This window comes from Patagioenas fasciata, chromosome 6 (assembly GCF_037038585.1).
Source record: "Patagioenas fasciata isolate bPatFas1 chromosome 6, bPatFas1.hap1, whole genome shotgun sequence".
NCBI lineage: Eukaryota > Metazoa > Chordata > Aves > Columbiformes > Columbidae > Patagioenas > Patagioenas fasciata.
Genome location: NC_092525.1, coordinates 32,806,224 through 32,857,801, shown reverse-complemented (window position 1 = coordinate 32,857,801; position 51,578 = coordinate 32,806,224). Strand labels below are relative to the sequence as shown.

Here is a 51,578-nt window from a genome sequence, read left to right as displayed (position 1 = left end):
GCCTGGGGCGGGCTGGCTGATCCCAGAGGGGGCAGCTCCAGCAGCACAGCAGAGCTGGGGTGGGCAACGGTTGGGTACCACAGCCGCCGCCAGCACCCTGCAGAGGCTCCCTCTGCCGAGGCAGCCAGATTTACATTGCTCCTTCTGAGGCATCATGTATAGAAGATGCCACATGAGATTGTGTCCTTAGCTACAAAATAAAGGGCACGCTGTTGAATGCGACCTGTTGCCAAGCAATATGTCTGAAAGATGAGGATCATGATAATAGGAGGAAATGCAGACTAAGGAAAAAAAATAAAGCAATAAACAGTCTTGAGAGGGTGTAGAGCCTCCACCCCCAGACTGAGATTTCAGAAGTTTTAGAAAGATGGTCTAAAATCTGGAGTGCAACTTAGAGCTGCTCCTGCCTGGAGCCAAGCTCAAACCCTCGAAGCACCCTAGCACTTTTTTCTTCCCTGTTTTTCCTTCTGTCCACCCTGTCTCTCAGACAGGGCCTCAGGGTGCCTGCACAATTGCTGGTGCTGTGCTCCTGCTCCTACTTCTGCGCACACATCTGCGATCAGCTCATCCCTGCAGAAAGGTTAGTGCTTATCCCAGCCAGCACAGCTGTACCCAGGCTATCCCCCTGCCCTGGCTGTGTGCTCGGCTGCACTCTGTGGGGACACCCTGGGTGCTGTTGGGGGACAGAGCTTAATCTTGGGGCTGCAGCTTACCCTGTGAAAGGATTCTCCCTCCCCCGGCTGGTGGGCAGAGCCTTGCCAGCACGGGGAGGCTGATGCTCCCTCCTGCTCCAGGGCTGCTGCATGGCAGCGCTGCAGGGGCTGACACTGGGGCTGGTGGGACCCTGCGGGGCCCTCTCCACCACCAACTCTCATGCATCCCTGGGGAACTGCACTTTTCCTGCAGTCCTCCAAGGAAAGGGCTTCCTAACATCTTCAAGTTGTGATTTCCATAGGCATCCCCATAGCTCTGGCTGTTGTGTGTCCTAACAGGCTCCCCTGTCTTTGTTGGAAATAGGGTTGTGTGTTTCTTACCCCGTTTGTAAAGGATGCACAGAGCACCTGATGATTGTCACAGCTTCCTCTGCAGTCTGTGCTGCTTCATCACCCCTTCCATACTTTTCTCTGCATTAGGTTAAATCTCTTCCGTCAGCCTCTCCTCATGTGGTGTGTGAGTGTGTTTGTTTTGCATCTCCTGTTGCTCTCTCCTCAGTTCTCTCCATGTGTCAAGTTTGGTAAGATTAGTGATGCCTGTAATGGGCTGAGGCCTCCCAGCACAGGCCTGTTGACCCTGGGGACATCCAGCCAGAAACAGACTCCCCAGGAGCAACGTCTTCACACTGAGCCTGGGTTGCCTCGCCTGCTTTGCCCTGAGCGGGTGGCCCTGCAGGAAGCCTGGCCGTACCCATGTCCTCCACGGGAAAGGGGTTCATGTGCAGTTCTGCAAGGTGACTTGGTCTGACGGCTGAGCAGGGGAGAGTGGCAGGGTGTCACACGGCCTCAGAGCACCTCTGCTCAGGGGCAGGTGACTGCTGCTCTTGTTTGCTGTTTGACTTCTCTGAGGTCCAGGGGATATATCTGAAGGTGGTGGTTGGTCTCAAAGCCCTCCACACTCTTCTCTATCATGAGAGTTTTATTGTGGACTTCTTCCCATGCTGTAGCTGCAAGGTTAATGCTATGGATGCAAAATGCAAGTGGAGACTCTGGGTACAGACCCAGGTCTGTGAGGTTATAATGCACAACAGCTGGAAAACAGATGCCACACAGGACCTATTAAAACTGGGGAATGTGCTTAGCACAAATCAAAATCCAGCTGGGTTATAAACTGATCCCTGTCAGTTATGATATTTACATGTATCTGAGACCTAACAAAATGCCAACATGATCTGACACAGGAAAATCAGATATGTTTCTAGGCCATCTTTGTGCTAAAATTCAGTTAAGTAAATTTGCTTTAAAAATGAGCGTGTTAAATGGGTGTGAGGTGGTACAGTCCCTACAAGCCAGCACTAGTGTGGATGAGTAATTCACACACTTAGTACTTGGGAAAGTTCTTCACACCTTCAAAGCTATTTTTGCTTATGTGATGGCTGAAACTCTGTGCCCCTCTCACCACAAATTTCAGCCTTCACACAGAGCGTGGGTGTTTTCCCCAGGTGCTGGTGGTCTGAAACCACAGTGTTCCCGGGCCATTGCTGCAGGATAGAGGTGAGCTCCAGGAGGCCACACAGGCATCCTGTAAGAACCCTTTAGTGCATCCTCCCTCAAGGGCCATTCAGTTTAGGACCAGTAAAGCTGACAGGCTGCAGTTTTGAACTAGAAATGTACAGAAGAGGCCTTAATTAAACCATTTTTCTGAATCAATTAAAAGACTGCAAAATGGTCACGTAGACAGCAGTGCTGCATCATGGTTTGAAACCTGCCTTTCTCCTCCCCACCCCAGCAGAGCAGGTACACTGCCAGCTGGGGTGTCTCTGCAGGGGTTACCCCACAGAAGAAGTTCATCTACAACAAAAGGTAAGTGCATCTTCAGAGGAAGGCATTCCAGGTTACCATCCCATGTAGACAGGTTTCTTGTGCCCGTGGGGCTTTGTTTATCTTTATGCTTGTGTTGATCAGCCTTAGCAACATGTTTAACTCTGAATATATTCACTTAATTATATGCTTTAACCATTCATTATGGTGCTGCTAATTACTTACTCCCTCCAGAGGAGCTCAGCAGCAGACAGTGTGGAGTGTGAAACACCAGTGAACAGCCTGGGTGGGACCACTCAGTGGGTCCCAAAATGAGCATTTTGGCCTTACAGTCTTCTCCTTTCACCTCACCAGCTAAGAAAGGGCTTAGAGGAGACCTCAGATCCAGCATTGCTGCAGTTTTGTTAGGCTGCAATCGGTGCTCCTGAAAGCCTGAAGGGCTGCTGCTATTCTTAGCAAAATGTTGGCAGTGTGATAAGCTCTGTGCAAGACTTCAGTTTAAAGAAGCCTAAAGGATGAACAGACAGATGCAGACTGGACCTAGGGACTGTGCATTATAAAAGTATGGCAGTGCTATGGGATGTGGAAAAAGGTGTGTAGGCGCGGGTTCTCCACTTGTTACCCTGCTGGCCACAGCACTTCCACTGCTTAGCAGCTATCCGGCCTCGGCGCCAGCTGGTGCTCCGTGGTGTATGAGAGTGGAGTGGGCTGGGGCAGTCAGGAGGGACTCCCTGTGCTGGGATGTGCTCTAAGTTTTTGTAGTCTCAAGAGGATGCAAAGGAAGTTCATGGGAGAGAACTCCAGGGAGAATTAGTGAACAGATGGAAACCACCTTTGCTGAGGCTCTCTGAGAAAATGCCCTGGTGGAGAGCAAACAGCCGCTGTGTGCTGTGTGAGCCCCCTTCCTCCTCTCCCAGTGCACCATGGCTACAGCATCTGCTCATGCCCTGGAGCACAGCAGTGCAGCTGCTAGCCATGGGCACAGCTTCGATTCCTCCATCGTGACAGCTTTATTACAGGCTGCTTGGGATAACAGAAGCTGGCCCGCAGCGTGGGGTCCTGGGCCAGGGACAGGGAAGGAGTATCAGGCGCTGCTGTCAAAGGATACTTGAGTCCCACACGTGCTCACGCAGCAGGACAAGGGACTGCCAGGTATCCCCTGTCCTCCCTGATCTGTGCCAAGGACAGGGGCATGCCCTGGTCCGACACCCAGAGGAGAGGAAGGGACAAATGGGTGGTGCTTGGTTTTTGCTGATTTTGTGTCTCTCCAGGGCACTGTGGACAAAAGGACCCACATGGGGCTCCTCCACCTGGCCTGCATGCTGGGAGTTGCTGGGTGTGTGCTGCATTTTGGGGCAGAGAAAACCGAGCTCTTTGGAGCTGACTTTTAGATGCAAATGTGCTTCCAGCCTGAGACTGCTCTCCTGGAGCAGCTGCTGTGTTTGGAGACACAGCTCTTGGTTACCTCTATGAGTTCTCAGACAAAGGCAGTGGCTAAATGGCTGTCAAAGGCCAGGCTGGGGGAAATCTGCTGTTTCTACTGTTGCAGAGTTGAAGTCAGGCACAGCTTCTGTGATTAATATGACGATTACAAGAAGTTTGGAACTGTTCCTAACACATGACAAGAAGCAAAGAAATCCTGGAGTTCAGCATGCTGACTGTTCGCAGGGCTGTTCTGCCTCTGCACTGCTCAGCATCCCAAGCTCTGTCATATAAAGAGTAGAGTTAAGTGAGCTCCAGTGAAACCATCCTCCAAGAAACCTGGGATGCTTCTCAGAGCTTGAACGTTAGCTGGGACAGAGGTGAACTCTTTCTGCCCTGCCTCCTGTTAAAGGACTACTTTCTGTTACCAAAATGTGTATTCTCAATTCCTTTGGCTTCACATCCAAAACAATTCTAAGCTTGTTTCTTCCAGATGCCTCTTTTGAAAACTGCACACTTGAGCCATTGTGCATGGCAGCTCAGATTCCAACCTGCTAAAAGTTTGGCAACAATCTCTGCAGTCTTTATTCTCTTTTCCCTGTGGCTTGGCTTTTGTTTGGGTTTTGAGTTGTTTTTTCCTGGTAGATTTTTTTTTTCACAGTCAGGCTGACAGGGGCCTATAACAGCATTATTAGATTAAAGGACATAGGGCATTTGGAGTGGTCTTTTAAATGTTTCTGAATCACAATTATTTCCCTATAAGAAACCAGAGGCTGTTGGGAGCTGCTGAAATGAATCACTCAGGTGAACACTTTTTTCTTCTTTTTTTGCTGCCAACTTGAAACAGTAAAAGGTCTGGCTAAATTCTTCCTCCCTAGTAAAATCTGATGCAAGACTTCTACTGGTTTGGAGGAATCGTTCTACCGCAGCACCCTATCAGTATCTGGGGATGTGCTGGTTTGGCTGAAATTAATCTTCTTCATGCATTTAGAAACTTTTCTTCTTAGTAGCTAGCTTTTGGGTTGGATTTAGTTTGAGAATAACTTTACCCCCAGGTGCTATCTTATTAATGTTTTCTTCCAGTAAGTTTCTAGTGTTTGACATTTGGTACAAAAAGAATGTAAGAACTCACTGATACCTGCACTGTTGCCAGGGTATGAAGGACTTTTCAACTGTCTTTGCAGGTACGAGACAACCTCTGGGAGGGACCATAACGAGAGAGCGCCTTAGACTGTCATCCAGGTTGATCAGTGAACTATTCCATAGCATGAAGTTCATGGTCCATATATGAGCAGGAAGCTGCTGGGGACTGCTTTTCTCTGATGGCCATCATCCATGAGGGGTCCTGCTCCTGCTCCTGCTCCAAGTGCCTGATCCGTGACTCCTGTGCCCACTGTGATCTCTCTGTTTTGCTGGAGTCGCTGTGCTCACAGTGTCCACCCTCTGGCCTTCATTGCTGGGAGCACATGTTCCAGTAGCTAAGTATTGCTTTGTATCACTCTTTTAAAATTATTATTCAATTAAATCTGTTTCCATTTCAACCTGTTAGTCTTTCCTCCTTTTCCCTTCCTTCCCCTTGGAGAAGGAAAGGCAGGAAAGAGTGGCTCCTTGCTTTTTAGCCACCAGCCCAGCACTAAACGGTAACGGGACTTTTTCTTCCCGAAAGGATTTTACTGGACATTTATGTTAAATTTGTCAGAAAAAGGCACCCTCTAAAATTCAGGTTTGAGACCTCAGCCATTTTGGAGATGCTGCTGTCCTTCATTAACTAATTTGCTGGTTTACTGAAACCACAGACTTGCGGGGAACATTTCTATGCCAGACTTTCTCAATGGGCTGGTTGTGCAGGTAAGTGCTCAGTGCTGTAAGGGCTGCACAATCCAGCCCTTCAGCTTCTGTAAGAATATCCTTTTACAAGCTCTAAGATCAGAAGTATCTGTGATATTTTTACTTCAGTGCAGTTCTCTTTGGCGATGAAGGACTGTGTGTATGGGATGCTTATAGGGCAAACACCACAGCTTTAAACTCCTGCAAGTGAAACTGCCTCTATTGATTTTTCACTGTCTGAGGCATGCCAAGAGCAGATACGGTATAGAATGCAGATCTTCAAATGCCATTGGGGGACAAATGTTCACATGGACATGAGTAACAAGCAAAGAAATGTGCTTGTACCTGAAAAATTTCCAAGCTTTGTTGTCCCTGTCTTTGCCGATCTGGTTCAGCCAGGAAAATAGCAGCAAGCGCCGGGCCGGTCAGCCCTGCCCTGATGCCCAGATCCAGAACTAGGCAGGTCGCAGGCATTAGGCTGAGAAGTCACTCCTTGTATCTGCTCTCTGTGTTCTGCTGAAGCCTCAAGAAGGGAGCCAGCCAGTGCTATTTGTCCTGGTCATGCTGACAAGTGGACACCAGCCTCCTGGGAAAAGATCCAAGACCACTGATTAATTTTCATTTCCTATGCATCAGTTAGATGGTGGGAGTATCGATTTAATCTGAGAGCTAGAATTGACAAAGCCATGTCCATGCTGATATATAGCTCTGTTTTACTTGAGACTTAATGCATCTGGGAAGTGGCTCTAAATGGACAGCTTGTGTGTCTTCTTCAAGGAGGAAAGGTCCACGGAGAGACAGTTGCTCTGGCACAGCTCTTGCTAGGCTGGGTGGATCCTGGAGAAATGGGACATGATCTTGGTTGTTGTGGTCAGTTTACAAATTTAATTTGCTGAAGGAATCAGCCCTGATAGGGCCATCATTTTTTTTTTCCTATCCTTACTCAGATCCTCAGGTGAACATAATCTGAGAAGATGTCAAACTCTGATTCAAAACCCCACATCCTACAGCTGATGTCCTGAGCAACCCTGTCCTACATTTAACAACAGTCTGGTTTCTGTTTTAAATAAACACATTGGGATTTCTGACCTTTTTACTTGAGGGGAACGTATATGCCAAAGGAATTTATGATCACAGCGCAGAGTGATGTTCCAGTGCTACCTTTAACTTCACTGGTTTGCATAGCAGTGGCAGGGATGTCAGCAAGGGGTGCTGAGACTCTGCTTCAAGTGACTGTGAAAATACCTTCCCTAATGTTTCTGGCATGGCCCTGACTGTGCACACAGGAACCCCACTTCCACTTGCTAGTAGGTGGCTCTGATTCCCCATGCTTCTGGTACCAAGGAATTTTGCAACTTTTTTGTATAACTTGGATGGAAAGTGGTGGTGTTTTGGTTGGAATTTTTTTTTTCCCTGTGATTGCTGCTTTCACTCTCCTTCCTCTGCTATATATCTTGGAAAGTTTATACATCTTAATGAAATTATGCAAAGGGGAGGTGTTGCCCAGAGGAAAGGAGAAAGTGGAAAAAGTTATATAAGCTTCCAGAAATAACATAGAAACCATTTCTTTTCTGTGGTACTGAAAGTTTGTAATAGATGAGTAAATTAAAATCGCAGCCATACACTGAAAAAGACAATATGAGTGTATGAGCGTCTGCTAGGAATGCCCAGCCGAGTGGAACCCCACCTGCACAAGCACTGCCACCAGAGAGCTCCGCAGGCGTAGCCGGGGGTTTTCCAGGGGACAAACACTGGGATGGCCCCTTGCAAATGCCATCTGATGAATCACGCTTTTCTGAGGCGGTTGTGGAGCAATCTTTGGCTCTGCATCTAAATTCCACTGAACAAGCACAACACCGGAAAAATTCCTTACACATAATATGAGGAGAAAACTAGAGCCAGTCCAGCCCGTGTCCGGTCCTGGGACACTCGGAGCTGGAGCTGCCCTTTGTTTGTGGGGCTGAGCTGGGCAACTAGGGTGCTAGGGGCCAGTTTCAGGCTGTACGCATGGTGTATCCATTTCCAAACCCCGGTATTTTGCGTGCAGGAATGCAGCAGGCGGCCAGGCAGACCGGGTGCTTTGTGGAGCACTAATCCTGGTGCTCTGAAGTACCCTGGGTACATGGGCCTAATGTTATGTTAGACCTGTATGTTTGCATTTGATTTTTGCCTCTCATGGAGAAGTACATAAACACACATCCCTCATGCTGTAGTTCTCTGCTAGCTTGCCTGTAGTTGCTGGAGCCAGAACTAGGAAAGCAGAGAGAAAAAGGAAGACAGACCTATCTCAGGCACAGAGGAGTTCTGGGCCAGAGCCCATAACAAAGCCAGTTCACCAGTGCCCATGACTGAAAAAGACTGGGCTGGGTGGTAGATGTTGACAGGAAGGGGGAATGCATGCATTTCTTTTTTGTTTGCATCTTGATTTGACCTTTCTGTCCCAGAATGCTTAACATACACCACTTAGAAGGGAAAAATACGAATCTTCACAGCTACCTAAGATACTTCTGGGCTTTGTATAGGGGAGTCTCAGCAGTGAATGGGGTGAATCCATTAACTTGGTGGGAGTTGAGTTTACATGTCCCTTCGTAGCAAAAATAGGTGAGAAAAAAACTTCCCTTGAAGCCTCTGTCACCCCCAAGTGCTCACTTCTGTCCTTCCTTAGAAGGTCATTTCAGGACAGCTGACTCAGCTGTTTGTCTGACTGCACATAAACTGGATGAAAGGATGAGATTTTAAAAAGCCCTCAAAAAGGGAGCTTGTGCACCTGTGCAGAAAATCCATGTTGTGCATCTGGATTAAGATCTATAATGGTGGTTAGATGAAGTTATCTGCACTTAAAGTGTTCCTGGATCGGGACCACAGACAAACCTGGCTGTAACTGCATGCCTGGGGGGTAAACAAGCCTAAGGCACAGTGTTGAGTTAAATCCATGTTTCACTGGGATTTTTGAGAGGCAGCTAGTGCTAGTTTCAGACTGCTCTCAAGTATTGTGGAGGAAATGTTGACAGACAATGTGATCCTCACACTGATGAATATGCTGAGGCTGCGGAGAACATCTCTGCATTCGTGCCAGGACTTGAGACCCAGAGTAGCAAGTGCAGTGGAAGAAAAGGATGAGGAGGAAGCAAAAGCTGATGCTGACCAGGTGCTTTCTATCATTTTCTGGACGAGCTGCTTTGGGCTCAGCAGGAGCAGCTGACTCCTGGCAAGGCAGAGCTGCAGAGCAGGCAGAGTTACCGGGGCAGAAATAATTTTTCAGACCTTGGAGCAAAGCTTCCCAGGGCAGAGCTGGGGGGATGTGAGACCCCTGTCAGTGCCAACCCACTCATCTCCCTGATACCCCAGGAGCTGCTACCCTGGCTGCTGACTTGGGGGGGGGCAGCACAGCACCCACCTTTTGCAGTGAATCAACCTACTCTCTGTCTTCAGACCAAGGCTCCAAAGTGGATTTAACAGCACAATTGTTGAGCTAACAGAGTGTGTAATCATCAGATGTTTCACAGAAACCAGAATGTTTGGATGTGAGGTTCCTCAGAGCAGGTTAAATCAAAGCACGACAAATTGAAAGCAGAGAGAAGCATTATTTTCAGCATTAAATTTTCAGATTGCACTAAACACACACTACACGCACAAACCTGATCCAGAAACATGTGCAGCATATGCGGGTTTTATGTGCCTTGAATAGTAATGTGTTTGCTGAAATTCCTGTCATCTATGAAGTGCATGGGAAGCAGCATGCACACAGTGTGAGAAAGAGGACACAGCTATTTTCTTCTCTTTGTGGGGGATTGCCGGGAGTAAGTCGTTTCCTATCTCGGACTCTCCGCTTCAGGATTCTCTTTCTTGTTCTGTAGCAAGCCCGTGGATTTGCTGATGCAAACCACAGTCACAAGGACTAGAGACCAACATCTTTGGCCTTAAAAGGCCTCAGCCACTTGAGACATGTGAAAAAGAATCACCCGATTGTTATTTTTTTTCCCTAGAAGATGATGTGCTTTTTCACATCTCTCATTTGGCGTTCTTGCCTTCAGCCACAGCAACAGTATCCTAGTTAATCGTGACTTTTATTTTAAAGGGGCATGTACATAAACATGCCGTTATACTCTGAGATAAGTTATCTGACTGCTGCAAGTGTTATTTATCTTCACATTTTTTATCTTGGAACCTCACAGTTTCTTGTACATGCTGCGTCCATCTAAGAGGTGTTTTAAATGTATATGCACTGGCCAAACTTTCTCAGAAAACAGTGTGAATAAACCCTTGCTGTGAATGGCACACTGCTATTTCAGCTACTTTGTGTGCGTGTGCGAGAGCATATGCATAAAATCTACTTCAATGCAAAGTTTCTTGTGAGGAAACTGGGTTTGTGGCTTGTCTGATACGTAAGCACCTATACAGAAGCGTTAAAAAATACTGGCAATGAGTATGTGTGCTTGTGCTAGTTATATGTCTTGTTTGGCGTTTTTTTGAAGAACAGGAAGGTTAGGTAGGGGGTCTGGCACCGGCATCTGTAACATGGGAGCAATTGGGCACCTAACAGGCAGCTGAAGAAAGTGCTCCAGGGCATCGGTGGGCTGGCTGATGGTGAAAGGGCACGGAGCAATGACAAGCCCAGTTCTGTTCTGTCCTTGCTCAGGGCACCTCCACAGCTCTGACTTGCCTCGTGTGGAGGCTGCAGGGCAAACAGCCCAGCTGGAGCCCTACACACCTCCAGCAGCACTTTCCTGCAAGATTAGATAGTAACTGGAGCTGGCCTGCAAGGAGTGCAAAGTAAAACTAAGTTGTAAATCTAAAACGCAATAAGCATAATTACTCATAAGTATTTGCATGCAAGAAAAGTAAGGCACTCCACTGATAATTTGCCAATTACTAATAAGTTGCTTTGCAAAGATCTTTTTTCCTCTAGGGATGTGTGATAATGAAGCTGACATCCTCTCTTTATTCCCAACCAACCAGCAGCTGGAAATCATGTCAAAACCAAACCAAAGCCTGAAATGGATTCTGCTGCCCTCACTCTGTGACACTGCGACACAGAAGTTATAGCAATTACTCTTTCTGCTTTCTGGTGAGTGCCCAATGCCATGTGTGGGATGCTGATGGGGCTGCAGCAGCATGCGAGCTCCAGCAGGTCCCTGCTATGGCACATTTGGAAGCTTCTAGTGTTTGGGTTTTTTTGATGGTGGTGGTTTTGTTTGTTTGTTTTTATTTAATATTTATTTATTTATTTATTTATTCCCTGTAGGAATGGATGACATGATTAGTATGTTTCTGCATTATGATTTTTACACTCCCTTCTGCTGAATTTTAGGGCATTTTTTATGCTTGTGGTGTACCATATAGATATATATATATACACAGAGGCCATAATATTTCAGCTTTGGAAAAACCGTATTATGGATCTGATTTATGCTGTGATGACAGATTTAAAAGCCCACTGAAATCAGCGTGGCTCTGGATGGTTACCATGGTTCTTCTGCAAGGCTCAGATGGAAAGATCTGCTTCTATGTTAATATCTCAGAAGAAATAAAGGGAAGTAGATTTCTTGTTATAGAAAAAAATCAATGCAATTTTCATGTTCCTGCCCCAATCTTCATAATCCTGAAATGCAAAGAAAGTCATCTCCTCAAAACGTCAAGTGTCAGTGGAGATGTATGTTATAAAATAAGTAAAGAAAATATATTCTGCTGTTGTGAATGCTGTTTTAACAGCACTGGAAAGACCTGCTCCTGTAGATTGAAACATTATGCCAAACACACCTGCTCTAAACATCATAAAGAGATAGAAAGCTTTCATCAAAGGCCAGAAGAAATCCCCCCTTATTGTTGATAAGCTTTAGATCAACACCACGGCAATGAAATATGGATGATTTGTTAGTGTCAGGCCTCCACAATTGCTGGTACCTGGTTGCTAACCACTATTAGCAGCACTCGATAGTAATTTTACAGAATTTCTTCAGGTTTTAGACAATGCTTTAAATGAAAGGGTAGAAGAAAACACAGCACTTGGAAAGAGGAGGAGAGGGTGTGGGCAGTTACCGTATCGAACTATGAAAGAGCTGTATTTCACAATAACCGTGCTGCTGTGTGTGCTTGGAGAAATCACTCGTTGCTTTATCCTCGTACTGCTCTGAAGAATTTACAAAAACAAACAAACAAACAAAAACCCAAGAGAACAAACCCAAAGAAGCAGCAGAATATGAATTAAAGAATGGAACAGGGTTGCACAGGGAGCTTCTACACTGAACTAAAACATTCATGTTTTAGATCATTGAGAATGAATGTACAATACTAGCCTGTTCTCTTTCTCTCCCTATGTCTCCATTTTGTTTTGCTTTGCTTAGATCTTTTCGTTTTTGGAGTCCTTTAAGAAGGAAACAAGGAGCCTTTGTTTTAAAAAGCCTGAAACCAACAGTGGCCCATTGATCATAATTAAGTCTAAAATAATACGCTTTTGCTGACCTGTTTGCACTTAATCCAAAAAACAGTATGCTATACCTGCTGTAGCCTTGGTCTGCCCCCAGATCCAGTTTCTTCTCCCTGAGCTTCTGGTTCTGAGACAATAACTTTAAAAGCCCAAATCTGTATTGTCTGCAGGGCTGCATGTGAAAGCACCTCCTCTTCTGTCTAGTGCCTGAAGTGCTTGTTGGTATGAAAACAAATTTTTCACAATCAGATGTTCCCTTTGTCGCGTACCCTCTTTTCTTTGGCAGAGTGCTGTCCCCATAACAACCACCTCTGTTGTCAATAACTTCCTCAGATGGCGAAACAACACACAGGATAGCAGTAATTCTCTCAATAACACTGGGAGGTTGCGTATAGATTATAAGTAACCTTGCCATGATGTGCATGGGCCCAATTCAGAGCTTCCTGAAGTCTCTGTGAATCTCTGCTGATTTCAACAATTGGTTTCTTCAGGGGCTGCTTCTAACCTTTTGAAGTCAGATTTTTAATATGTCAAAATACAGTGGCTTAACCTGGTGACTCTTAGTGGTCCAATATGTTCTAATTAAATATGCTGATGGATTAGTGACCGAATATATATGCTTTAGGAGAATAATGGAGAGACTCTCAAAAAAGATGAAATTTTTGGCATCAGGGGAATGTTAGGTGTCCTGGCCCTGCTTCTGCCTGCTCTGAGCCTGGGTCTGCACAGGGACTCACAGCACACAGGACGCAGGGTGGTGCTCAGGGAAACCCCCTTCAAGGGTCCCCTAGTATCCATCTCCCAGACTGCTCCTTTGACTCACCAACTGGTCTGGCTTGGAGTTCATGAGCCGATCACATGCACAGACACAGAACAGAGAACACGATCATATGGAAGGTAGTTAAAAACAGAATTTAAAAGGAAGATAGGACAGATAGTGCCCATCAGTCACACATACATATTGGCCAGCACGCTGCCTACATGAAAATAGTCCTTTTTACTCCCCTTCTCCAATCCACCTCAATCTTTTCTGTTCTTCCCTGATCTACCATTGTTCCTCCCTTCCCTCTCTTTGGCCTTCCCTCAAACACCTCATAATAATCCTGTATCCTTTTAACAGTCTCCTGTTTAATCCCAGTGTTTCCCTCCCAGGCACCTCATTATAAATCCTGTTCTGCTTTATGCAATAGTCCTCTCAGGTTGCATTGACTACCAGAGAGTTTCATTTGTTGAATCCCTCAGTAGGTTTTGCATCAGGGAAACAGCTAAATCATTCACCTTTGATAGTCTTAGGAGTAGCTGATTCAGATGTTTTGCACCAGGGCACCGGCTAAAACATTCACCTTTGACAGTGGCAGGGGCAGCTGATTCAGATGCATCAGGGTTTCTGGATCTTTGTATTTATTTTGAATAACCATTAGCCAGATGTTCTTACAGTGATCACAAATCTATCTATTCTGCATGACTTCCTCCCTTCAGAGCTGCTTATTCAATAGCATTTTCATTAGCCATCTCATTTGGCCCAGTCAGATGCATCGGAAAGGGGTGAGAATCCACTTAGTGCATTCCTCAGCAACTCATCCTGCAGCAGGTATTGAATTCCTTAAGCAGAGACGATACTTTACAATTTTGACTGCTGCATGTTTCAGGCCACCTGGGAAAATCAGTTTATTCCCACCACACTTTTATTGCATTGTTACCTAGGACAGCCTTTGGACTGTTACCTAGGACAGCCTTTGGACTCTCTGTACATATATGCTATTTTTTAACTCCTCACATTTTTTATTTTGCATACAGAAGAATGTGTAGAGCTGTGCCCATGGATTTTCTTGCACGGGAAAAACCTTCAAATATGTTTTTTTTTCTTTTTTTCTTGAGAAGACACAACTTGTGTTGTGGTGAAATGGCGGGAAGGCCCTTGGCAGGTTGGTGCCTTCCAGCAGGAGCCCCTTGGACTGTGCAGCCCCATGCTGGTCTGCTCCCATCTGCAGGGCGGTGTGATGCATGGTACAGCGTGATGCTGCACCGTGCTGCTGCTCACAAGCACGAGACTACAATCAGGTTGGGCAGTGCTGCACCCAGCAGTGCAAAAAAGGCTGCAGAAAAGTGGCTGTGATGTTGCAAACATGAGGCACACAGCTTTGAGCATATAGGAAAATGCCTATAGTATGAATCTCATGTTCAATGCAAGAAACTTGTCTGGTCCGCACAAGGGTGTATGTGTAAAGGGATGGGTGTGTAAACAAGTTTGTGTGCAGACTATTTGGACCTTGAAATCACCGCTCTGCCCAAGCATAACCTATCTTTGGCTGAGAAGTCAGTGGTGAAGCCGAAGGACAGATTCCCTTTGGTGGGGAATAACCCTGTTCTCTGCATGTGTTTCTCCTGTGACACTGGGGAGAGCTGGGAGCTGGCAGAGCAGCTCCTGAGGGAAAGCTGCGCTCAGCTGCTCTGCCTGTGCAGCCCGAGTACGTTCGCAGCTGCTGCCATCCAGAGCTTGGAGAGGGAAACTGTGACTGCCCTGCCAGACTTCGCTTTTTCTTTAATACAAAACCTAGACTCCGGACCTGGCTGAGTCAAATCTTCCTTTTCTGCAATGGGGCTTTTATTACTCTTCAGATAGGAAGATATCCTGAGTTTTTGATGCCATCCTGTCAGCCACCCACGGATGAAATAAGCCCCGTTTCCTCAACAAAATCAAACTTAGGACCTGAAAGTTCACCCACAGCTTGTCCTCAGAGGCCTGTTCCTTGGTTTTCTGTACCAGATCTGCTCATCGCTATCTCCTTCACATGTCTTTTAATTTTTTTCCTCTCTTTTTCTGTTTCTCCCTTTCTTTCAGGGTTGTATAAAACATTAAACTGTAAGGAAGGAAATACTTCTCTGCATCTGATCTTCACGCAGGACTTCGGGGGTTTTTTATATGATGATTTGTCTGGGGCAAAGTGTTTTTTTCCTTAAATCTTTGGCTGCACAGACGAGCAGGTGGTATCTTGCAACTAACTTAAAATGCAAGCCTGTGTTTACTGTTAGCCTCAGGTATAGACACTAAAGTTCTTTGTCTTGGGATTGACAGATAAACTGGTGTTAATACACCTTAGGTTGATTGAAATGGAGCATTAGAGCGGTGGCATTACTTAAACAAGGATTTTGCAAAACCATTTCGTTTGCCCAACAGAGCAGCAGCCTCCACAGGGAGCTGGCAGGGCCACAGAATGGGACCTCATGCCCGGGGCTGTGGAGCTGCAGAGAAGCTGCCCAGGCCTCGCTCCTGCCAGGCACTGCTAGCTCTGCATAAAGGCAGATTTTGGTACTTGTGCACCCAGGGGCCACTTCACCAGGGCCCCGGCGTGTGTGTGGAGAAGGGTAAAGCTGTGGCTGTTTCGCCACTGCCAATTCCGGAGCAGCTCCAACGACAGCAGGGCCCGACGCCAGAACGCAAAATGGCGTCTGCCAAGACCCGACATGGCCGCCGCGCAGCCTGCCTCGTGACGCAATCCGGGCACTCTGCGCCAGTGCTTCTCGCGGCACCTCCGCCAGTCCCGGGCCGCGTCTCCCTGCAGGCCGGCCTGCCCACGTGACGCGGTGCCCGGGCCAATCGCCGCACGCCGTGGCCGCGCTGCTGCGCGCAGGTCCCGCCTCGCCTCGTTGTGGTGGAAGGCGCCATTGAGAGCAGTCGGAGCTGCCGCCGCGTTGCCAGCCGTCTGGGGGAGCAGGGCCCGCCGCCGCCATGGATTACGGGGAAGGTGAGGGCGCACCCCCTGAGCAAGGGTCGGGCCCGGCCACCGCTGCCGCCGTGGGGCCCGGCCGCGTCTCAAAATGGCAGCAGCCGCTTTGTTCCGCGCAGGACGGAGCCCCCCTCATCCACATCCGCGTCCTCGTCCTCCTCTTCGCCGCCTCTCCTGGGCCGGGGGAGCTGCGGCCGGCGGCGGGAGGGCTGCGCGGGAGGAGGGCCCTCCCGGGGGGCGGCGGGGCGGGCGGGCGGCGCGGGCGGGGCCGGCCCTCGGTGGGGCGAGGCGCCCGGGGGCGCGGGGCGAGCGGGGGGCGAGCGGGAGGCGGCGGGCGGGGGCGGCGCGGGCACAGCCGGGGGGAGCTCGGGGCGAGCTCCGTGAGGGGGTCGTGTCAGGAGCCTGGAGATCCGGCAGGAGAGAGAGCCGCCTCGTGTGGCGGCTCCCTGCCTCTCCCCTCCAGCTCTCGCCAAGCACTAAGTCATTCTCACTGACCCATCCTCTCCAGCTGAAGACAGAGATTGGAGATTCCCAGATACCCCCATGCATTGTGGTGTGAACATGCCCAGTGGGTCAGTCTCAGGTATGAGCTATAAATACGTCTAACCTGTAAAAAGCGTTGGGGCTGAACAGTCAGTGTTGGCAAAAGCAAAAAACAAATGGGTTATTAAAAGTGCGTAACGCGGTTTGACTGCACGTGTTGTTTTCTGGAGCAGTTATAACTAGCTGGGAGTGAGACTCGATTTTCATCTTGGGCATGTCAACATGAACTCCTGCACGTTCCAAATCGAAACTGTGAGATCAAGGAGTGAGGATTGGGGGTAGCATAAACTTTTCGTATGATGATGTTTTTTGCATAAATCAGTATTTTGTTTTCTTATGGACTGCTGTATTTGATTCTTACCACTTCTTTCAAAAAGAAAGAGGATGTTTCCCCCTCTTACATAGACATGGGAAAAACAGAATCTGGAACTGCTCGATTTTAATTTTTGTTATTTTGTAAATACAGTTACTTTTAAGAGATTGGGAAGGAATATAGAAAGGATATGAAGTAAATGCGATACAACGAAGGCTGGCTCTTGTTTTTACATTATCAAAAATATTACATAGATACTACAAAAAGGAATGCACATATTTTTGTAAGAAGATTTGGAGTTCAGTAAGACTCAAGAAATGATTTGACATCTATTGCCAGCATGTAAGCAAGTATTAAAAGGATGTTAATCTAAGAACTTTACCATAAACTGTACCGAAGCTTCATTTACAGATGTCACCTAAGAACTGTTAGCTTTTGGATCTCCTGATAATCTTGCTGGCTGAATTACAGGCACATCTTTTATTTCAGTATAATTTTTGTGATATGTTCCTTGAGTCTTAGCTTTTTTTTTTTTTTTTTTTCCAATGGTGCTATTTTCCATTTCTCTTTCTTCATAGTAAAATAATTAAATTTAAGCTATGGCCCTGTTTTTTGATCTTCTATATTGATTCCTAATTAAATGTCCTTTAGATGTTTATTAGATAAGGTTCTTCTTAAGTAGCAGTTTAAATATCTTGTAACATTCACTGTAGCCATTAACAGAACCTGCTTTTCTGAGGTTTGATGACAGTAGTATTAAAGTGAATCCAGGCTCATCCTGTGAGAAGTAACCAATCAAATGTATGTTTTACAAATGAGATTTTCCTTTCACGTACCTCTGAAATAATAATTTTTGTTGTGATAATTAAGCTATCTATTATTCATACTTATTTAATAAGTTTAATTATAATGTATGCAGCTTGAAACATTTAACATTAATGTTTATGCACTGTATGTACACTAGTAAGGTGTGAATAGATCTTTGTCTTACCCCGATTCTGCACGGTGGGCTAAAGGCTGTTTTGTAGGGGTCCAGCAGATGGCAACAGAGGATGGATGTTGAGGGTTTTAATCTTTCCCCAGTTTTCACTTGAGTTCTTGGCAAGGTTCTTCCTGTTGGAAACTTTTAGCCAGCGTGAAGCACTTTTCATTGGATGGCTAGTGGCCACTGTAGTTCCATCATTATCCCTTGTTGGTGACTTGGTTTGAGACAGAGGTGACATGGCCTGTAGAATAAATTATGTTAATAATATTAAGAGGATTATTTACAGAAATATTAACTATTCATGTTAATATTTTGTTTACTTCAACTATTGTCCTTTTAATCTGGAAGGGGAAATGGCTTTTGCTGCTATTTCTAAAATTTGTCTGCTTTGTTGGATTGTTTCCTCGTTTTGCGTGGAAGTCTGTGTTAAAACTTCTGTATCTAATGACAAGGTTGTGATCTTACAGCAGGCATGGTGTTGTGAAAAATGTAATGTGTCTGGAAAAGTGTTGCTTACTCTCGCATAATGAATCCTTAAGCTTGTAGTCATTATGGGTTAAGAGTTTAAAATATAGGGATATTTAGGTTGTTTGAAGCTGTTACTTCTGTTTCTCTGTTGTTTAAAGGTTATTTTTATTTTACTGAAGGGTTTTTTTCATTTATTATTTATTACTGCACGATCTCTGTGTCATCTTTCTAGCTTTTTCATATGTTCCACATAGAGAACGTATTGAAAATGATTTATTTTTTTGTGCTGCGAATATGATTTCAGTGTTCTCTGATCTCAAGCATTTTATTTTAAATTGAGTCCTTTGCACCAAGGGATTTCAAGTCTTACCTAGTACATGATTAACTTCGTATTTATCTTCCTAAGGAAAACTGGATTTTGCTTTATTTTGCAGCTATTTTAAATGGTGTCTCCACTAGATATCACCTTTTTTTTTTTTTTTTTTTTTTTTAATCTGAAGGAATGCCTACATAATAACATTTTAATTTGTGAATTGAATTTGTCTTTTAGTGTCCCATTCTTTTTTATTTTGGAGGTAATATATTTTTTCCCCTTTGAAAACTTTTTCTGCCTTCTCCCCTGCCCCAGGAGGCTTTAAGTATAATCTAGAAATGAAAAGTGAGATTATTCTTTGCTGTTCTATTTAGGTACTTCAGTTCAACAGCTTATTTGTCCGTACTGTATTTACTCAAGAAGCTGCAGATACCAAATCCTGATTTTTTTCCTTCAACAAACTCTTTGTTTCAGATACTTTGTCAGTACCTTCATCACTTCAGATATTTACTCTTTCATTTTTAAACTTCAGGAGCAAATATGAACCACTTATTTTTGTCTACTGTTTTTCACACTGTAGTGTTCATGGATACACAAATACAATGTTTCTTTGAAGGTTTCTTTGATAAACAGTTACTATTTAAACTTGAATGAAGCTGAAGTACTACGCAGTTTGGGACGTGGCAGTACAATTCCTGGTGTTTTTTCTTTAGTGCTTAAGCCTGTGTTCTCTTAACATGGGAAAGAATTTCAGATTTAGTTGGAATAGTTAACATAGACAGGCAACTCCACAGGTATCTCCACCAATGGTGACAGCCAGAGCTAAGACAACGCGCAACACCCGGTATCAAAACAGGCCTGGGGATGAAGGGATTGAGAGCAGCCCTACCGAGAAGGACTTGGGGGTACTGGTGGATCAAAGACAGGTCGTGAGCCAGCAATGTGTGCTTGCAGCCCAGGCCAGTCATACCCTGGGTTGCGTCAAAAGGAGCGTGGCCAGCAGGTCGAGGGAGGTGATTCTGCCCCTCTGCTCTGGTGAGACCCTACCTGGAGTCTTGTGTCTGGCTCTGGAGCACTCAGTACAGGAAAGACAAGGACCTGTTGGAGAGAGTCCAGAGGAGGCCAACATGATGATCAGAGGGCTGGAACAGCTCTGCTGTGAGGACAGGCTGAGAGAGTTGGGGTGTTCAGCCTGGAGTAGGCTCCGGGGAGACCTTATTGTGGCCTTTCAATACTTAAAAGGGGCCTGTAACAAAGATGGGGACAAACTTTTTAGCAGGGCATGTTACAACATGGCAAGGGGTGACGGTTTTAAACTAAAGGAGAGGAGATTCAGACTAGATATGAGGAAAGAATTTTCTACAATGAGGGTGGTAAAACACTGGCCCAGGTTGCCCAGAGAGATGGTAGATATCCCATCCCTGGAGACATGCAAGGCCAGGCTGGATGGGGCTCTGAGCAACCTGATCTGGGTGAAGATGTCCCTGCTCACTGCAGGATTGTCGAACTGGATGAGCTTTGAAGATCCCTTCCAACTCAAACTGTTCTATGAGCAGTGAATGGGGAGCAGGCTACAGGTGGATGCAGCTTTTTTAATGTTCTCTGTCCTGTCTTGCTTTAGTTAGTAGAAAAAGAATCAGAAGTTTGAAAGAGGCCAGTATGAATGAATTTTGTTGTCTGTGATTGTGAGGTTTGCCAACTAATAAGTTATTTATCTTGAGACTGTAGTAGTTAAAGCTGTGCAAGTGATTATTATTCAGCTGCTACATTCAGAAACTGAAATATTTTCTGTTTTAGTTCACCTGAATGAATATTTACTGGCTTTTTGTATGTTTTCCCCCTTTTTAGGATAAAGCTTACTTTGAAAACAGACTTTTGAAGTAAAGAAAAGGTTAATGCCTGAAGAAATATTGCAGTTATTGTTTGACTACAGTATCTTTGTCAAGCTCAGGGCATGAAGTGTAAAATCTATAAATCTTCAGTAAAGTTTGTAGCTGACAAAATGACTGAACCAGGAGGCTAGTGGCTGGAATGATAGGTTAACTGCTTGGCAATCTGGAACAGTTAATGAAATAGTTGGAAGGAGATCGTAAGATCACCTTCATTAGGTCAGGTCGAAGACATGTCTGTCCTACCTCACCAATATCCTGTAGGTCACTGTTTGGAGATGTGGAAGCAGCAGTATAAGTACTCTGTTGGTATCTTTATAGGCCTTCACTGGTTTGCAGCTTGAGACTTTCTGAACCAGAGACCTAGTCATTGTGTTCAACCTCTTTGAAATTTGTTAGTGGATTTATCCAATTTCTTTCTTAAATCTGTGTAAGTTTCTAGTAACTTCATGTCACAGAGTAGTTCCAGGATTTAAGTATCTGTTCTGTGGAAAAGGATCCAATTAATTTTTTAGCTTGTTATTTTTAAGTTTCAGTTACTACCTCCAGTTTATTGTAGTAGAAAATTATGCAAGTGATCATCCCTTTTCACTTCTTTGTACCTTTTGCATCCCCTGTTAAACTTTTTCGAACATGAGTGTGTTATAACATAGGTAAAATCAGTGCAGAGAGTCTGAAAAGGGTGAGTAAGCTGTTCACTGTAAGGGAGGAGGTGGTGATACCCTAAAGTTAGTGATTTGAGGATTTAGGAACTGTCATAGCTCTACAGCAAATCTGTTAACATTAGATGACATGAACTATGGATAAGTAGCAAGAGTATTGAGCAGAAGTGGGTGTCAGAAGTTATCCTGTGATTGTAGAACTTATTTTAGTATTTGCGTTCATACTAAAAATTTTAGATTAAGAATTTATTTCAAAACTATGCTTCAAACTATTTTTTAGAAGAGTTCATTTGCATGTGAATGTTTTTTTTCCCCACTAGTGAACTTCTGGCATATGGACAACACTGGTCACTACTTACTGCACTGTAACAGAATGGGATTGCAGTGGCAGGAATCTCGACAGTATGTTGTGTTCTTCCTTGTTGAGTAATTTGATTCACCTCTTCAAGTCTTAAGCTAATTACTTTTGTGCCACCTCAGGGTCTGTAGATAATAGGGAGCAGGTAAAACTAAGGGAAATTATTGGATGTTTTCAGGTCAGATATTTCAGTTTTCAGGATGTCAGTGTCTTTTGATTAGATATACTGTATTTAAAAAAAAATACCCTGGGTCTGAGGTTGACCATGGGATCATCTAACCTTCATTTCTGTGAAACAGATTATTTTGACTACTTTACTCTTTTTACTGGCCTGCATCTTTATGTAGGCAGTCTTGAGGGTATTCCACAGGATTAGGTGGTAGATCATTCAGTCACACCAGAGAAGAATGTTAGATGCTTCAATTAGAAGCCTCAGCCATTTCTAGAAAGAGTAACTTTTTGCAGTTTAAGTTGATGCTGTGTGGTGCTATGCAATTAGTATTTTGAAAAGCTTTTTTTTCAGCTTTGCTGTTGAGTCTTTATTGTGTGTTCAGAATATGGAAAGGTACAGTGTGAATTCCCTGTCCAAAGTTTTTTCTTTCAGAAATATCCTCTTTAATTTTTTAGAATGTACCTATAATCATTAAAGGAAAAAATCAGCAGGAGATATTAATTTGTTGGAGTGTATTCAGGCATGCGAAGAACATCTGTGTAAAAGTGATACAGTCAGCTCTATACCATTTGCAGAATTCTTGTTGATAGATGTAAGAAAGTAAGTTACAATGGCTACCTGGTGCTAACAAAGGAACAGGTACAAACAGGAAATAATATACTTATTTTCATCACCAGAGCTATTTTAATTAATTGATATGCACACAGAATTACTATTTAAACCGTAAAGCTTCTTAGAACTTCAAGTGAGCATATTGTCCTGTTATCCTTCTGCAAAGTAAATGGTTTACACTTGAAGATTTTGAAATGAATAAAGTACTCCCTCCTGTCAGAGTGGACAAGTCTTTGAGTGGTTATGGTTTTATTCTTCTTGTGTTCACTGTGTTTTCGTTCTCTATGTTAACCTTTTCTGTGAGTCTTGACTTGCCAGGCTTCCTTTGTGTGACCCAAAGATTACTGTTGGTACCCGGAAGCAGTTTTGGTCACTAGGATGCCCGTGAAGTGCAAGTTGTCTGCTACAGGAACACAGGGGATCATGCATCCTATGCAGATCTATGACACTGTTTTACTGCTTTGACTTGGAGTAGTTATTTAACCAGAACTCTCACATAGGAGTTCCAGTGTTGAGGAAGAAATTGGTTCTTTTGCCAGACTTCATTACAAGATATAAAGATGTCGTGAAGTGACATCAGTTCAGCTATAAAATACCAACATCCTAATGTAGTTGGTGAACTACTGCAACTTAGGTGATGTGGGTGGATTTTGGCTTGTGCTAGAGTGGAGAAAATTCTTATGTTTGACTGTGACCTACATACAGAGTCTGTACTGCAGCATGACAGCCTGTAACCCTGACCCAAGGTCTGTGTCAGTGTGAAAGGAGGTTTGTTGTGGTGTTGGATAGAGAAAGCAGATGCTTGTGAGTTGTGTATATTATGAAGGGAGGGAAGTGATCTTAATTCTCCACAGTCTTCTACCATATTCTACATTGAGCTTCTCCATTTAATTATGTTAATCTAACTTGCGTCTGAATTCCAGCTGATGGAACAAATAATCCACTACTGGGAAAAAATATGAACTTTATTTCAGTTAAGAGGTGCTCGGGTGATGACAAAGGCACTGGTTTGCAACTGACGGTTTTGTATTTTGTTTGTAAGCACTGTGACAAGGAGGAAACTTTTTACTTAAAAATTTAAGCTAGATTACTTAATAAGGCTTCTTGTTTGCTTTATAAACATTTTTCTGCTCTTTTTTTAGACATGGACCGTGATTATGGGCATGGAGGCTATGGTGGCCCACGATCCATGGACTCTTACCTTAACCAATCCTATGGGATGGAGAGCCATGGAGGTGGAGGCGGAGGAGGTGGTGGTGGTGGTAACAGGTAAAATAATCCTTCAGTTGTCCCAAGAATTGATCAAGTCTGATTTAAGTTTAAATTGTTCTGTCTTCTAACTTAAGTGTTCCTGAGGCATGTTGTTATGATTTTGTATGAACGCTTTCGTTCTGAGTCTTCGTGTTCGATAAATACTGGCAAATACTAAACCATAAGAGCTAGATTCTTGTGATCATCAGCATTTTAGTGGAAAAGTTTGACAGTGAAACAATGCGTCTTTGAATAAAAATGGCAAGTTTTATTTTTTGGTAATGGTTTGCAATTTGTAGCTGATTGGCCTGACATACCATTTCTGACATAGCAGACTAGACCTAACTGGTTTGGTGCCTTAGACTGAATCTATCAACATTCCGTTTTCAAGGAACATTTAGGGTATTGTGTTCTTTGGTTTGAATGTGCAGTGCTCAAATGATCTTGGTATTGAATCTGAAAGTCATGTCCAGATTATTTCATTGGCAGGTACTGATTACACTCATAACTGTGTGCATGTTCTGGGCTGCTTTGTAAGATGGATTGGTCTAAAAATAAAAATTCTGATGCAGTGGTCTTAAAGTTGTGTATTTAATGCTGGGATATTATTACTGTTGCTCTTTCAGATAAAAACAGTAGGGAGCAGCTGATTTGATTTAGGTCTTAATATCGTATTCAAAGAAGCACGCTTTTCAGGGTAGTGATTCTATCTTGGAGGAAATAAAATGTGAAGAAAACTTAAATAATCTGATGGTTTTCTTGTGCGCGCCCTTGAATTCTTATCTGGCTGCAGCCAGAGTTTTGTATGATTCTTTTCTGTAGTCACTGTGGTGCCACTGGGCAAGGACAGTACTAAGTAGGGAGGCAGGAGAAGTGTTGTGTTTTGCTGTTTTGTTAAACAGTTAAGTATACTTTGTTCAAAGATGATCGTTAAGATTGACTTAAAAGTCTGAGCAGAGAATGAGGAATGAGCTGTACCTACCATATAGTAATCTGCATATGATTGAGGTTGAATGACTACTTGAATACCGAAATGTCTCTTGCCATATAACATTAATATTGTGCATGGGTTCTTTCTGTAGATTATGTCATTTTCTGTGTACCTTTGGGTCTTCTGAGACTTAGATTTTAAAAAGAAGCCATTCAGTTAGTAATTTGAGTCTGTTCAGTCAAGGGGTTGTCTTTCCCAGCTCCTGCTGAATCACCCTGTTATAACTCTGCAGGGACACTAATGTGTTTCCTTTCCAAGTGGTCACAAATATGGATGATTTCTAGCCTGACACCCTCTTCTTTCCCTTACCATCCCCTTCCCTCCCCCAAGCAAACTCTTGATAGATAAGTAAAGATTTCAGCTCCTTGTTACTCTGCTCTGAAATTCCAAGGACTATGTTTGTGTCCACTGTGCATGCATTGGGATAGACTTATAAAATCCTGAGTTGCGACTTAATGGTCTGCAAGTGAAAGATGGATACACTGAAGACCATGAACTCTTTGATTGGGAGACTGAATTTTGCAGGGAAGAAAATTTCCAAAAAGTACAAATATAAATGGAAGAGCACATGTATTTTTTGTTTAAAATTAGAACTGTGAGGTGTTTAATATTTGCAACTGTACCACTAAAAAAATAAATTTTTTCTTCATAGTTCGCAACTAAGTCACCTCTTAACTGCTGTTTGAGTATTAGAATATGAGGGCATGATTTTGAAGAAAGAAGAGTTTGACTAGCCTATAAATGTCTGCAGGTGATTATTTTTGTGAGACTAGGGCTGGGCTCTAGTAATGTTTTAGTAAATGTTGCTGAAAATTTAAGTAAACGAAGTTCAGGCATACTGAACTTTAGAATTGTTTGTAGCAAAAATGGCTCAGATAGCTTTCTATCTGGTCATGGTGTGTTTGCCCAGCCCTAATCAAGATTAAGCAATAACACAACTGTACGGACCAGTATAGTAATAAATTGATTTTTAGTTGATAAATGTCAACTGATAACTTGTCTTTTGAAATGTATAACATTAGTAAGCTTACTTTTTTTTCTCCTCACTGTGCAACTTTTCCAGGTTTGGACCTTATGAGTCTTACGACTCCGGGTCTTCTCTGGGTGGGCGAGATCTGTACAGATCTGGCTATGGTTATAATGAACCCGAACAAAGCCGCTTCGGAGGTAGTTATGGTGGTCGATTTGACAACTCCTACCGGAATAGCCTTGACTCTTTCGGAGGTAGAAACCAGGGCGGGTCTAGCTGGGAAGCACCTTACTCCCGTTCAAAATTGAGGCCTGGGTTTATGGAGGACAGAGGAAGAGAGAGTTACTCTTCCTACAGCAGTTTTTCTTCACCCCATATGAAGCCTGCACCTGTAGGCTCTCGGGGGAGAGGAACGCCTGCTTATCCTGAAAGTGGATTTGGAAGCAGAAACTATGATGCTTTTGGAGGACCATCAACAGGCAGAGGCCGAGGCCGAGGAGTAAGTACAGAATCTTTTCAGATTCTTTTCACTAGACACTCTTTTAAACCCTTTCAAGACCACTGCTTTAAAATGAATGCACTGTGCAGTACAGTGTGGGTTTTTTGTCCAAGCAAACTATCATGGTTGACAATGTTGTTTACCCCCTTGAAGCTGTCTTCAAGCAGAACCCTGTCCCTCCTTCTGTTGAAAGTAATGAGTAATAGAAGACTAGTTGATAAGGTTTGTTAAATCTCTCCTTTTGTTTGAAAGGTGAGGATAAAAGTGATAGGTTTGGTCTAAAAGGGATTAAAAGGACTTGCATTTTTCCTTGTAAACACTAGCATCTTTGCTGCTGGTGGGGAAATACTTGACTATTGCGAAAGTTTAATTCAAAGCCTTTTGAAGTTTTGAGTAGGTTAAAGGTGCAATGTATAAGCAAAAAATAAAACGCAGATTGTGAATACTAGAGTAGTTCTTGCTTCCTGTAAAGGTTTAGCTAATTCGTTAATATGTTGAACACATGCTTTATCAAACATCAAGTCTTTTGAACTTAATTCTTACTCTGACTTGGGTATTGGAAGGGTGATGTTGAGGAAATGGCAAAGGCGGGTGGTTAGCAGTTACAGTGACTTTTTCAAACTTAAAGCATGATTAAAGGGGCATCATCAACTTGAAATCAGTTCCTTTCACAGAACTGAGATTAATTTCCAGATAGTGTGCCTGGTCCTGTTACTTGTATTAATTTTGTTTTGAAGACTTAACATTCTAACTCCTTTTCATTGGATTTGTTTCCAGTGTAGGATGCAGAAGCTTATGTCCAAGGAGCAGCAAGATTAACTGTACAAGAAATAGTGGATCACAGTTGGGAGAAATAATGCTTGATGTTAAATGAGCTAGGGGGAAGAAAAATACAACAGAGAGAATAAAAAAAGTCCTGACAGAAGTTTTAACTTTAAGTTGATGGTGTCCCTTTATCTTGCTTTTATAATCCGAATTCTGGTTGGTTTTTTTTAAGCACAAAGAGTTCAGTGAACACTTTTCTGCCTGTGCCTCTAGGAGTAACTTTTAAAATTCTTAAGCGTGCCATATTTCTTTGGGAAGCAATTCTCTAATATTAAAGCATACAACTTGTTTGTAACTTGAAGTGTAGAGAGATTATTTTTAACTGGGTCTTTTAAATGCCTAATTGTGTGGTCGTTTTGTTTCAGCATTCTTGACTACTGTAGTTGCCATATTCAAATCTTAGCTCAGATTTGCACATGGCTGCTAGCTAGCATGTAGCATGGTATGAGAAATAGATTCCAATCTTTGTTTCTCTGCTTGTGAAGCTGAAAGTGTGAGATTCTTAAGCTTGGATGCCATCCTTTCAGAACTCATTTAGATCTGAAAGTTTTGTGCAGAGTTACAACCAAGTAGCCTTATTTCTTTTTTTGTATTGCTTTTGAAATTTATCTTTTTAGTCTTTTATATAATAAAGGAGAATGTGAAGGCTAACTACTTACCATATGTAAAATGCATTGCACCTTTAATAGATGGACTATCTGTTTAAAAAAAAAAAAAGTTGTCCAAATGCATACTTCATGTAAAATTTATATGTGTAGAGTATAAATGTACATGCTAGGTAGTTCTGTAACTATCTCAACTAAATAAATTAACATGGAGATCTTGTGCATGGACTTCTGACTAAGAAAAGTGCCTGTTTTGGTACATCCCGACTGTCATTTAGAATTTGCTTTAAAAAAAGAGAAGTCATATTTTTCACAGAGTATATCGAAGTTATTTTTATGTTCTTCCAACTTTGATAGCATAATACTAATTCTCTTCTCATGGCAATACAAATATTTCTGCTTATCCAAGTCACCCATCCAGTCAGTGGGCTCTCTTCTGCCCTTTGTTAATCAAATAATTGAGTTAATATTAAGAAGTATGTTAGCACTTTTGAAAATATTGCAGCTACTTAAATTCTCCCTCTTCAGATTACTCGTTTAATCTGTGCCTTCAGAGAGGTAACTTTCATAAACAGGTGTCCACAAATGACTTTACAGTATTTTAGAAATAATAGAAAGGTTTAGTCTTTCAACTGAAGTTTCATTCCTATTGCTGCCATGTTTTTATATCGCTTCCTCCAGACCCACCTTTTTAATTCTGAATTTATTGAATTCAGTGGAGAGAAAAGAATGAGTTTCCTTCAATTAATTGCTGTTTCAGGCTGGACAACCTTCTGTATTCAGTTTTCAAATCACTTTTAATCATTTGGCATAAAGAAACTGCCATTTTTCAAATGACTGCTGACTAAAGTGTCAAAAACTGGGTGGTAGTCCTTGTGGTTTTCCCAGAGGGAAAAGTCCTACATCATCCTAGAGAATCTGAAGAGAGGAGCCAGGATGTTAGGCTGAGATGTGAGCTCTGATAGACATGTTCATTATCTGGACAATGGTTCTGAATAAGCAGAAACATAGCTTATATATATGTATTCATTCCACTGGACAAACGCCCACAAAGCCATTGCAAAAAACAACATCAAACTGGGAGCTTAAATTTCCCCTGCATTTTGCTATAGAATGCAGATTTTACTTAATTTGCAGTTTTATTGTACCAAGTAATGGTTTTATTTCTATTGATTTCATATATTAATACCTTTCTATTGATTCCACAACTTTTCAGCATATGGGAGACTTTGGAGGAATGCACAGACCTGGAATTGTTGTTGACTATCATAACAAACCCAGTCCTGCAGCAGCTGCTGCAAGAGGAATAAAAAGAAAAATGATGCCACAGCCATATAACAAACCTGGTGGGACATTTATCAAGAAACCCAAAATGACAAAACCTATTTTGAAGCTGACCCAGAAAAAATCACCTAGTAAGTAACAAGTGCCATGATTCTTAAAGCTAAAATGACTTTTTTAATTTCAGTTCATTAGGAATTATTTAGTTTTAATATTACGAAAGAGGGCTATATGTGCTGTTTTGGAATTAGTTTTCTACCTGTAGAGTACCCCACAACAGATTTAAGGGATTTATTCTTCTAGCTCCTCTACTGCAAAGGTAATTTGTTGAATGAAGTAGAACATTTTGATGTGTTTAAATATGTCTGTTGAAGACTATTGCATTCAGACTTTATAATTATATACTTCCTGGAGGCAAATTTTCACCACTGAAAATAATTTCAGGTCTCAGGTTGCCTTAAGTGATGATGCCTCACCAATATTAAAATCTGCTGTTGCATGAGCTGGGCTCTGCTGTCCAAATACTTGGATGGGTATAAAAAGTAGTGCATCAACTGCAGTGAAGCTAAAATAAAGGCATAGGGTGTGGTTGAAGAGGAGAGGGAAAGGGAGGCCAACTGAGAAAACAGTGAAAACTGTTACAGAATAATTTATGAAAGGCAGAGAGAAATTGTTTCTTCCTGTAGATAAAATTCTTTACTGAAGAGAACTTGAAATATAAATTGCAAAATACTAGTGGTGCCTGGTTTGTCTTGGCTTCCCTAAAGATGTCTTACACTTCTAATAATTTTGATTCTACAGGCAAAGCTGGAGAAGAAATTCACTAATGAGGTTTGAGTAAATCCCTTGCTTTGAGGGATGTAAATTTGAGTATTAAATATTATGAAAAAGGTGTACAGCAGTCATACTTAAGGGTTTCTTTGTGCTTGTATTTTCCTCAGTAATTTGTATCTGCAGTGTTTTATATGGTTTGGTTTTTATATTGCATGTTTTTTATATTCTTTGTTTTCAAATCACACCTGGAAAAAGTTGGCAAGGTAAATAAACAGGCTTGGCAAAAACTTCCACGTGAAAATTTTATTTTTTATTTTGTAATTCTAGTTAAACTATTGTGTATTATAAAACTGTTCCTTTTAACTTCAAGAGCACTCTAAAAAAATCAGGCACTGGGTGTATAGAACACCTTCCTCTGCCTTTTGTATAGGGAACATTATTGTTGGACTTGCCAACTGTGGTGTGATGAAGTGGTCTGTAAAATACACATTCAGATGGATCAAGGCTGCTCTTCTTTTAGTACTTCCTGTAGGTTCTCCTTTTCTGCACTGCTTTCAGACAGAGCTCTTCATGTTTATCTGTTCCCCCTCACTGATTTCCACAATTTAAGGACCAGTGTACTATGTAACACTGAAGTTACTTAAAGAAGTGGTGTAGATGGTGCCTACTAGAATGCACTTTTAACCAGCCTGTCCTGTGGCTATGAGATTGGGGGGAAGAAACTGTTGGGTGGCTTAATACAGTTTTCTGAGACTTCAGCTGCAAGATGCTCTAAGCAATATCATGTGGTTAAAAAGTAGAAAGTGGGTAACAACTAACAGAAAATTGGATGCAATTGGTATATATAATATATATAATATACAATATCTGTATGAAAAGATATCTCGAAATTATATTGTCCTTCAGTCTTGATGTTTTTGTTTTGTTTAGACATAAGTGATTATATGCCCAAGAGTAACTGATTTTACATTTAGTATTATTACTAAAATATGATAGATTGTAGATGTGTACTGTCCTAGCTGCATAACAAGCTGAATTTTTTCCTAAATTCTTATTGCCTTAAAATGAATTGTTAGTGACAGCATTTTTGCATTATTTATTTCTTTCTCATTTTATGTTTACAGACACGAAGTCATCTTTCCAAGATTCTACTATAGAGGTAAAGATTCCCAGAACTGGAAAATGTTTGTGATTCTTTCAGAAGTTTGTACAGTATACCATAAGATTATTAATTATTAAGCTAGAGGTGTAAAAATTAAACACTTAACTGTATAAGTTTTTCTAAACTTTTTTTTTCTTCACCTTATCTGAATCTGTGTTATTTTGGTATCTCGTCTGGTTTTGAGTGAAAGATATGTCTTTTGCAGATAGCCTGGAAAATGAATTTTAAAGTGTATTTCTAGGCCGTACCTATTATTGTAATACACAGAGAGCTGTCCTATGGACACTGCTCATGTTGTCATAGGTAGTTGGCTTGAATTCATACGCCTGTCGCCTGCTTGGGTGGCCTGAGAAATTTAGTAATCTGTGTGCCATTTTGCACTTAACAGCAGTGAAGAAGAATGGATAAGACACAGGACACATGTAGGAGAGAGGGTAAATAAAAAAAGACCCTCTGTTAACAGATCTTCTCTGATAGGGTACAAAGATTAGTTCCTACCTACAGAAAGGTCAGTTGCAACTGTATTTAAGAATGGTTAGTGAGCTAAGCCTGTATATATGTCCTGGATCCGTGTTGAAAGACTGGAATGTTTTTTTCCTTCTTTTTGAGTGGAGGTGTTAGTATAATATATTCTCAACTAAGTACTTAAAAGTCTGACTTAGAAGTCAGGATATTTATGTAGAAGACAATGAGAATTTTGTGAACTAATTCACGAAGACTTCAAGACATTAAGGCGTGCTTGAAGTGTTTGTACACAGAGTCTAACTAGACTCAATTTGCTTTCCTCAGTTGTCATATCTGGTAAAAATTGCAAGGAACAGATTATTGGAAATAATTGTCAGTCTCTTTTTTTTGTAGATTTAGAATGGCATTGTTTTGTGGTGGTGGTTTTTTTTTTTTTTTTGCCCCTTACAAAATGTGTGGATTTGACTTTATTAGGAAATTGAAGTGGACACAAGTGGTGCAGTTGTCATATATGAAGACTTTACTAGAGACGCTTATGATCTTGGATATCAGACTTTTGGAGGTACGTTGTTTTCCTTTGTCAGGTAGGGTATCGTAGGTATTGTATTTGTGTGACTGTGGGTGAATAGATTCAGTAAGCCTGTATGTATGACCTCTAATTGTTATTGAGTAGCATGACTTTTTTAAAAGAGTTTATAAATTTAGGACCATGGAGAACATGATAATTTGTAACATTCATCCATCACTTGTTCTGTTCTTTACATGCTTATCATCTCTGCCTTTCTGATCATGTTTCTATATTGTCATATGTTGGTAAGGAGAGCTGGAAATTTGCAGCCAACTGATTAGAGTTGCAGAGGAAAACTAAGTGTTTGTTTTTTTCCTGCTCTAAAACTACTAATTGAATAATATTCTAGTTGTTTGCCTTTGTAGGCTTTTAAAGCAGATGTAGGAAAAGGAAACATAAGTACACTTAATAAAAAAGTGTCCTTAGAAGTCTCTAATTGTTGCAAACAAATTCCTAGTCATTTATTTGTTTGCATTCTAAGTTACATGGCAGGTGATAATTAAATAAAGTTGTTATTTGAAGGTTTGGTTGGATTTTTGGGGGGTGGGAGAGGGGGTTTGTTTTTTGCTCTTTGTGTTTTTCTCATTTCTTTTTTCTCTTGCACATGTATGTGTGTGTGTGTGTGTGTGTGTGTGTGGTGTTCCCCCAGCTGGCTTTTTCTTCACTGTTTTAATTCTTCAGCTGAAAATATTTGCAATATTTTTCTGTGAAATCAAGCGAAGTCTAGTGGGAAAAAATAAGTTTCTGAGGTTCAGGTTGGGTACCATACCTTAATGAAACACTGCTGTGTGTTCTTTATGAAAACTTTTGCTTTTGGAAACTGTCTTTTGAGCAGAAGAGAATGGCTTTAGGTGGTTTCTTCTTATCTAAGATGATTATAGCAGTGGTGCTCTAAAACCATGGAGAGTTTTAAATAATGTGTTTCTCCCCATGACCCCCAAATAGCCTTTCCTGGTCACTTTCTTGAAGAGGCCTTTAATAACTAGACAGAACAAGGCAGGGTTTGGTTTAACTCAGAATTTCCTTACTTTTATGAGTGTAATCTAAAGTGTAATGCCTAAACTACTAAGTTTGCATTGTTGGGAGCAAGTGTTTAAATTGGTTGACTTTAGAGGAAAAACAAAGCAAAACCCTATGGCATTTTAAATCAAGCTTTTGAAACACTTTGGTGTAGGGTCTTTTCTCTGCATTTTGAGGACAAATACCTTTGTTGTTGTTGTTGTTTTGTTTTTGTTTTGAACATAACATTTTAAAAACCTCTACTGTATGTTAAGATGGCAAGGGAGAAGTTAAAAGTGAGGAAGAAGAAAAGCGGCGAATTGAGGCCAGAAGAGAGAAGCAAAGGCGTAGAAGGGAAAAAAACAGTGAAAAATACGGTGATGGATACAGGTTCGTGCTGTAACTTTTATCCTATGTGCAATGTTTTTCTTTCCCTTTATCCTGTTGTAAGAATGTCGTCTTTCCTGAAAAAAAAACCCTTAGGACTAATTTTTCAATAAATAAAAAAATGCGTAAAAAGCCCACCCTCTGCCACCTGCCAAACCCCTCACCCCCAAAACAAAACCAAAAAACTAACCCAAACAAACAACTGCCACCAAACCCTGAAACCCCCTAAACCCAGCACCAAAATCCTGTGTCTTAGATGTTTCACTGGACCTCTGCATTATCAGAAAATACACAATTTTCTAACACCTTCTCCCCTGCAAATGCATCAGTGCACACTTGAGAAGCAGCTTAGAATGGTACTGCTTTTGAAGTATCTATTTCAGTTAAATATATATACTTGCTGACTTATCAAACTGTTAGAAATTGACTTTATTCTGGTTTTTATATGTGTGGTGAGCTATTTTGTAGCAAGAATAAGTAGATAGTTATGTAACTTTTCTTAGTATTGCCACAGTGTTGTGGTTTAACCTGAGCTAGCAATACAACCAGGATAGCTGCTCACTCAACCCCTCCCCCCTGCTCCGAATAGGAGAGAATCAGAAGGGAAGAGAGAAACTTGGGTTGAGATAAACACAGTTTAATAAAATAATGAAATACTAATACACTACTAGTAAATATATATATATATATATATATATATATATATATAAAAATAGAAATGAGATACTCAAGGCAATTCCTTACGAACTCTGTCTACAACTGAACAGCCATTCCCAGCAAGCAGCACCCGGTCCCACAGCTGATCCCAGAGAGAGAAAAGAGAGGAAAAAGGCAGGAAAGCCCAGAGGCCTCTGCAGGATGGCAAAAGGCTGGGCTAAACATCCCAACAAAACTCCCCTGGCTCAATAGCAAGAGGAAGAGCAAACCATAAGATCCCACTCTTAAATCTGGAGCATGACACTAATGGGATGGAATATTCTCATTGATCAGTCTGGATGTCAATCAAGCTCTGCCCCATCCATGCCCCCCTTCCTCAGTGCCTCACACCTGTAAGTAGGGTGCTCAAGTGTCCTTGGCTCTCAGACCAGAGCAATTAAAAACATGTGCTCTGTGCTAGGGTGCTCTCTGCTTGTTCTCAAACTAAATCCAAATAATGAGCATGTTAGCTATGAAAAATAAAGATTTCTAACTGCATTAAGAAAATTAACCCATTTTCAGTCAAACCAGCACACACAGCCAAGCAGGCTACTGGCTGGCACTGTACAAAACTGTTCTATGTCAATGTGGTATATGATGACAGCATCAGTGCCTTTTCCTCATTGTACTGAGGGAACCATATTTCCTTATAAAAATTATGTAGTTTTTATGTGGAAAATGAGTGTTAAATGAATGCCTTTGACTATTTGTAGTTTGGAAATCATGGACTGGCGTTGCTATGAAGTACTACACACAGTCACAACAGATGGCTGTGATAGATATGCTCACAAAATAACGTGGCTTTTACATGGCTAGCTTCTGATTTCAGCAGTTTTCATCTTCTGCATTGATAATTCATTACTTTGAGACTGGGCTGGTTTATATTTGGTTCTTATAGCAGTTGCCCTTCATAATGGTGAAATACTGGATTTTTTTTTTTCATTTTTCACTTAGACTTTTTTGAAAAGCACTTTTGCCATTCCTTTGCTTAAGTTTGTCATGTCCTCATAGTTTTGAGGTGAGAGGGAAGAATGTTTCTTTAATAGTAATATTATTTAATGTATTTCTCTTAACAGGATGGCATTTACTTGCTCATTTTGCAAATTTCGAACATTTGAAGAAAGAGAAATTGAGGCACATCTGGAGAGTGCAGCTCACCAGGAAACGTTGGATCATATCCAGAAACAAACCAAATTTGACAAAGTAGTGATGGAATTTCTTCACGTGAGACAACTTTTTTGATTTATATAATACTACTACATAAGAATGTAGTTGCAATTTACCATTTATCTTCAAAATATGCTTAATTTATCATTATTCCTTTTGCAGATGATGTTTGGCACAGTATGTTACTAAAAATTGAAGCAAAGACAGTCTGTAAAATAGTGTTACTTTTACAATTAAAAGTAGTATCTTAAGAAGGAACAGCAATTAATTGCTATTTATTACAGAGCTAGTCTGAGTAATATTTTAAGTATAGGTTGCTATTGCATTATAAACAATTGTATATCAAGTGTGTTCGTGTTTTTTTTCTGATTCTTTGTAGGAGTGTATGGTGAATAAATTCAAGAAGACAGCTATGCGTAAGCAACAGACAAATAACCAAACGGAAAATGCTCAAGCTGCTGAAAAAGATATAATGGAAGGTGAGTAATGCTTTTTGTATGAAAGGGCATACTGCGGGGCTCCGCTTGTCCCATTCTTCTTTCCTTCTTCTTCGAAATCTATAAAATGTTTAGATTAAAATGATTAGTTTTCACACTTTTTCTGTACCTGGTTGGGATCCCTTGCTTTATTTCTGGTATAATGTGGAATGTAGGCACAGTGGGAGACAGCAAAACTTATATTTGCTATTCAGGTAGCCTTGTCAGAAAGTAAGATGACATTGTGCTTGTCAAACGGAATTATGTGGGTTTTGTCACAGTCTTATTCAGTATAATGCACGAGTAGTGCAGATAGATGGAAAGAGAGCACGTAATAAGGGGGTGAGGTGATAATGGTCAAATGTGATGGCAAGGGGCTGAATAATATAAGTGGGATAGTTGCTGTGATGTTGAGGGACACTGATAGAAGGAGGAGTTGGAGTACTTCCTTGGCTACACAAGTTACATCTTGACCTGATTTTTTGGGGTTTTTTTGACTGTTCTACAGGCAGTTTTCTACAGCAGTTTGTGCATCCCTGCCTTGTTGTGCCATATCCTTCTCCTTTATCCTTAGCTTGGGGGCTTTGAAAAGATGTGCTAGAGCCAGAGGGGACGTCTTTTGAATACCTTTTATTTTGGGCAATAACTGTATTTGAATATGGCCTTAATTCAAATTTAAATGCTAAAAGGTACTTAAAGACAGATATAGCCAACATTTTAACAATCTTGCAAATTCTTTTTGTGTATTATGCTTTCCCTAAGTACTGGAGGGTGTGTTTGCCTTTATAATCAGAATGTTCTGTTGGCAAACTAATAGTTAAAATTGCAAGAGGAATTGGAGCCTGTGCTCTTTCCTGGTGGTGAGGGCAGGCAAGGAAATAAATAGTTGTTCTTATGAGGGGTAAAGTAAAGCCAACTGCTTTGGTGAAGCTTTGTTTGCTTGTTGTATCAAAATGTATTTTAAGGATATTAGTTACTGTATGCTTTAAATAGGTGGCATTTTTGTACGTTAAATTTGATTTTTTTTTTTTTTTTAATAATTTCATTTCCCTTTATTTGGGCAGGAAGGCGTTCATATATTACGACCTCAGACAGTAAAACATAATTACCTGTTTCTCATAGTCTGTGGAGAGGAATATCCAAGTGAAAAGCTTCCTCCAACATTGCCTTCAACCTAGTTTTGATGTTTGAATTTCAGTGAATATGCCCCTCTGGTTCAGTTTGACGTGTTTAACAACTGAGAGTTCTAATTTTGTGTTACAAAACAACCAATCCCCTCTTTTACTTCCCTAGAGTAACACATTTTGTGTTAATGAGTCGTTGCATCTTCCTTGGCAGGGGTTACTGCTGATGACCATATGATGAAAGTTGAGACTGTTCACTGCAGTGCTTGCAGTGTGTATGTTCCGGCCTTACACAGTTCTGTTCAGCAGCACTTAAAGTCTCCTGATCACGCAAAAGGAAAACAAGTAAGATATTACATATTAATTTAAAAATAAAACATGGCAAGCATAGTCAATAGTAGGTGAGAAGTGTTGCGGTACATGATGCAAGTAATTTGTATTACTGCCATTAAGTGGTGAAAAGATTTTGTTATTCAGATTGCAAAATGTAGTATGTATGTTACCAGCATGTTTTTGCTTGGCTGTCATCTTTTTAATTTGATGAAAAGTGAAAGCAGTTTAGAATCAGCAGTAGTACGGTATTAGTCCCTGTTACAATTTATATTGATACATTTTAAGGTTGGTAGAAAGATTGAAAGAGTCGTGTGAGTGGAAAAAAAATCACAGTGGCCACAACTAAGCAAGATTGCCAAAGTAATGTTTTGTTTAGATATATAGCTTCTGTGATTATGTAATATCATAGAATGGTTTGGGCTGGAAGGGGCCTTTAAAGGTCGTCTAGTCCAACCCCTCTGCCATGAGCAGGGACATCTTCAACGATATTTTAGGCTGGGATGGAAAAGCATGCATGTTATCTCTTGATGAGAACAGGTAGCTGTGGGTGTAGACAGGTGCGTAGTTGTAGTTCATTATATAAGCAAGATGTGAATATACCTTTTCATCAAGCTAAAGCAACAAACTCACAAACACTCCCAGACTTAATTGAGCTTATTATGTGGTTTGGACTTAAATGCCAAGAATGAGCGTTTCATGCTGCAGTACGTTCATTATTTTCTTTACAGAAGCTGATGATGAATTCAAATTTGTGTGACAGTTGTAATAGGTATATGATAATTATTCAGTGTAAAATTTGTTTCCTAGGCCTACAGAGAACAAATAAAAAGGGAGAGTGTTCTTACTGCCACCAGTATCTTGAATAATCCTATAGTCAAGGCACGGTATGAACTGTATGTGAAGGTAAGATGCAGATCGAAAAAAAAAAAAAAAGTAATCTGTAATGCTTGATATGTCACTATTTCCTTCATATTTATGGAGTTAAACCTCAGTGCTTTGGTATCTGTTTCTGCCTTCTGGGTGGCTCATAGGTTGAAAATACTTTTAATGTATTTTGCAAGTCTCAGATCATCCTCTCAGATGACTTTAACTTCAGAAAAGATTACCACCTTCAGATTTACCAGCTTTTGGTTTACCATTTTATATTGAGTCAATTTTTAATTAGATGCTCTTATTTATAAAAAATCCAGCTTTACGAAAGCATCAGTGGTGTCTTTATTTATAATACTAACTACAGAGCACGAAACACTTAAAAAAAGAATGTCTTTACATTTAGAAGCAAAGGCTCCAGTGCGTGGCTTGGTACTAAAGTACAATGCACACACTACTCAGCTGCTTTATTCCATAGAATTTAAAAGCAAATTAAGCAAATCAAAATGTGGTGTGTGTGTTTTTTTTTTTTTTTCTTTTCTTTTGGACTGGTGAGGTGACTTTTTTTGTAGTACCATTGTTAGCTATTTCTGGTAGTTGCTTTTAATGGGTTTATAATGTTGCCTATGCCCAAACAATATACTTTTTCAGACAAAGCAAGATTGTGTTGCAGAAATATGACAATGTGTGCGCCCATGCAGAAGTTAATTGTGATTTTAAAATGTCAAATTAGTCATGTCCTGCAAAATTATGCATGGTTGGTGTGTGACTCAGATTCAGGCAACTGTTCTGTAGATGTTAAGAAAAGGTACCAGAGCCTGGAGTATCTGTGTGTATTTCCAGCCGTCTCCTCTGCTGTTCCTTATGTCCGGGTGTGCGTTGTCCCGTACAGCCACCTAGTGGGGGACTGGTAAAAGGAGGAATGGAAATGTGCCATTCATCAACTGCAAAACTGAGAAGGATAGAATTTGCAAGATTGTCTTCAGAAGATCACTAATGTTTTGAGACTGCCTAGCACTGGTATTTCCTGAGGTGAATTGAACTTAATGCACTTTCAGCAGCACCTGCTCAGTGAGATATGCGTGGCTTCTGGTTGTGCAGATCCCTTTCGTCCTTATCCAGATATATAACCAACTGCAGACTGAAGGAGTCCAGTTTTTTCACACTGCATGTGATGAATCAGAGCCTGTGATGCATGCATTTGGTGCTTGCAGTCTTCCAGGAGATAAGGAAATCCTTGTTCCAAGCAAAAGTAGCTTGCTTGGAAATGCAGGGCATGCTGGCTTGGGGAAACATCCCTGCACACCCCACAATCACAAAACCCAAAACCCCAAACAAACCAACAAAAACCCCAAACCCAACGCTGTTTTGGAAAGTGTTGTCTATCCTGCATATGTGGTATGGAAGGATGAAATTTGGAGCAGGGAAGACCTGTGGGACTGTTGTGTAGATTTGTATGAAGTTGCAGAGGCAGGTCATCAACATCACAGATGCCTTTAACAAAAGGAGAACAAAATTGCAGGTCGGCAACTCCTGTTTGTTTTTTTTTTTTTTTTTAATGCATCTCTATTGATACAGTTTGACCTGAGCAGAAAAAAAAAAAAAAAAAAAAAAAATATATATATATATATATATATATATATATATTTCTTTTCTATTACACTACTGGATTTCTCTGTGCATATTGGGAAGTTTGTTCTTTTAATGTGTGGTCTAGAAGAGGTGCATATCCCAAATGAAGTTGAATTAGGGAAGTTCTTTTTCTGTTGAGGCCAGTACTTTCCTCTTAATCTCTTGTTTGATATCTTCATCATAGACATTCTAATCAAAGAACCTTGAAATCATTGCTTCTTACCTTGGCCATTTTTCTAAAGAGCCCTCTGTTTCCCCAGTGTTGGTCTTGTGCAGTAGGACCCTTTTATGTTTCCAATGTGCTCTTCATATTATTTTTTATAGTTCTTCCTTTCTCCTTATTCTCCTATGTCCACATTGTAAAGAGGGGAGAAGGGGAGAAATCCACCACAACTCACCTGCTGGCCGCTCTGAAATAATAATCTTGGAAGTTTTGTGAACCTGTAGCAAGTTCCTTTGTAATAAGGAGGAAAAAAAGACCAGCTTGTTTCTCAGACAAAAAGTTGATTACTTGAAGTCATGACTATCTCTAATTTTGGACCACTTAGAACTTCCTAAAAAGAATGATGTCTGTGATTAAAAGCTGCTTGGATATTGCTCAGGAGCAGTGTCATAGAGGTTGACATTTTCTGTCACTGTGTCCCAGGACTGCTTGCTCATGTGTATTAGTGAAGGCGTTCTAAAGTTTACCAGTTAGGTAGAGAGACTTTGGCATCTTTTGGGTCAGGTTTGTGAGACCTGTTATAAATAGATAGAGTGGTTTCTGGAGACACTTGAATCCCGAAGCTTGGCTTGTAAATACCAATTCACAGTCTTAAACTTTCTCTGCAGTTTAAATATTCTAGAGACAAGGAACCCAAAGAATGCATCTCTTGGGAATAAACTACTTATCTGCTTGTGGTTTTGTGCTCTGAAGTCATCATAAAGTCTTTCTGCAGCAGTTCAGTGGTGTGCCTATGTTCGTGTTTTCTGTTTTTTTTGTTTTGTTTTGTTTTTAAAGCCATCTGGGAACATGGGACCAGTGTGGCTGTCAAAATCAACTAGCATCAAAATTGGCTCTGCATGCTGTGCTGGATGCCTCTGATGCTACAGCACTGGGAAAGAGTGCAGTCGTTAGGATCTTCCCCTTGAGGGCAGTAACTTTTTCCTTAGTTTCAGAACTTGAAGAGTGCATTTTATTCAGAAAAAACAGTTGGGGGAAGCAACTTATTTTTCTTATTGTATAGAGATCTGTTCAGCCAGAAGTAGTGCGCTGAATCCAGTTCTCCTAGGTTGGCCAAGAGCGATGTGCTGTCTCCACTGGAATTAAGTGTAACAATTTTCTGTAGCTTGTCCTGAAGAGTCAGGGACAGTCAGGAGTTGCCTACAGGAGGGTGAAAGCAGTTCTTGTAGACAGACATTCTTTAGTGACAATTCATCATTACACGTAGCCTAGACATGGAAGGATTTTAATATTTCCTTTTGTATCAGACACATAAAAAGGGTTTCTGATATCCTTGTGAATCATTTACAGAGAAAGGCCACCTTTTGTTTTCTTTTGCGGGGAAACAGTGCTCTCTATTAGGCCATACGAAATTCTTATTATACCTGTCTTCCCTCTGTAATGTCTACTGATGAGCATGTATTTGAAGTGAACCAGGTGGAGTATTCTTAACTTGGTAATTAACTTATTTCTGTCTGTCTTTGGAAATCCTTGTTCCTGTACCCAGATGTGATTGAAAATATTTGGCTGAACCAATTAAAATGACACTAGAAGCTTTGCAGTCAGGAGGTCTTTCACACTTCTATCCAAAAAGATGAGTAGAATTTTGTGGAAGTTGTACTAATCCTTGTTGGGTTGAGGTTTGGAAGCTCAGTCTTTTTATTTCACAATGCTTTCCATTGATGTTGTAATTGAATTGATTTGGGCACTTACTTTTCTGTATGCTTTTTTTCATGAGACAGTTTACTGAGATAGTAAATATCTTGGTATTTCAATGCTGGACGCTTACCTGTTCAGTGAAATACTCCCAGCTGTTCTGTAGCCCTGTGGTACTTAACAGTAATAGTGGCACGAGTTTTAACTGAGATGGGAGTTTTCTTGTTTTCATAGGGCTCAGATAAGTTAGATACGAGCTTTCTATGTACTTGACCCTTATGTATGAGAATCTACTTCTAAAGCAGACAAACTTAATATCTTAAAGAAGTTTAAATACTACTTTATTAAAGGAGTTTATATGCGGCAGCAGTGTCATTGAGTTGATTGCGCTCAACACAGGTGAGGCGGTAAGTGCTGTAGGCCGGCCATTGCGAAGTATGTGCGTAAGATTATCCTGGAACTTGGAATAACATGGTCTCAAAGAACTCTGCTTTCTTTGCGTTACTCTTTAAATCTGAATTTATGATTTTTCTTGATTCTAATAGATCAAGGAAACAGAATTTTTTGATAAGTGGCATTTGCTAAATGTTCTTAGAGCTTTCTATTTTTTAGACTGATTTGTGGGCCACTGGAAGACCCTACCAGAAAAATGTAACTGAAGTAAAAATATTTAAGCAAAAAAAGATAAGGGGCCTAGTACTCAATTTTTCTTTTGGATCATCTTTTAAATAATATTCTTGAAATTCCAATCTTGGTGTAGTTAGTGATTGGTGTCATATGTTCAGATCAGGCTAGTTCCATCAGATGTGTGAATGTGAAGGGAGCTTTAGCAAAAAAACTCGTAATACTTCATGTAGTTATTCTTCATTGCTTGTTGATTGTTCATAGTTCTTAAATAGCTGAAACAAGTGAAAGCTGAGGTATGTCTTGTACTGAGTTATTGTATGAAACAGAGAAAATGTGAAACTAGAATACCAGCATATTTAGAATACTGTCAAGAAATCTACTTAATCTTTCTGGATCAGCAAAAGAATTAATTTCAAGCTAGTCAATGTAATTAATTCTAGATTTCTTTTTCATTTACTGAAGAGTTTACATTTTGGATAGAATTTTTCAGAATAAATGAAGACTGCAAATAAGGAAAAGCAGAATGAAACTGTTCAGATTTGGTTTTAGTTGGGAAGAAAGAAGCAGCAGCTGTCTTTCTAAATAAAAACATGTTGAAACTTAAACATGTAATTTAATTTACTGAATGTCGAACTGAAATTTGGGTGTAGCATACTTTGGCTTTTTTCTCAGTGCCTTTTCTCCTTTCATTAAATGAGACAGTTTATTGGGATCGCAGTTTCCGGGGTGCATAAAATAAAACCAGGGTGTAGCTGATTTTAAATCTGCTTTGATTTTTCTTGAAGGAAAAATAGAAGGGCAACAAACCCAAACTGTTAAAAAGCTGTATAAAATACCATAGTATTTTTTAGTGGCTGCCATTTTCATTCACTGAAATGAGGAGTATTATTTTATTTTATGTTTGAAATAAATATAAAAATGTTTGCTTTCCATCTTCTGCTTCAGGGTGAAAATCCTTTTGAAATTAATGATCAGGCTCAGGAGCAGCAGACAGAAGAAGAGGACAAAGCTGATGAGCCAGTTGAGGGTGAGGAAGAAGAGGAGGAAGAAGAAGCGGAAGAAGCGGAAGAAGCAGAAGCAGCGGAAGAAGCGGAAGAAGCAGAAGCAGCAGAAGAAGCAGAGGAAACTGAAGAACAAACTGACTTCACTTTAGACCACACTGAAGATAACTAAGTGCAAGAAAATGAAAATATGTTGGGGGGGCAAAACAGCTTTTTATTTCTGCTCTAAAGTGGCCAAGACTTCTTAATAGTCTAAAATGAAGTTGTTGAAGATTCCCCACCATATGCATGCATTCCATTCCGTGAAGACCTTGTTTATATAATTCCTCCGTGTTTCTGATTTTGTTTAAAATGAAATTAAGACTATTTTAGTTGAGCATTTTATAGCAAAGTGACTGTTAAAGCTGATTAAAACATTGTGTTGTATATTTTTTTAAGCATCCTATTTTTTTGGTGTGTGTATTGAAAGTTGGATATAATAATTTTTGGTCTGATCAGTTGAAAAGAGGTGGAACTGTGGGGTAAATATATTAAATGCTGTATGGCATAAGCTTATATTTACCTCTTAGTACAGAATGAATTTCAAAAATTGTGCTGTTGAGTGTGGCTGTTTTGGGGACTGCATTGCACTCTGTATAATTGAGTATGTGTTATTATATGCCTTGTAGCTTTTTGTGATAAGATGTACCAGTTTGTAGCAATAAAACACTTAAGAAATGTTACTGTTTAAAGCGTTAAGTATTTCAAGTATTTCCCCATGCCGACTACTGAATTGGTTTCACATCAAATCCTGATTAATTCTATGTGTGAAATTATTTAAAACTTGTGGTTGTGTCGTAGGGACCCATTTGTTGTATTCAGACCTTACTTACTGGGACAGGTGAGCACTTCAGCCCTCATAGTGTGTCCAGGCGAAGCATGTTCTCATTGTATTTATGTGCTGTGCACTGTTGTCTATCTTAAATTATATATAAGTGCACTTTTTCCTTCCACAGTTCCTTCTAATCTAGCTTTTGGATAATGAGAACTGGAATTGTAATGCCCAATTTAACTGTTTCTAAAGACAGCTAAGTATTTTGCATTATTTTAACGTAAGTTGGGTAACTTAACAGAAGTGACTGTACAATCTCTTGTGGTCGTTGTGGGGAATTTTTTTCAAAATCTCATCATAGATGAAATTTATGCACTTTTCTGTTGGAGAACCTTTGTGTTACTTTGTAGCCATGACTGTATACAGGTGGTATAAGCAAAGAGTGGACAGAGGTTAGATAGAATTAAAATACTTTTAACCTCAAATGCGAACCAATTTACTTTTTCAGTGGTCTGTTGTAGAATTGGGAAAGCATGCAGGTATTATGGGGGAATACTTGATTTAGATACTAGGTCACCAGAAAGTTTAGTCGCAGTCAACTCCAAAGAATGCTGTGTATTGTAGTCATTTAGCTGTTGCCTTTTAGAGTAAGAAATACAACATTATGAGGAAAGAGAGAGCAAATGGAGTTTGATGTCTTCACCTCTTGTTTTCTATATGGCTTATATTTTTCTGTGGAAAAAAAAAAAATCAACCCGATGTAGACTTGATTGTTGTTGCAGCTGTAAAAGAGTTAGCTTGGAACTGCAAGTTAGCATGGGTTGGTTGAAAGATGTCTTAAACCTGCAGCTGGTTCAACAGCATATCTTTTGGATCTGTAAGCTTTAAACAACAGAGTACTCCCTAGATCTCTAAACACTCATTCTACTGTTTTCCGTCTTAGGACTGGGATTAAGGTTCATATTGGCGTTACTTTTAAGGTGTAATCTCCCCTTCTGTTTTACAAGCTCTTCACTCAACTATTTATGTGTTCTATTTGTAGATCTCTTGCCCTGCAAGAGGAAGATGCTGATCTCTTCCCAGCAAGTTAACAGGAACCGTATCAGTGTTCTAGAAACTGGCGAGAGCTTTAGCATGAAAACTTGTTTGCAGTAAAGAGAACTGAGATGCTGCCCAAATTTCTGCAGGTAGTGAGTTTATTGTTTATGGTTCCTTTTACTAGTTGGAAAGAATTAAGTTGCTTCTGATCAGCTAAGATAAGACCTTCTGCCTAAGATCTCAGTACTTAATTTCTATTGCTGTGGTCATTTTATCCACTGACCTCAGGATCTTTGAACTCTAAGCATTCTTGACTTCACCTGTAATCTAAAATACATCACTGACTTCTGTATACTGGTGGTTCTCACCTGTGAAGTGTGTGAAGTGATACCTTAAACTTAGATGACAGATGGGGGAGGGCTAGGGGGGGACAATTTGTGATTATAATGGACAAAAATATGCTTTTCTGTAGACTTAGGAAGAACTTTTAATGGAGTCTCTGGGTCCTTTTTGTAGCTAATGTTTCAGCAAACTAATTTAATTTCCTAAATCAGTAACCAAGTGTGAAATTAATTTCAGAGAGAGTGATGGCTGCCCATTCCAGATGATATGGATTCTTGGTAAGCTGTGCCTCCCACCAGTTGTTCCAAACTGAGTGGATATTGCATTTGTTTGTTTCAGCATCTCAGAAATAAAGTGCACAATTCTAGGCAATTCAGGATGAACGTGTCTGCTGGAATATACAGGTATATTTATTTACACATCCCTGCTAAGAGACCTTTTCAGTTCCCTTCACATTCACCAAAGACCAGTCTCTCCTAGATGCTTCCTCCCAACTTAGATCAAGGAAGGGTTTGGTAAGTCCCACATTCTCTTGGGTCTAAAGGTTGCAAAGAAGTCCCTTCAAATCATGTGAGTGGAGTGAAATTTTAGATCAGGTTTGTTAGCGATGAGGGTTTTTTCAGAGTTAAGAATAAAAATGCATAACATACCATCTGTTTAATTTGTTTTTAAGTTACTTTCTAAAATTTTCCAAAGTTTCTAGGTTTACATTATTTTACTTGCTTTTAAAAGTAATTATAGCTGTACTAAGTCTTGCATGCAGCTCAATTGAGATGTATTTAAACAGATTTGACTGATTTTCAAACACAGCTAACCAATGAATAAGCCTGTCTGTATAAATAAAAATATGTATGAACTGAAGTCCAACATCTAAAACAAAAGAGCTTCTGATCTTATTCTACAAGTCTAAGCTTTCCTTATCCCCATCCTTTGGTACTTCAAAGCTGATGCCCACAGGAAAAAGAATAAATACCTAGAGTGTGAACTGGAGCATCACAATCAGCTGAGGCAAAAACATAAAAGAGAAAGCTGCTTAACAAGACCTCAAGACCCCCTACTATCCTGTGATTCCTTCTGATTTAAAACAAAGTTCTGCCTGTATGCAGAAGTGTGGTTGGTTTTTCTCAGGATTGAAGAGTATCAAGTGTTACGGGAGAACAAGGAATAAGTAACCTGCCTGCCTTTGTGCCCCTCTGCAGGTCAAACATTCGAATCTTCAAACCAGATGTGCCTGTTGTTTTATGGAGACTTGCTGTCTTCACTCCTCTTTATCCCATGCATCTTCCTAGTGGATTCTAGAACGTGTGTTCCGAAATGTTTATGTGCTTGTAGGGTTCTCTATATACCCAAAGTTCTGAAGGTAAGTCAAGAATGCTGGGAGCTTTTGTGGGTTACCAAAAAAGCTAAGAATGAATGATATGGTGGGAGGAGAAATTCATATATTGTCAATAAGCACAACCTACTGCATAATTAAGTGACTGTGAAAGATTGTTGAGAGCAGAACAGCTGTATGGACTTAGGAAAAGAGCTGCAAGTGTCAATGTGCTCCATTTAGAAAAGAACATCTTGGTCAATGTACGATTGTATTTAATCTTCTCACTTAAGCAAGGTTATAAGGTAGATTTTGTTCATCACCAGGTAGTAACATTGTGGTCCACATACTTTTGTTATGAGTCTGTAAGGCTGCTGTACCATTAAACCATCAATTGGTAATGTTCCTTCAAGAGTTCCTGTAAATCAGTCTTCCTCTTTTCACACCAAGATGGCTGAAACATGTTGGAGCCTGTTTGAATTTTGCAGGACGTAGCTAAGATAAGCATGCAACTACTACACATGTGGGAGTGGACAATTTACCATTGCATTAAGATCTGAATGTACTTTATATTGTTTGAATATTTTACTGTGTGTTGCAGGCATCCATCTGGAAGCTAATCACTCGGAGGGAGGGGAGTGTGATGGCAGATGTTTAGCATGCACTCACTGTTTACCTGGAGTACAGTGGTGTACTCCGTTAAGGCCGCAGATTTGTAAGGCTGGAGAGGATGACTTTTGTGTAGTTGTGCTAGCTGATGTCAGCTGTGTTTTGCTTGATGATGAAACATCTTTTCATTGGGCTAAAATATGTACTCTACAAAGCTAACTTATTTTAACTGTTATTATTCAGACAAGGTTGAATGTTATGTAATCTCTACCTTTTTTTTTTTTTCAAAGCCTAAACTGTTATCATTGGTATAGTGTGGAGCTCCATAAGATATCGCCCTGTTTTTCAACCTTTGTGTGTATCCCTGTAACCTTTTGTTTCTGTTAGTAATAAATAACACACTTGTTAAATGCCATCGTAAACTTTAAAAAGAGGAGGAGGTGGAAGGAACAATCCAATTGACTACTAAGCAATCTATGATGCTACACGGGCATCTCCTTCCTCAAAAGACTGGTGAAACTGTAAACAGTGATGAGAGCTGAGCTCTCTGCCAGACTCAGCCATGTGTCTCTTACATGTTTTCCTTTGGAAGAAGTGAGTAGTCAGTTCAGGTGTTGTGAGGCCAAGTCAGTGTTCAAGCAGTGCAGTTGACTCCGCAGAGTGGAAGAGCTTTCCAATGTAAGTATTGGTAGTACTGATTACAGTAGCATTCAGCATTGGACAGATGTGGTTGCCTTCCTGAACTGTGAAGGTTTGTCTGGTAACAAGTACGATGCCTTTCCCAGAAGGACGCGTACTTCATATTGTGTTGTGCCAGTTCTCTATGTGGAACTGTGCAGAATCTGTGGCGGGGTCTAGCAGGGCTGAAGATCCTGCTGTATTGCTCCTTAGAGCCTCTTGTCCAGTCTTGCTCCCCATAGGTGTCATAGACTCACTAGGATGGAGTGACCTCTCTGGCCTTATCCCTCTTCTCGCCCTGCAGGCTTCTACTTAGTGTCTAGAATACAGGCAGATTTTGCATTTCTCTGTGGGTTTCCTTAGGATTGTGTAGGAGTTTGGGTCATGTCAGGTTGCAGGCCAACGTTGTAGCAGTTCCTACTGAAAAGGCTACGCAGGATCTCTGGAGTGTTTTAGTTCTGAATATGGCTGAACACCCTCTTGGTAAAACATGATTGTCATGTTAAATGGATGTATATATAAAAGATGCTGGCCTTCCTAATTGTGTGTCCGGTCCTTAAATGCTATGTTATAAATGTTCTTGAGTGAAGGGTTTATTTCTGTCACTGAAATTCCTTTACACCTTTTGAATACCATCAGTAGAATGATGTTACATAATGTCATAAGTACATATGTACAGCAATTATAATTTTAAAAATACATTTCATTCTGCCTGCTGCTCGTCTGAAGCTAAAACCTTCTGTAGGCTGTACTGTTACAGTGTGCAGCAGTCCTGGTGCTGGAGTTCTCAACCCACTGTGTACCAAGGAGTTAATTTGTTTCCATCACTGGGGATTTGAATTGCTCGTCAGTGCTGAGGTCACTGTCACTGTTAAATGACAGATGTCTTTCTGAAAATCCCTTGCATCTTTCCTTGTGATGTAAAGTTCAGTGACTGCAATAACAGGGTGTTGTTCTTTAATAACTGTTAAATTTATTCTTTAGAGAATTTACAAAGATGTCCTATTGCTCTGGGAGAGCTCCCTTGTTGCCAAACTCTGCATTTTCTTTTTGCATAATGCCTACAGATTTAGAGCCACTGTACTCCCAGTTGTATAGCTTCTGTATCCCTGGTTCAGTGCTACTGAAATACTCGTAAATCTCCTTTCTTCTAGTGGCTTTGTGCAGCAGCTGGGGTATGACAATAAGGTCCCTGATCTATAATTCCAGACAGCCCCTGAGGGTGAACAGATCGACCAATCCTCAGCCCCAACGTAAGCCCGGGGAACTCGCTGTCCCTGGGAGGTAGTCGTCTAATGCTTTCTATTTGTATTCTGCATGAAACTCCTCTTGATACTGGACTGTTGTTCACTTAGAGAATTATCCAGTGCACAGTATATAAACTCCCACTAGAGATTGAATGCATGTAAATAAAGCATGCCTTAGGTCTAGCATAATGTAACTTTAAGTGAGAAGAAATAGACTCAATCTAAGCACCTTGTAAGGCTGCATTCACTGCTCAGATCTGCACAATGCAGTCACAATCTGCATTTCTATGTCACATGGATAAGAGATAAGGAGGACAGCTGTATAGGTTTTCTAATTCCAGGGATTTCCTGGCTTTTTATTGAATTTGATGAGAATACAACACTGACTTTTAAAAATAACAGCTGTTTTTGAAATACTCTAGTGAAATAGCAACATTCATGTTGTAACAGAAGGAGACGTATTTTGAAAAATGTGATTGATTGCTTGACCTTTATGCTACACATGCCTCATGAAAATGTTACTTTATACTTGGTGTTTTCACACCACCAAAAGCCTGGCAGGCATTTCAGAGAACAGACAGAAGATGATCCCTGCCCTACAGACTTGGCAATCTCCTTGTAATCTCCAGCTATATTCACTTGTGCTGTGTTATTTTTGCAACTTTCATGTCTATAGAGCAGCATTGACATGTATTTTAACTATAAATTATTTAGAAAGGATCTACTTGAAAGCTAGTACTCATTTTCTCATAAACCTCCATCATCTATTTTAAACCTTGAGATTAATGAAGTGTAAAGGGCTATTTTTAAATGCAAGTTGTTACACATATGCTATCAGCCTTTGATTACGCTGGGCTTATCCAAGCAGTTTTAACGCTGACACAATTGTCAGACTGATTTTATTTCCTGCAGTAGCTTTAAAGGATATTAAACTGCTTCAGTTTAGTGATTTGCTATTTGCCAGAAAAATATATCCAATAAATGGAAAACAACAGTTGCATGTTTGATAGAAGTAGTGTGCTCTGTGCAGAGTTCCCAGCGCATAGAGGCCAGTGGCAAAGCTTGCAGTGACAGTAACACAGCCCAGGCAGCACCCAGCCCGCTTCAGTAAGATTGAGTGCTGGACACTTCATCCACACCACTCTTACAAAACTGATAGTTGTTCTGATATTATAGAAATATGATTTCAGTTTCCTCTGTGAAAGCTAATCCATAAAGAAAAGATGGAACTGTAATGGAACAAAGCTACTTTACTTTAAATCTGTAATTTCACATTAGTTTCTTGTGCATATTTGTAAGAGCTGATAGTCTTCTGTCCAACTCCTCTAGAAAGGTAACGGGAGACTGGTCTGTCGGAAGAAACAGGAGTAACTTACTTACAGAGGACAAACCAATGGAAATTAGAAGTCATATTTGACTTGTATTTCAGTCTTCGTTGTAAAGTTGTCTACACTCATCACCTTTATCCTGTCCTTCCTCAGGTGGGGATTCAGAAAGACAGGGAGAAAATCCTGCTTAAAGCTTACATGTGTGTGTCATTAGAGACTTTTTAAAAAAATTATTTTAAACAAGGATTCAGTTACCCAAATTTAACATGGAAGCGTATAAATTCATCCCTAAGAAACCTGTACTGAAAGAATTAAAGATTATTAAACTGTAGTAAGCTGTTTGAATTAAGGTGGATTTTATTATCAGATGATCTAAATAAGGGACATTACAAGCTCTCTGAGTAAATATATTCTTCAGCACCTCAAACTTTTCTAAAACTTTTTTCTAGTATTTTTAATGTAGAAACTATTGTTTAAATCCAGGTGCAGTTATAGTGCTGAATGCTTAAGTCCAGGGAGATCTAACTTCAATGTACCTTTCATGTTACAGAAACTAAAGTGCCTGAAATTTTAGGTGACTAAGACACTTGGTATAAAACAAGAATGCAGGGTTGCTTGAGCATTTTCATTTTATTTCAGACCTCTACTCCCTGTAAGAGATTTTTTAATTGTTTCGCTCCTTGGACCCATATTTTCTTTCCTAATTGAGCTTGACCGTATTTATTTTTTCCAAGATTATTGTGGAGATCTTCCTAACTTAAAAATAATCATAAGGGGTTTTGTGCTTTGTCCCCTCCCCTCCCCCCCCCGAATTTAAGTAAATGTCCATCTTTTGTAAAGTTCTTTTGGACTTTATTGGCAGTCTGTCATAAAACTAAGCTGATTAACCTCTTTTAACATTACAATTAAAAGTTCACATATGCAGAATGTTTCTAAGATGTTTCTCTAGTGATTCCCTAACAATATTGTATTTCTACTTTTAGTTTTGTTGAACTTGGCATGGTGGAGTACAGTTGTTGTTTTACTACTGTGAAGTCCTTAACTGTGCTCATAAAAATTCTTTAATCTGTTTCCATTCCTCTGAGTGGGTCAGAAAACATTGTAAGCCCTTCTCAGGAGAACAGACTGCAGATTGCTCCAATTCTATCAGTGAAGGTAAAATACTTCCTTAAAATCATAGGGGTTAGGGTCCTTTACATCGCCCTCCCAGTGTGGAGAGCTTCTATGGGTTGGGGAATGATTGTTTCAAAGAGTTTTTGTTGTGATACTTCTGGTTTCGTATTTGTTTGAATGCTGTTTAGGAGCATGGGTAGTAAACAAAAAACAAAAAAGGAAAAAGAAAAAAAAACCACCACAACAACAAAATAAATAAAAGAACCCAAACCAAAACAAAAACCATCAGCAACAAAAAACCTATACACACATACAAAAAACACAAAACCAAAGCCAACAAAAACAA

General features: G+C 40.6%; 1 protein-coding gene across 2 annotated transcripts; it reads left to right on the top strand.

The window, feature by feature from the left end:
* Window positions 1–15,747: 15,747 nt before the first annotated feature.
* On the top strand, window positions 15,748–43,476 carry ZNF326 (zinc finger protein 326). Of its 2 annotated transcripts, XM_065841861.2 has the most exons (13): window positions 15,748–15,896; window positions 16,387–16,461; window positions 23,336–23,462; window positions 25,499–25,904; window positions 28,551–28,749; window positions 30,514–30,548; window positions 31,491–31,578; window positions 32,859–32,973; window positions 34,743–34,890; window positions 35,213–35,312; window positions 36,648–36,778; window positions 37,574–37,669; window positions 42,699–43,476. In XM_065841861.2, exons 1-13 carry the CDS (start codon window positions 15,881–15,883, stop codon window positions 42,924–42,926), a joined length of 1,764 nt encoding a protein of 587 aa, XP_065697933.2. In that variant the 5' UTR covers window positions 15,748–15,880; the 3' UTR covers window positions 42,927–43,476. The 2 variants fall into 2 exon arrangements, with proteins under 2 accessions (XP_065697933.2, XP_065697934.2); XM_065841862.2 differs by lacking the exon at window positions 16,387–16,461.
* The last annotated feature ends 8,102 nt before the right edge of the window (window positions 43,477–51,578 follow it).

Coding starts and splice junctions, on each gene's coding strand:
- ZNF326 (XM_065841861.2), top strand. Junction 31,579..32,858: donor TGGATATCAGACTTTTGGAG/GTACGTTGTTTT, acceptor CTGTATGTTAAG/ATGGCAAGGGAGAAGTTAAA. Junction 34,891..35,212: donor TAGTGATGGAATTTCTTCAC/GTGAGACAACTT, acceptor GATTCTTTGTAG/GAGTGTATGGTGAATAAATT.